The sequence below is a fragment of the Haplochromis burtoni genome, unplaced genomic scaffold (genome assembly GCF_018398535.1).
Source record: "Haplochromis burtoni strain Fernald_Lab_line unplaced genomic scaffold, NCSU_Asbu1 Contig_82, whole genome shotgun sequence".
In the NCBI taxonomy this organism is placed as follows: Eukaryota; Metazoa; Chordata; class Actinopteri; order Cichliformes; family Cichlidae; genus Haplochromis; species Haplochromis burtoni.
Window position 1 is genome coordinate 317,784 of NW_024582443.1, and position 70,171 is coordinate 387,954.

Here is a 70,171-nt window from a genome sequence, read left to right on the forward strand (position 1 = left end):
GCAGATAAGACATAATGATCCCCTCGTGATCCCTTGGACTTGGCGTGGATTTTTGTGGAAATGCACTTTGTAGCAGCACAAAGATTTACTTTGCAAACCTGAGCTAGGCTGCAGATTTTGCACATTAGACATGCAATATTTCGATGTCCCAAAGATGGATAGCGAACGAACTAAATTAAATAAAATACCATGCATTCCAGAGTGAATTACTTTGTAAATGCAAATTGCAAAAAGTAACAAAGAACGGTCAGCGGTTTCTTCTTGTTTAGAAAGAAAGAAAACAAACCAAATATAACCCCCAGCTCAGCCTGTTTTCATTAAAGTGCTGGAAAGAAGCCCTCTCTGAGAAAAAAAAATTGAGACTGAATATAAAACAGAAGTGCAGACCAGAATTACGCCGCTTTCATTTTAGCGAGACAGGTTCAGAGACGTGCACTGAGCCCAGTCCAAGATTTTCTCTTAGTTTTCAAATACGACCAGATGGATTGTTTTTGTTTGACTCGAGGCTTCGTCCAGGTCTTTGAAACCAGTCCCGCACGTCTGGCTGCAAAGATGGAGGTTTTAGTCTGAGTCCAGCTGATTCCTTTAGCGTACACTCTCATCACAAGACCTCAATACACATAAACAGCTAGAAAAAAGAAGAAAACAGTGCAAATACCAACGCTGTGCTTCACAACAGCTTCGCAGCGCTCCTCATCTGGAAGACGAGAGGCAGAGGTGACTGACTCTTTGGTTGCTGTCGTTAGAGTAAATTTAAAGGGATAAGATACAAAAAACCTTTAAAACAGTCGTACACTGAACATATGTCTTAGTGTTGCGATGCATAAGATTTTTGAGGATCTTTGTGCAAAAAAACCCCAACAAAATTCAGATCATATCTTATACCTTAGGTCACAAGTTGTCTAAAATGTCACTACATACACATGTATCACACCCTGTTGTCTAAATGTTTCATCATTTATCACACAATTCTTAACACGTCACACGAGGAAAACACAAAACAGCTTCAGTGTCTCTGTATTGTACTTTTTAAATGTATTGCACGCATTTCTTCCCCATTCCAACACTTGACACTGCATATTCTTTTCAACATAAAAGTAAATGACCATTGGCTAAATCCCTGCCCGGCATAGTGATTGTCCAGTTTCTCCACAGTGCAGAGACAGAGTTGTTCCAGTGCTCGTCAACAGGTACCGGAGAAGACCAGAGAGCCTCACGTTTCACAAGTTTATAGTGAAATTCAGGCATTGTGTCATTATTCTATAGGCACTAACTGTGCAAAACATCATCTGAAGTATGTGTAATATTGGTGTAAATCAGACAATTAATTTTATGTTATTCATATACGGTGGGGGAACTAAATATTTGATCCCCTGCTGAATTGTAAGTTTGCTCCCTTCCAAAGAAAGTAATAGTCTCTTTGATGGTAGTTTCATTTTAATGGAGAGAGACAAAATATCACCTAAACATCCATCTGCTGCTTGAAGATTGTCTAGGCCAGTGTTTCCCAACCACTGTGCCACGGCACATAGGTATGCGTGCTGTGGAAAATTATCTGGTTCCACCTGATTAGTACTCTAAGCGATCAGCCTGAGTAACGGGCAGAACAATTACATTCTCTTCCACTAGAGGGCAGTACAACTACCTGCTCTAATTAAATGGGTTGCCAACTGCCAGTAAAGCAGAAGAAGACAAAGAAGAAATTACATAGTCATGCTGTGAGACCACAGCATGACTATTATGTCATGGTCAAAAGAAAAAAGGTATGCTGGGGACAAACGAGCCAATTCCACTATACCTGGTGCGCAGGGGAAAATGATCAATATGCTCTTTGTGACATTTTTGTTTGGTAGCGTTTTGTGTGCTTTTTTTAACGTGAAATATGTGCTGTGGCTCCAAAAGGTTGGGAAACACTGGTTGAAGTCACTAATTTTTATCTTGGTGGGTTTTTGGGGTTTTTTGCTGGAAGACCCATCCATGACTCATTTCAGTGTTCTGACTCAGGGAACAAAGTTCTTGCCCAAGGTTTCACGGCCCCTCGGTACAGTGAAGTGGTCCTGTACTTTTAGCTGTAGCATGTTTCCACCTCTGTGCTTGACTGTGGGGATGGTGGTGTTTGGGTCATACTCAGCATTTCTCTTCCTCCAAACATGGCAGGTTGAGTTGATTTTCTTTCTCCCAAGCTTTCACTGAATCATTCAGCTGACAAACTTAAGTCAGGCCTTCTTGAAAAGAAGAACTTTACAAGTGTTGCAAGATTTCAGTCCATTAGAGAGTAGTGTGTTAGCAATGGTGTTTTTGGTGACTGTGGTCCCAACTGCCTTCAGATCTTTAATAGTGCACTGGTCTACCACCTGTCTCATGATTATCCTCAGCTCATGAGGCAAGACCTTGCATGGAGATCTAGGCTGAGGCTGACTGATGGTTCTTTTATGTCTTCTATTTGTGATGGTCCTGTAGCCCATCCCATTCCTGTGCAAGCTTACAATCTTGTTCCTGACATCCTTTGACAGATCTTTGTTCTTGTCCATGGTGGTGGAGAGACTGAAATGTGGAATCATTAATTCATTGGTTGACTGTAATCCGTGTGCTACACACAGCCAATCTGTGGGAGCCAGAATTCTGGCTGGGTTGTAGGGGATCAAATACTTATTTCAGTCAATGAAAATATGCAATTCAGTTTAGAACTCTTATGTGATATGTATTCTGTCTCTCTCCATTAAAACGACAGGTATTTTAAAAGTTATATCTCTTAAATATTATACTGTGGTAGGGGTGTGTTTCTACCAACTTTAAGTGATCCGTAAAGTAAAGGCTAGTTACCAACATGTAGGTGACGTTTGCTGCATAAAAATGGTGAAAAATGTTATAGTTAATATGCAACACATTGCTAAATGGCTTTAAAGTTAGAATGTTAAGGAAGGCAGGGATTAGCAAACAGTCAATAAAAATCAGCTTGTCAAGTTTTGGAAAGAGGCCACTGAGTGGTGCTCCATCCCTGCAGTGTGTGGGCTGACCTCATGGCTGCAAAGGTCACGAAAGGTCATGAGGGTTGGGTTAAGGTTGAGCCAGGTGCTCCAGCGCCTCCCCCTCGCAGCGCATGCAGTGGTAGCCCATGGAAGCAGTGATATCGAAGCTGCCCTGGCTGAGGTAAAAGTCCATCGATGGTTTGTTCCAGTCCAGGACGGTGAAGTTGAGCTGGTGGCAACCAGCAGCCAGAGCCAGCTACAGGAGAGCAAAAACAAGAAGGAAGACAGGAATGACCGCTGTAGATGTAGCATGGAAGCTGTTTCTGCATGCTGCCTCTGAGACACTGTTCAGCATATTTTCCTGCAAATATTGAAAACAGGAAAATGCTCAAGGTTTACCTTCTCCATTATTCATGTTTCACTCACCTGTGCCACCTTGCTCATTAGTGCTTTACCGACACCTTTCCCTGAAAGACAGATCACGTGCATTACTTGAGATTTCCTGCAAATATAAGGACACAGTGATGATGAGACATTTTCTCAGAGGCTGTACTGTACCTCTGAACTCAGGCATCACATACAGGTCCTCCATATAAATGGCTCTGCCTGACCAGGAGCTGTAGGAATAGAAGTAAAGTGCATAGCCGATCTTTGTGTGCCCTGAAAGAAGAAAACAGTTTGAGCATGTAAAAATAACCGTTATTTAGAAGAAGCAAAATTCAGTATTCATGAAATTTGTGTGTTCGTTTTGGTGCTCCTTCCCACTGAGTGAATGACTCTGAACATTTAGCACAGTGATTATTAACAGCATAATGCTTTACATTACACTGTAAACACATAAATATGTATCATTTCCCTCACATCAGTGAAAAAAGTGATATGAGTCGTGGTGCTGCTCACAGTTAATGTGCAACAATCTTTATAAATGAAACCTCACATTTCCCAGTGGTGAGGCTGGTTAGGTCATTTTAACCACTATTACTTCTCTTTTTTGTTTTTGGTTCCTTGGAGGCAGCAGAACATCTGGAGTCATGTTTCTAGTGACTTGATGAATCTGATGATTCTGAGTCCAAAACTGTTTGGCTGCTAACTTCTCTGCTGATTGGCTCTGGACAGTTCATGGATTTATTGAGTTTTTTCAGCAGCTCAAAGCAGCACTGATGAGAGCGGAGCACAACTTTAATGAGACCCAAGACATAAGTAGCTACTTCTCAGTATAGCCTCTGATAGTTGAAGCCTTCAGATAGTGGACAGCGGTGACTGTGTGGAAAAAGGCCCGTGTCATGGAAGGAAAAAGCACAGCTGGGCAGCAGAGCGTATATTAATGGTCTAATTACTGCATTCTTAGGAAAAGCACTTCAACTTTGTTATGTAAGAAGTGTTTAAGCAGGGAGGGTACATGTGCTGTGTGCTGCTACATTAGGTAACATGAGTAATAAATATGCAGGATGATGTAAATGGACGCTATATGGCAATTAATGTTTGTGTTAAGTGTAGCTACCGTTTTCCAGTTAGCGCGACACAAGTAATTATACAAAAATATATAAAATGTTAAACTTGTTTAGCTTTTTGTATCTTATAGTGCTGAAGTCTTGCTATTGAGTCTACAGTTAGCTTAGTTTTTGACCTTTTGGCTTTACTTGATATACCTCTACAGTTCACTCCTGAGTTTTCCTTTTTGTTTCTCCTGCTCGCTCTCTCCGTTGGTAAGGTTCTGTTACTGTTAGCGGGTCGTCACCCATCAGTTTTAAGTTTGTGTCAGTAACCGGGTTACAGCTGTTAGACAGTAGATCGCAACAGTGTGTGAGAAAACTGAGCGTAACATGATCACCTTCTTTGGTTTTGTGCTGTTCTGGCACCTCAGCGATGATCCCGTGAAAGAACGGGTTCTTGGAAAAGCCATCCTGCTCCAAGTCTGAAAAGAAATTATAGATACTGTTACACGGTGTTTTCACAAGGGGAAATTCAGTTTACATTTAACAGTTTGAGGCTTTTTATCAAAATGTAATCTTAGCTAAGAGAGAGCTTTAAAACCAGTTCTTGACCTTTTGTTGGAAAATACAGTGCAATGGTTTTTCCTCAAAGGTCCATAATTCCTAATTTTAGAATGAAGCTTCCTGGGAAAAGCTGTTACCTGGTGGTAGAAACAAATGGCTCACAGACAAATACTTTATTATAGTGTGATAAAATCTACTGGGCTTAGATAAATATAACTGAACACCAAACTATACTTGATACAGAAACTTTATTTTTTGGTTAGAAGAGTTTTTCATCTGGACGATAAAGTCCACATTACATACTCTGTGTATTTATTCTCATTGCACTTCCTTTGGTAGTTTTCACATCCACAACAACTAGCAGAGCTAAAGAGGGCCATAGAAGGCCCTTAACCCATCAGTAGGACCAGGAACTGCTCCTTTGTGCAAAGTGGAACAGGATGCCAGAGCAGCACAATGACCTTTAGCAGGTAATCGATGTGAATGTTTCTCACCAAACAATCACAAACAGACTTCACAAGGAAGGCTTGAGGGTTCAATGGCCTCTATTTGGCATTGGCCATAGAATACCAGTATTGGCAGGTCCACCACTCGCACCTTGTGCTTTTCCCAGATGAGAGCAGGTTCACCCTGAGCACATGTGACAGATGTGAAAGAGTCTGGTGAAGCTGAGGAGAGTGTTCTTCTGCCTGTAACATTGTTCAGTGTGACTGGCTTGGTTTGGTTGTGGTCAGTGCTCATCTCGGGGGCTATAGCCAAGGGGGGACACATAGACCTCTACAGGCTCGGCAGCTGACAACTTATGTGTCTAATTCAGGAGCACTTCTCTGACTAAAGATAGCTAACTGACAACAACTAACTGCAAACGAGAGGAAAGTTGAACCTGAGGAATGAACAGAAGTAATTCTAAAAGACAGAAAACATTTTCCTGCATTCTCAAATTATGTCATATGTTGCTGTGTAGCTGGCAAGATTAGGACTCAGAAGTGACACTGAACTCAAAATTTAGGTTTATTGCTGGATTCACAGGGATCAAAAATACAAAAGAACCCAAACTAAGCAGATACTAGGATGCTAGTTTACTAACTAGGAAACTACACAGGAGACATTGAACGTACGGGACATACAGCAAGAGGGAATGAGGGACGAGGTGACAAAGGGCAGAGTGATGGAGTGGAGACACCTGTGGAACACAGCTGAACAGAATCCATCTAAAGAACCAAAGGAAGTGAAACTGAACAGGATGAGAGATTGACAAAATGAGACAGGAAACATAAACACAGAGACAGAAACCCAGACTCAAGGCATAATGACTTGCCGCAGAAAAGCAAACAAACACAGAGACATGACCGACTAAGGAGACAAGACTCATTTGAGGCAACTAACAGGGAGACTAGACAACCGCAGAGACGGAGCACAAACATAGTGTACACAGACATGGAGACATGACTAGAGAACAGACAGGGACCACAAATGATGATAACCCAATAATGCAAAGCCCAGAAGACAACTAAAATATAAACAGAGCCCGGGGACTCTGACACATTAATATGATGGATGCTTTGTTTATGGTGTTTACACTTGTTTGTGATGCTCTGTGATATATTCACTATTGCTTTGTGATAACCTTATTGATGTTGGTTTTAAATGAAAAGAAACTTCAATATGTTTGGTTTAAAATACCCTGTGGCTCTCGCTTCTCAGTAAGTCTCTTTCTCTCTTCTACAATCTCAGACTGTGGTCCAACTTACATTTTGATGTTCTGCAAATATTAAATGAGCAATGTTGGTAAATGGACTGGTTCTTACTTCTACTCTAACTGAACACTCAAAGCACTTTTATACAACTTGCCTCATTCACCCATTCATACAAGCACTGCTTTTCTATGTAAGTGCTTTCTGCAGCATTCACACTGCATCAGAGAGCAACTGATTGGCATGCAGACTGGAGCAGGTGGGGATTGAACCAGCAACCTTACGATTAGTAGGTGACCTACTCTGCTTCTTGAGCCACAGTCGCCCCATTTTTGAATAAAAAGTTCTTTTGACTTTTTGTGTTGTAAAGTTCCCAAAGACTGAGTCTTGAAGTTCCCCTTTTCAGGCATTTATAAATCCTTTGTAAAGTATAGATGGTCCTCACAACAGATGTGGTGACACAAAATACTGAACTAATGACAACTGCCTGAATTAAACATGGATTAAAATCTGACATAAGTAGTTATAAAAGCTCCATTAACACACTCACAAATCTGTATGTGTATAAAGCTGCTTTTAAAAACTTTAATTAATTTACCCAGACTTTCTAAATGATACCAAAACAAATAACGTGGTTTTACTCGATGTAATAATTTATTTGTGATTAAAGATATTTATATATGTGCCTATAAAGCAAGACCAAACATTTATATCCAAGTTTATAAATTACATTATAATAACCACACACTCTTAATCATTATTAAGCATTACGGATAAAATCAAGGCAGAAACTTGAGACATCGCTACATACATTACCTTTCTGGGTCACTTTCACATGCTCTGCCAGTTTCTCATACTCTGCCAGTTCCTGGACATAAACAAAAATAGCATCAGCTGCCATCATTTATTAGGACATCCCAGACATCAGTGTTGCTCAGCTGGTAGTAAACATGTCATTTACAGGCAGTTTATTAGCCTGAAACTAACGAGCAGGACGAGCACAGTTCATCCGATAATATCTCACTAATCTAATAATAACAGCAACACCGTGTTTATGAAAAGCCCTGCTGACGTAAGCCACTACAGGCTACTTAATAATGTCCTCGGAGTCATACACACAGCTGGACCGCACGCGCGCACGTGCACGTGTCCGCTCACCATGATCATCCGCGCGATGTCCTTGCAGTCGTCCAGGTTGGCCGCGCGGATGGAGAAGTCCATGTCGAGTGGATGTGATGCGGTGATGCTCACAGTGCTGCTCCGGCCTGTCGGAGCACGGATGACGAGCACTTGGAGAAGTACCCAGCTCTGGACCAGCACGCCACAGCCTCTCCACGGAGGATGGAAACTGAATAAAGAGCGCCCTCCTCCAGGTAGGAGGTGACAGGGGAGTGAGTCAGCTCCTCTTGCGGACTGGAAAGTGCACCCGAGGATTAGAGGACGTCCATTAACAGGCTTTAGCTGCAGTCGTTTAAGAGATTGCTTCCGGATGCTTTCAAGAGCAGCATCCTTTTCGCTTTATTGGTGTTCCTATGCCTCCTGCAGGGGCCAGAGGGATCCTCTAGGGGGCCCCAGCGTAAAAAGCATACACCGGTTCCCCTTGAAGTGTTTTCCCGTATTTAAACTGTTATAAATGACTTTTCACTAATCTGTGAAACGTGTCAATCATATCAAATCATTTTGAGCCTCAAACAACACAATAGCACCAGTCATGTTTATTTATTCAGCTAAAAAGTCTTATCGATATTAAAAGTGTCTTTTTATAAAGAGATCTTCCAAGAAGGCAGGTAAATACAGATGGTTTAAGTGGCCAAAAAGCACTGGGTTGATTATCATGTAGGAACAATATTTATTTTTTATTGAACCTTATTTTGTACAGGTAGTTCCTTTGAGACTCAATGTCTCATTTACTGTGCTTTGACTGTTCTTCCTGTCCTACGCAAGGCCACCTGGGTTGGCTGGAAGACTGTTTACTTAGCTCGGCAGGGCGAAGGACACTGTCTCAGCTGAACTCTGGACACACACACACACACACACACACACACAGACGCATATATACACATGCAGATATACACTCATCCCCCCCTCCAAATGCCTTCGACGCTTATTCCCTTCCAATGCTGACGGTGGATCAAGGAGACCAGCGCATGTGCTGCAGGCCCGGATGCACTGTCTACACTGGCTGTCTCTCACCCTTCACCCACCCCTGTTGCTTGTCATGTGTTTCTTTGGTGTATTAAGAGTTTTTTCATGTGCTATGTGCAGAGGTGTTTTTTTCTGTTCTCAAACTGATCTCCCTGTTGGAGCTCAGTCTGGGGGGAGTTATTTTTTTCTCCTTATCTTTCCTCGTGTGGTGCATTTTCCATTGTTATACCTCTCTGACCTGTCTTCCCCATGTGATGTTTTGTGTAATGTATGTATGGTCGGAGGGTAAGATGGCGCCGCCATTGCGGGCAATTGGCCGGCAGCCTTAACATGAAATTTCCCACTCGTGGGACTAATAAAGGTATCTTATCTCTTACTATAACGCAGAGCCATAAAGATACTTGCAAAACCGGTCATTATTTTATATATATCCTATTATCTAAACCCTGTTCACTACAATCTATTTACTAATATAAGCAAAGATTTACACATGAAAAACACACAGAAACATCAGATATCACTTTTTTGGCTCAACACCTTCCGTCTCCTTTCAGCTTTACATTTATTAGCTCTACAAATGCACGGCAGCCTCACTCAATCACTTGCATTTTCCTCCCTCTTTGTTGGATTAAACCTGCTACCCCTGCAGGATTTGCTATTAATTTCAGTTAATGTAGGAGGATGCTTGATCCATCAAAGACTTGCATACTGTACAGCAGTTTAAAGGTCCATGTTTTCGCACAAGTTCACCACAAATCAAAGCTGAAAATATAGATTTAAAAAAGGTAATTGCTGCAAAGTAAACATTGACCATGGGGGAGCTCAGAGAGTTTTGGGCTCCAGGACAATTACCTGTTTTCCTTGGCTGCTAATCCAGCCTGGCCTCTACAACGAATCAAGGCAAAAACTTTCAACTTATCAAACTTTACATGTTCAGGGTCATTAGGACCAACAGGATAATTTAGCTCCATCTCAAACAACGGAAATATCAGCAAGTAAATGTTTTTCCGTTTAGCCTCTAGGGGGCAAAAGGAGGCTTTGGAGTTTGGCTTGTAGCTCCATCTCTGTGGGTGCTGCTCTTCTCAGTGCAGTCACAGTGACTCCTCTAGTTTCACAGAATCAAACTAAAGTACACTAGATTCATCCACAGACGCATTAAAGCAGCAGGCAGCGAGTCTGCGTGGTTCAACACCCACTGCTGATACATAACAGCGGCCTCTGCGTGGGTGACAGCGTGTGGATGGAGGATTTGTTTTATTTTTTTAAATCATAGTCTACAAAACTTATGAGATTTTATTTATTTTTTTAAGGTCAGCTAAAAAATAATTCACAGAAGCGGGCAGACGGGGTTAAATTAGGCTCAGATGTGATGATGCAGAGTGCGGACATGTAATCAAACTGTGAACCACAGCTCCAGAAATAATGATGATCTCATGACTTTATGCTGGTTCTCACAGGACGAAGGTTGAGAAACAGAATAAAGTTCCCTACAAAAAAGAGAGAGAGCAGAGTTAGAGGAACTGAAAACGCCTTCGACATCTCAGTGGGAGCGTTATGAAAGTCTGGAGTAGATTAAGGATCGTCATGCTGCAATTAAGACAATAATCGGTTTAAGAGTTGCTTCCTGAAAAGTACAAAGTACAAAGAGAGGCGAGTCTTCAGCTGTCAGGCTGCTCTCCTGTGTTACCGGCTCTCAGGTTGAATCGAGCTTACACCTTCTGTAGTTTAAGATTTGGCTTTAAACTTTCATTTTGATAACAGTTATGCCTCTGCTGCATGTTATTAATGTTTGTCTACTCTCTCCTGTGTGTGCTTCATGGTTTCTCTATGCTACTCCACCCTCTTCCCTTTTCCTTCAATCACCAATCAGATGGCTGCCCCCCTCCCTGAACACGGCCCTGCTGGAGGTTTCTTCCTGTTAAATGTTCTTCCTTCCCACTTTCACCAAGTGCATTCTCACAGGGGACCATTTCATTGTTATGTTCTTTCTCTGCTATTGTACTGCGTTTATTTCACTACACGAAGTGAATGTTTTTTTGTTAAACGCTGACAGAATTGAATCAGAGCTCCCCGTGGAAAGCTGTGAAATGCATTTCCCCCCGATTCAAGCATCCCCCTTCGTCAAACTCACAATGGCATTCGCTCATAAAAACAGAAGTGGTTCAGGGAAAATACCACATGGGTTAGATCACTCTCTGACACCAGCTGCTAAACGATGAGTTTCAACAGCCATGTCAGCAAATGCATACCCACAGCCAGTGGGCAAAGTCTGCTGAAGCCCCTCTGAGTGATATTTTACTGGAATTTAACAGCCTTATTATTCACAGTGATACAAACACTGAGTATGTGCATTTATTATACTTCAGGGCTGTAATTAATTGCAGTTTCAGGGTAGTTGTACTTGACAGTTGAGTATTGAGCACTGGATTTCTACTGCTCTATGGGAGCTCAAAGGAAGATGAATTTTTTTATTTCACATGCGTTAGTTTAGTAGTGGATTTAGACATTTTGACACAGTAAATTAGGTGGCAACAAGTATTTGTGCATACTGTTGCTGCTATTCTTGCTAGGATTGGAGTCTATCTTCCATTAATCATATGTTTTCCACGGGAGCTTGTTGCGTTCCTGTGGAAAACATATGATTGTGTAATGATGGTCGATGTCAGGAGAGGCTTTTTACTCACCCACAAGCAAACAACACCTAATTATTCTGTTTGATTTACGCTCCACAACATGCCGTGAGGCTCTTATTTTAAAGCTGTGGTCACGTCAAGTTTCTCCTGCTCACAAATCAGCAAAGCCTTTTATTTTTTTCATGTTCATTCATAAGGTGTCACTTAAACCAGAAGCCAAAACGGATGAAATGGCGTAAGAATGTATTAACGGCTCTTTTACTTTGCATCTGACATTTACCGAAATAAAACGCAAACACGGGTGGGCGGTGGCTTTTCTCCCAGCCGGTTGCGACACAGGGAAAAAGCTGCCAGTCCTGTTTTAACTTCATACTGGGTGGGCAGCCTCCTGCCGGCCTGTAAAGTCACCCACTTCCACATTTCGAAACGCCCAAAGCTCTGAAGCAACCAAACCCCTCCCCTCCTGAGAGTCCACACGCTTGCTTGTTGCTTGTGAAAATCCCACCCATTATCTGCTCTAATAAAATTACAGTTGCTATATATTAAAGCAAGGGAGAGGAGAGAAGCCAGCATGTGACCTCAAACCAACAACCTTCATATCATTGATCTGCCTCCCCAACCTTTGACCTACTGGACCCAGACAGTCAGCAGTTAGTTCTGCAGCCCCATCCTGATACAGCGGGCTAAAACCACCTGTCATAAAGATACCCCATTACAGTAGTGTTACACTTATCTTTGATAATAGTTGCCTAATTAATTGTCAATCATCATTTGTGCATGCCTCTGTAATGAGTGACAAAACAACAGCTAAAACATTCCTTTTAAGCTTATCTTACCTGCGTTTCACACAGACTACACAAAAACTACAGCTGGCTTAGTCATGTGTGAAATCTGGTTTGAGCTAATAATTAATGAATGATTCAGAGGTCATCTCAGCGAGGCTGCTGTATAATCTCACATTAAGGCTTTCTGAGCCTATATGTTAACTTTTTGCATGCATTACAGTATAAATAAAAGCGACTGTGGTTTGCTTGAGGGCTAAAAATACATTTTGTTACCGATTTGTCACAGTACACGGCTCTATGCGGAGTAGTGGGTGGGGAGGAAATGAGCAGAGAAAGGGGGATTTTGTTGGGCTGGCTTCAAATTTGTTCTCCTGGAAAAAAAAAAAGGCAGCCTATGTGTCTATTAATAGCTGTGTGGCTCTTTAAGGCTGACTAACGGCTCCTTTCATACGACGCAGGGAGAAAAGCGGAGCGCTGCCAGCGTTTTCATCAGCGGCCTCTCTGGAGCTGCTGATGACGTGCTTCAGACGCCACTGACCGTTTTTACAGACGCACTTGAGGACTCACAGGCAGTCAGAAGCAATAACACTGCATTAGTCAGTGCAGTGTGAGTGGGAAGGAGGCCACTGATTGGGCTCTATGCCGCTGACAAATGCTACAAAAACCCTGAAAAAAGCATTGGTGGTGCGCAACAACACAACTCTCATGTCATACTTATTTAGCTGTAGGTTACTAGTGGTGTAGAGAAAGTAATTATACAAAAGCAGTATGCAGTGTCTTTACTTCACAGCATTTTTTTTAGCTTGGTCCCTGCAGCTTTGGCCAGGAGCTGCTTATCTTAGGAGAGATTTGTATACTTCTCTGCCTAAAGGCAACAATATTTATCTATTACAACATCTAAAGCTCATTTAACTTACATGTTTGCTTGCTAGTCAGGCCAATATCCTTTTATAGGCAAGTCCTGAAACTTGGTAGCCAATTTGGATTAGATTTAGGCAGTCATATGAAACTCTAATGTTTAATTTCAGAGGTCACTGGGACACAAACGCATAGAGGTTTCAGTCAACATATCAAGGCATGATTTGAACATGATTGTTTAACTGGTACCTTTTTCGCTCTTGGATTGGCTCTTTGGGGACAGAAGCAGTACAACTGCCATCTTTAGCTTTGTAGATTTCTTTCTTATCAGGTTTCTTCGAGTGTCATGTCTCATAACGTGCATTTATACCATCTCTGGTCAAGCTAGCTGTTCACCTTATCGTCATTTGTTATGCTAAGCTAAGCTAACTGGCTAGAGAGATAAACACAATCTTCTTCTCAAATATTTCATGAAAAAAGCAAAAAAACCAAAATTTTTTTCCAAAATGTCAATCTATATCTTTGAAAATATTATAGTTGAACATGAGTTAATTCTTGAAGTGTCTTCATAAGGCCTTGGATACACACACCCACAGGCCTAGAGACCGGTTAACGACTACTGGTTATAAGAGAAACACATGTATTCTGCAATTAGTCGCTACAGTTTTCTGGCTGTCACCAAGAGAAATTGATCAGAAAGAGCATACCACCAAAAATCTTCTTGTAAATGTTTTGGTTGCTAGCAGACTGCCACAGTCGACCTGACTAGCCTGGAAAAAACTCTCCATTTGCTCACTGAGCTGTAGTGAAACTTGAAAAAGTCTTTAGTCTTTATTTACGGTTTATATCGCACTTTTCACAGGGTCAGTACTGCTTACTGAATAGTTTGTGAACATTTGGACACTAATCGGTGTATTTCATGTAAGCTACATGTGGCTGTGCCAATCTGCTAGCGACCAAAGCAGATTGCGGCAGCACCTCCTTTCAACTAATTTCATGGAGGCAACAGCAAACAGTTGTGAAATATACACTTTTTCCTAGTGACCAGCGTTTAGTCGGGGCTCCCTGACCACCTGTGGGCCTGTTGACTGAGGCTTTAGCAATGTATATCACACAAACGCTTGCTAACTGCAAGGAGGATGCTAGATGGTTGCTGTCTGCTCTCTAGGCCTGAGTGACATCTCTTAAACTCCACTGGTGGCATGAACACCATTTTTCCAAAAAAAAAATCCCCTCATTAGGTTTACATAACAGTGACTCACAGCTTGTCCTGCTCATTAAACCATTTAACTCTTTGTCGTCCTTGAAGAGGCTGCTCACATCGAAATGACGTTTGTCATCATAAGACAAGGATGATCACTCAGACCAACTGTATGTGGTAACGTGCTTCCCTGTAAGGAGATAAGTGAAAACGATCTGCTAAAAGTACCACCCCACAGCATAACACAGTCACAAGATACCCTCGCTGCAGGAGTCAGGCTATTTTTTTAATTTGTGGCTGTCAGTGCAGACATTTGAAACATTTTCCATTTTCACTTCACCTCCTTCAAGCTCAAATTAAAGTCAAGCAAATCTAAAAATGATGTCATACGAAAAGGTCAATCAAAAAAAGGAACAAAAAGAGGAACATTTTTGGTTATGACCAGTGAATGACCAATTAAAAAAACAAAAAACAAAACAGCGGCTGCACAGAATTTCATAACTGATCTGCTGATGGATCATCAAAGGGATGTAATGCACCAAAACACAATGAGCACTCACTGAAAGCTCCTTCCTCTTCAACGAAATCCTTCTACTGACATATTACTGCCATATTGTGTTACATTGTGCCACATTATGCCAAACAGTCCTTTAGAAACACTGACATAAATAGAGATGGTTGCATTGATTTTGCAGATATTTTTAGATAATGTGTCAAAGACACATTTCCGGGAAGTTGTTTAATTTGGGCGATATCCAGAACATGTCTATCATAATAGCTGGCGCCAAGCTACAATAAGGGTTTTGATCTCTTATGACCTCATTTTAAACAAGTGATGCTGAGGTACAATTTCATATGGGAACAATGTAATTATAATAGTTATAGTGCATCCAGCATCTGTCTGGCCACTCTACCATACAGGCTCGATTGTTGGAGTGCTGCAGACATGGTTGTCCTTCTGGAAGGTTCTCCTCTCTCCGCAGAGCAACGCTGGAGCTCTGTCAGAGTGACCATCGGGTTCTTAATCACCTCTCTGACTAAGAGCCGTCTACCTCGATGCTCAGATTGGCTGAGTGGTGCTTCCAAACTCTTCCGCTGAGGCCACGGTGCTAATTGGCCACCTTCAGTGCTGCAGAAACGTTTCTCTACCCTTCCACAGATCTGTGCCTCAATACAATGCTGTCTTGGAGATCCACAGACAATCCCTTGGACTTCATGGCTCAACTTCATGTGCTCTAACATTCACTGCCAGCTATGAGACCTTGTATAGACAGACGTTTGCCTTTTTAAATAATTTCCAAACATTATAATTTATTACAGGTGGACTCTAATCAAGATGTGGAAACATCTGACCGATGGTGAGGGGAAACAGGAAGCCCCTGAGCTGACTTTTGAGTGCCATAGCAAAGGGTGTAAATACTTATGTACATGTTATATCTTGTTTTATACTTTTAATAAATTTACAAAAATATTATGCCAACTTTTATCACATTATGGGGTATTGTGTGTAAAATTCTGAGGTGAAAAATAAATTTAATCCATTGTTGAATAAGTCTGTAACAAGTGAATACTATACTATACTTTCCTGATGCGCTGTATGTACTTCTCCAAAGTGATTACTGTGGAAAAGTACCACCTTTTATGGCAAATACACCTTTTGAGACAGTTAAAAACTTTCATTCTTTTTAACTGGTAAAATTGTACCATTTTTAATAAGGACATGATGCAAAGTGATGGTGTTAACCGTCACTCGCTGTCATCCAGCAGTCACAAGTACTAGAAGAACCCAAGGTCTTCTGTTTAGAATAATGAATAGAAGACGTCTTACATAACACTGACATTATTCACACCCCTGAATAAAAAGAGAATTGATGGCATTTTTATGCCAACTTCAGAAGGTCAATATGGAAAAAGCTTTACAGTCAAGTCCTGTTAGTGTCGTTACTCAACCGTTTTAAGAGGAAGGGAAACATTAAAAATGATTTCTAATGGGACATTGAATGTGTTGTAAGTTGTTTAAAGATGTCATGAACTCAGACAGTATCCTGTTCAGGGTGGAACAATACCTTTCAGTGATAGTAGCCAGGACAGGCTACAGCTACAAATCTACAAGCAGGTGGGCTTTGACAGAAACTATTCTTGGCTTTGAGGTAGCGACTGAAGCAATGAAGGTGCAGGATACAGGAGGGTTATTGACATATGACATGGTAGTACTTTCCTAGGGTTGCCTAGGCAACTGGAACTTGCATATCCGCTAGTGTCCAACCATCAGCTTTAAAGATAAACGCAACAAATGAATCGTTTGCTGTGTAGATGTGGCTTTAAGGGCAAAAGTATGGCATTGTGTAATAATCCCATCTTCATTCTCACCAGCTTCATCCCTGTCTTACTGATATTTTGAGAATTTTCAAACCGTGACTCGTGAGGTTCAATTATTTTATGGCACTGCTTCTGCATTTTGGTTTAGCTTTGGTTAAATTCTGTCACGTTTTGTTCCTCTGACTTTATATTGACCTAATTTCAGGATCAGACGATTTTTTTTTAAATAAAACCTTATAACTGAAGGAGGTTGTACTTTCTTTTTTCCATGACTGTATACGTATAACGCTTTAAGCCTCAACGAGTTGTGATAAACATGGTAACTTTCGCAAAAACGTAATCGGTCTGATGGTCTAGAATTCAAAATGGTTATCACAAAGATAGCTGGACGTGTTTTTCTATAAATGTGCTCACATTTTGTTTCCTGTTTCTGGTGACCAATGACTTCATTGCTCACTCATGTGGTTTGGATGGGTGGATCTTGAGAAAAGGGCAAAGAGTTCTTCCTGCACAAGATCAAGCCCAATCACACACACACACACACAGGCCTTATGAACTAAACATCGTAATTGCCTGTCAATACTAGCTGTTTCCCCCGTCCTCCCCCATCTTCATATCTGGGACTTCAGATCTGGAATTGATCTTTTAATTCAGCTCTAAGGAAGTAAGTGAAGCTCGTTCAAAAATGTTTACTTTAACAGTTCAAACGTGGGTCTTGACCATGTGACCTGGATTACGTTTCAAACAATAAGACAAACAATAGCTTGATGAAATCAAATTGTCCCAGTACACTGGAATTCAGTTACACTCCACTCACAAATAACGGTAGCCAGTACAGGAAGCCACCTCCTCTTCCTGTTTAGTCTAAATTCTGATTGGTCCCTGAGTTTAAGAGCATTTCCATAACAAAGCAGTCAACACCATATTCTTCAAGTTCTAAAAAAGAGAAAAATAAGCAACGGATGCGGCTGAAATAAAGACAAAACAAAAGAGGAACCAGAGATTAAACATGCCTCCTTCAGCTTCCATAAACTCCATTTTTGGACTTTTTGTGTGTGTGTTTTCAAAATAAGTGCCCTCAATAATAAGCTCATGAGAAGGAAAGCAAAGCCAAGTTCAGGGAAAGTATTGTGATAAAATCTATTCAAGTGGCTCAGTGTCTTTTGTGGTGCTTATCATGAACAGGTGACTGAGAAGTGTCTCAAGTTTTATTTTTTCCGGGATGTTACATAATTGGCCAATCTCTCTTTTTGGTATAAAGTTTCAAGTGGACCAAAATGCACAAGAAAGTCTTGAAAATACACCTCATGATATGAGGAATTCCCCCAGACAAACCCATCTTCCTGTCTGACCTAGGGGAGTTAGGCTTAATCTGCATGAGTTTTTTCAGACTGAGCAGGGAAGAAAAAGGAAATGACATCATCAGCAGACTGATGTAACCCTCATGTAAAAGATTACTAGGTGAGTAAAAAGCAGACATGGTGTCATTCCTTCTGCTCCACACGGGCCCATTAAAATGCCTTATTAGGACATCTGTGTCGGAGCGGTCAGCTGGCAGATGTTGGTTTTTGTTGTCACTTGTTTTTTTTTCGGTCAGCCTATCTTTCCTAACATCCCTCACACAGCCCTGAGTCATGTGATTCCTGTGAAGGTCAGGCCACTTGGCTACTTTCTCGCCATGGGACTCTCGCCTAGTGGGATGTTCGGTAGAAGATTAAACAATAGCCCTGCAGGTTCATTTTCTGGAAATGATAAATAGACAACTAGCTTTCCTGTAAATCAGAGAAAGAAAGGGATTTATTACTCTGGCGTGCCTCCATGCCAGTGTCCAGGTAAAGATGCAATTATAGCTCCGGGTTTCACATGGTAAGCTCCTGGCAAACCCTAAATCTGTGCTGTTAGTCTGGGATAAATTACAGCTTTCAGTCCCAACACAAACAACTAAGTGTTATTTATAGACCTGAGTCTCATATGCCTAGTCCAGTGATAACTCTTCTTTAAACCTCCCAGCTTCCCTTTCTGATCCCAGGTCTGTCAAGAGGTACATTTCCTGTCACCGTTTCATTCTTAATTAATAGTCAAAACCGAGGTCTACAAAGTTTACAGTCAACAGCAGCATACGTAAAAATGTATTGCTAATGCAAACATGCAAACTGGCCCTGCTGTCAAAAATGTTAAGCAGTCTCTCATGTTTGCACACAAAGGTAAACCTGATAAAACTTTGAAACAACAAACTCTCTGAATTTGTGTGTTGTTGCTAATTTATGCAGCTTTTACAGTGTACTAAAAATGCCCACGAATAAAAATATAGCAGGCCACAGCATTTAAACCACTTGCCTGAAATAGTGTAAGCCCCCAGCCTCTTTTTTTTTAAAAGGCTTGATGCTTTTTAAGACGTTTACACAGAACTTCTGGGTCTAACATTTAAAATTAGCATGTCGTGTTAGCATTTGTCTCAAAGCACTACTGTGTTTTAGGTGAGAGTGTAGTTCTACATATAGGCACAGTTCTCACAATGAAAGAGTTAACATACTGATATTTAGCAATAATGTTTACCGTTTCTAACTATCTTAGTTATGTTTGTTAGCATGCTAACATTTGCTAAATAGCACAAGTGCTACATCACCGAGTAGCATGTAGTAGAATAAGATGATTTTAGAGCTTGGATTTAATAACGAAACAGCTAGATTTAATGGTTTTGAAGCATCTTGCGCGTCTTTATTATCAACGACTATGTGAGATATATGACTTGGTTATTGGATAAACAAGCTGCAGTAAGTTAATACATTTCAATCTGGCTTTTATAGAGCTCACTCCAATGAAACAGCTCTTCTTATGGTTTCCAATCAGCTCTGCTGAGACTGGACCCCAGCGTTTGATCATTAAACTGTGCTCAATTGACTGACGTACTGGGTGTACCAGCGTCAGCTTTTGAGTGGTTCTAATCATATCTGCCTTTTCCTGTAGCTACTCCTAAGTTCTCTTCCACTTCTCTCGTCTACGGTGTGCCACAAGCTTCTGTTTTGGGGCCTCTACTCTCTCTGTTACATCTGCTCCTTCTTCAGCATATTTGGAGTGCTTTTAGAGACATTTTTTATCACTGCTGTGCAGATGACATTCGATTGTATATCTTTTTTAAGTCCCAAGATGTGCTTTGACTCTATTAAAAGTTATGTGGCTGATAACTATCTCCTGCTTAATAAAGAGAAAACAGAAGTCAATGTTTGTGATCCCAAATGAATTATGCCTTAATCTTGTTCGCCTTGCTACGTTTGCTAAATCTTCTTTAAGGAATTTTGAGGTAAACACTATTGCTTGAGCTCTATTGTATCTTGCTCTGAAATGGAAAAACTGTTATTCGTGCCTTTATTTTGCCATTCTTCATATTGTAATTTATTGCTCACCTGTCTTAACAATGTCTGCAGGTTATTCAGTACTTGGATATTATAAAAGTCCTTTTAGCCACATTGGTAGCCATCTTGGTAATGTCTTTATGTTATTTGTGCAGCTCTTTTTAATTCTTATTTAAATTTCATTGGTTAGTAGGACATGGAACAACTTGTAGAGACTGACCAGTTAAATATGATCCATACTTTGCTAGCGCTGTCCCAAAATACGATTTTAAGAAGACTTTTCCTCCTGGCTGTTATAATGCCATGTGAGTCTTTAGAAATTTCTCTGATGTTATGCTACATAGAACTATATTTTATTGCATTGTGGTATTAACCTAGCAAATACCCTGCTATTTTCACAGACTACAAACAGTAAACATCAGCTCCATAAACATCCTGCATTTCCATTAAAGCTTGCATGAGGCATATCTTAACTACAAACACACTGACTTACATAAGCTAAGTAACATCCTGAGGAAATTACCTCTCCCTTAAAACCTACAGTATGGGTGTTAGCTTCAGGCCACAAAAAAAGAAAGAACTAAACAGAGAAAAGGGATTTGTGTGAGGTTAAATAGATTTTCAACTGACTATACAACAAATATACAGTATTTTAGCCTCCTCAGACTATACATTTGTGATGTTTCAATCCTTGTCATATGCTGAAACACCTCATTTCTTCTCTTCCTTCTTCTTAAACCATTTCCTTTAGTTTTGGTTAAATAACAGTAAAACCTGACTGTGAAGCCAGACTGTAAAACAAAGCCCCACCAGTAACTTCTTTTGAAAAACAGAGTCACTTCCTTCTGAAACCAGAGGCCTGTTTCACTTGTCCGGGAAGGTGTGACCTGAAGCAGATAAAGGATTTTTTTTACCTCCTGATTAAATCACTCTGAGTAAAAGACCACCTCTCGTCACTTAAATGTGTCAAACCCATAAAAGTATGTAAATAACTGTTGGACTAACTGCTTCACTTTTATTGCGCCACAGAAATTCTGTGTTATTTATATTTTTCATGAGTAAAGTTAGGCCATGTTACTGATACTAATTACCTTTCCAAATATGTGATCACTGTAGTTTTGTAATAAAAAATGTATTTAATATTTGTATTTAATTTATGGTTTTGTTGTTGTTATTGCATTAGGACGTTGTGACCTACATAGGTTTTAGGTTTGTATCTTTTACGTTATATTAATCTTTTATGGTTTAATTTTATACCAACCAGGACTTCTGAGAGTAGCAAAACATAAGGGGACAACTGGTCGTACTGTTTATGTATTAGCCTATCAAAGCATATGTCCGAGCTAACAGTACATTTACACAGAATATATCAATTACCATTTCTATTTCCTTTCCTTAAACTCCTTCCTATAACAATGTAAAAGAATGGTGTGTGTGATGGTGTGCATGAAGAAATCTGAAATAATCACAGTCTTATCAGTGTCTACAAATTGCTGATCATGTCTTAACGTGCCAGTATTAATGTCTAGTCATGCTTGTTGCAGTCAGTTCTCACCAAATGAGCAAAGGTTAGAACCAACACCTCACCTTTCCATACCTAGCTTTAGTTTTGTTATTGTTTGCTTTTAGAAAGATATGTTTTATTGTTATTGGCTCCATGTACAGAAAGTACAAGATAATAGAAATTCAGCTTCTCTCTCACCTTAATATAAAAAGAAGACTTAAGAAAAGATAAATGATGTTTAAGGGAATATATAAAAATCAAACCTATGTACAATAGTGGCAGTAGTGCAAGTGCAGTAGCAGACATTTGCATGGACAGTAGTGGAAACGACCAACAGCAGCAGGAATGGCAGTGATGCAAATGGTTGCAGTAAAGTGCCAAAGACAGTCGGCAGCGTTAAAAGATTTGAATGTGTTGATTCCTTATTGAGTGTATTATGTAGAAGCATGCATGCTATAACCCTCCACTTCACAGGCACATCATTTAGAGCAGCTATTCTAACATCAAGGAACACAAGTTGTTGTTTTTCTCCGTGCCATGACCCAGCCCATTCTCAAAACAACTCAAGAATGACAAAGTTATGTAAGGCGTCTCTGATGCAATTACAAAACATCACTGTGCCTTACTTGATCGCACTCGTCAAACGGGACACTTGTCATACCATACATGGACAAAAAATCTACCCCTATCATGTTGTCTATTGTAGCAGATGTTTCGCAACACAACAGACGACCCATAAATCTATAGTTACCATTCCTGTTTTCATAACTCCACGCCTCAACCAACTTCCCCTTACAGGTGAACTTGTTTATCACTGAACACAGTTTACCAATGCGTGTGGCGCTCGAGTAAGAAAGCGGGCAGAAAAAGGCACTGCTGTCACACTGACATGATGCTCGCATTTGGATAAAATGGATTTCGGAGGTTTTTTGGAAGCATATGATGCGATTCCTGGTCAAGGACTTAGCAACAAGTTGCAAACGACAAATGTGATACAAAGTAACAGATACAAGGTACAATATATTTCCTTAAAGGTAAGTATAACGTAAATACAGAAGCTCTAAGTTAAATGTATTAATGGAATTGACATGTTGTCTTATATAGACTTTTGAAACAACCAAATAAATAAATAAACAAATAATTTGGTAGGCTAATTAAAATTCTCTGCAACCATATTTTGAATTACTCCCCCAGTAAAAAGATGTCAGTGGTACCTTTTGTGCTCTATGCTTGTTTTCATGTTCTGAGTCTACTATTGATCGCTTTAGTGAAGTATTTTTTAAAAAGACTTAGTCTACCACCATAATAATGGCTCTGTGGGCCTTCATAGGAGTATTAGCATGTCAAACATCAGCATTAAAGGTGTCCACCGGGAGCTTCTTGTAATGGGTTTTCATGCCTGAGCAGTTCTTATATTTGTAATTTGCAGGTGGCCAAGTGATTTTGTGCATATCCTCCGCATGAATTTGAAGGTATTAAATAAAAATCTGTCCTCAGTAAATTTCATAGAAATCTATTCAGCAGCTTTATGGAATTCTTAAAGCAAAACTTGAAACACTGAGTCACTGAGCATCATTTTTCATATCTCTGGGTTACGTCAGCACGTTATTCTGTTTCTTGTACCTGGAGGGTTTCAGCCTTGACGCCAGACTAACAGGTAGGTTACTTCAGGCCAATGTGATGCTCGGCATCTGACAAGGATCGTTTTAAGGTAAAAGTTCACAGCATTCTTTTTAGCGTTCTTTTTATAGTGCTTGCTGCGATAGAGGCTGGAGGAACCGCTATCGCTTCAATGGGACTCACAGATAGCAAACTGGAATGCAGGCTTCATTGTTGAGCGCTGCAGATAGGCATCAATAAATGGCATTTGATTTAGAGCACTTGGAAAAAGGAGAACTGGCCATAACACAGCTCTACCATGAATGGATTCAAGTTTACAGTGTAATTTTACTTCCTTAAAAGTTTTCTGCTTACTGAGTTTCCAACTACAGAGATGGTCCATCTATCGTTTTTATGAGGCTGCATGACAACCAGGACAGAGGTTACAAAAAATCCTGTAAATAAGAGGGCAACTCTCATAACAATTTGTTCCCAGTGACCACAGAAACCTGTTCTTTGGAACAAAGCCTAATTTCAAGTTTCAGGTTCACTGGAACTGGAATGGCCTTCAGGTCTGGGTCACTCATTGTCCATTTCTATAGCTTCCCCCCCTCCCATCCGTTTCACCTCTCATCCGAGAAGCTTCTTCAGTTCTAAGGTCAAATGGTGGGGAGTCCCAGATATAAACCTAGTGGGAGTTTCCCCCCACAGAGGGACAAAAGGACCCCCTGATGACCCTCTACTGCCTGAGCCAAGGTGTGAAACTGGGTGTGGGTCCCAATCAGCCAGAGTTTTGGGTGAGTTCATTGTGAAATCTGGCCCCACCTTATCATGCGAATTCCTGAGGTCAGATGGCCCAGGATGTGAGTGGGGGTTAAGGCGTCTGGGAAGGGATCTCAAAACTGGATTATAGATGGCAGAGAGTTGGTGTCGTAAACCCCCGCTTCTGTTCAAAGATGGTCGCTCACAGTGGACATAGATGGCCCACACCCAGTTTCACACCTTGGCTCAGGCGATTAGAGGATCATCAGGGGGTCCTTTTGTCCCTCTGTGGGGGGATACTCCCACTAGGTTTATATCTGGGACTCTCCACCATTTGACCTTAGAACTGAAGAAGCTTCTCGGATGAGAGGTGAAACGTCTTCAAGCAACTTAAAGAAGTCCAGACGCTTGTCTTTGCACGCTCCTTTGACTGTCATATTGGAAGTGCAAATTCCTGAATCCTGTCTTGGCTCAGCTGTGAAGAGTGCTGACTTTGACCATTCGAGCAGCTGTTTTGTTAGTGAAGTGTTGCAGTATCTTGGACTGCCCGTTCTCCTGAGGATGCCTTTGTTTGCCAACAATTACTTATAATTACCCCTTCAAAGACTCGCTAATTGGTTTCAGTCACAAGCAGGAGTCGGGGGATTTGAAATAAGAGGCGCCAACTGGTTTTTGAAGAACTGGGTGTGCCTGTATCCACCAGAGCCCCTGGTAATTATGTGGCTAATTGTAAAATCTAAAGAATAATTAGTCTTTGACTGCTGGGGATTGTCATGCTTTGTGTGGTGCCCCATCCTCTCAACTGGGGGAACAAAGAAGCAGTCTCTCCAATGCAACATGGTGCAACATGCCTTTACATGCTCAAGGACTGCAGCTGCACCCCTTCCTGCGGGACGTCTTGGATGGATGCTGAGTCTGTTCTTGCCTCCCGGTGTAACATACGTAGGTGGGTGGGTGCATGTCTGAGATGATCCATTATGTCACCAGAGCCCTAAGAATAGTTTCTGTGTGTCCCGCTAAGGTACTGAGGCAAGTGTGACGTCCAGAACTTAGCTGTTGTTGGGCCAAACCCAGCAGAAACAGAGGCCCTACTGTTTCACAGCGTCAGGCACACCCAGCCGCACACACACACGCACAAATGTACGGACACATGGAACCGTTTAAAGTTTTCCTCTGCCACTGTTCGAAATGCCCCCAGAATAAACACCCAGAGCAGATCTGAACCAGCGAGGCCAACGATCCTCATTAGAGCTGTGACGCAATGCGATGGTAACGAAAGTTAGTGGGTTTCAGATGTTTGCTCAGTGTGGTATTGCACATGTGGTTAAATAAAGAAATGTGAAACTGCTGGAGGAGCACGGTGACACGAAATATCACAACTTTTTCTTTTTTTAGTTTCACCTACTTTTGGAGAATGACAAGAAATATAGCAAGTCTTAATCTTCTTCTTCTCCTTGGATCATCTAGCTCCATATCAACCTCTGTCTAGATTCCAGCAAATGAAAAAAGCAAGACTGACAGAAATAAAATTAAAATTAAAAACAAGCTGTGTGAAATACCTATTTCAAACTGAATATCTATGGATGTTTGACCTTTGCTTGGACGAAATGAGCTCTCTAAAAGTGAGAACCTGGACCAAAAAAGGGAAATTTAGATCATCAGATCATTAATTTCCACATTTCGTGACTAAATGTGCAGGATTATATTTGCATGATAACAAACTGGGTCAGTGGATCAGGTTGCCTGGTTAAATAATGCTGCTTTTGATTACTCTGTGAACTGTAGAGCTTTTTTAAATTGTTGTCACCCATATTCTATATAATGTGAAAATATTATTATTTCTGGAGAAGTGTGTGTAAAAATGACAATGCTTCCCGTTGTGAGAAAAATATAAAAGAAAATCCAGGGTACTTGACCGCCCTGATACTACAGTGAAAATGTAAATAAGTCATAAATTAAGACAACAGTTCTAGTAAGTGAAAGCGGGTCTATTGTTGCCCGCCCCGTCTTGCCTGTAAATCCCTGTCTTATAAATCATCGCTACTGCCCTGTGGCCCCCACCACAGCACCCCCGCTCTGCTCGGACGCAAACGCTCGTTCGCGTGTGACGTGCTCGCGCCTGCGCTGTTTAAAAACGGCGGTCCCACGGGCGCTCGCCTCATCCCACGTTTCAGAGAGCAGAGAAGAGAGGTGCGAGTCAGCCAGTCAGCTCTCTAACCGCACAGAGTTCACACAGAGAGGAGCTTCGGAGTTGCTTTGCGGTTACAGACAGCCGCACAGTTCTGTGCAGGATTGCAGAGTTTCACCTGCCCGAGATCACGGGACGCTACGGTTCACCTGAGCGGCACCAAAACGTCGTTTGCATGAAACTGAAGCCAGGTAAGTTTCACGTCCTAACAAGTAATTTGGTTGTCGTGTAGCGCTCTAAACGATGTATAGAAAACAACAACAGTTTGATAGGTGTTGAAACTCTGCTGGGAATATCTGCTGAGCAAATATAGGAGGGTTTTCTCAGCAAGTTTTAAGCCCAAGTTTGGAGACACGTCGGGTCTAGCCGAACCCCGCAGCAAAATCAGCTCTTTTAGAGTTATCTCGTTTTTTCTAATAATATTCACTTCGCACGCTAACTTTGAGTTATTTTCAATCATCTTTTAGATTTTGGTTGTCAATTCGGCTTGGATGTATTGAGCGAAGAACTGAAGCAACTGCTTACTGACAGTCTTCTGTTCTTATTTTCTACAAACGAAAGTATCACTAAGCCTACGTGCCACTTATTTTGGATGGAGGGTTATTCCGGGCATCTATGAACGTGTTCTGCGTGAAATAAACAGGCTCACATGCTCGGGGTAAATGTAAACAAAATGTTCTTTCCACTTCCAGAGATTGTAGATATTTGCATGAGCTAGTTTTATATTTGCGTGCACGAGAAAACGACAGTGTATTCTGATGCACGTGAAGTGTTACCTGGATGGAAATTTGGGATTACATTTCTCTGATTGTGCGTCAGAGACTTCGGTTAAATGCAAAACTGTGTGTGTGTGTGTGTGTGTGTGTGTGTGTGTGTGTGTGTGTGTGTGTGTGTGTGTGGACCCACACAATTAACTGTACCTGTCCATGTCTTCACTGGTCATATGTAACTGTACCAAAACCTGCAGGTTTGGGCTCTACCTTTGCTGTGCTGTAGGCTGAACCTGCAGCTCTTTCATGAGATGACACACTTTTCATAAGCATGTCATTGTGTTGTGGGAAAAATGCTTAGGTGGGGGGGGATGCAAAGCTGTTTCCTGCGCAGGGGTTTGAGCAACAATGGCCACCACCTTAGAACAGTCGGCGGTTCTCTGTGCGAGTCACTTCTGAGGAGGGAGCTAGGATGTTGAAAGAATGGCCAAGAAAAGGGAGAGGAAAAAATATAAGGAGCAACACAATGGAGAGCAGGCAGCTCTGTCGGTATGTAGGATAGGAGAGACAATGGGTGGCCAGATGTGGTTGCATAAGACTTTTTTATTTTTTATTTCTCTGCAAGATCACAAAAGCCTTTAAGTCCTCCAGAAGTGGTGTAACTGAGTTTGCAATGCACAGTTCGTTTTGAACATGGCCCTAGTGTTTGCCTGTGTCACTTTAGCTTTTTACAGTAATCTTCCATTTGTTCTGGCACGTCTCCCGTTCCATCATTGTGTTTGTTTCTTAAGAGTACAGTGACAGCAAAGCCCAAGGCAAACCTGTCTGTAAATATTTAATGGGTGCTGTCTGTCTGTAGGGACTGAATACTTCACTGACTGTGCAACTTCTGTAACCAAACCTGTTTGGTGACTTTGTCTCTTTCCCATTTGCGAGTTGTGATGACTTGTCTTTTTTTGCATCATAAGTGCAACCTTGTTTTTGTTGCTTAATTTATTAGAAAGTACATAGCCTCTCATTTTGCCTGATTTATCCCCTGCTCGGCTTATCGGTCGTCTCTGGATTTGCTAACGTCACCGTCTTCGTCTGCCTCATTTCAGATAAAAGCAGTGGATGCAGCCACGCTCCATTTAAAGGAGGGTGGAAGATTGGGAGACGCGCTGACGAGAACCCGGTTACGAGTAAAAGTTCCAAGCCCAGCCTGAAACGCATCATGTCCCTCAGCACCTTCCACCTCATGCAGACCCTGAAGAACTCGCCCGCCGAGCTGCGGCGCAGATTCCGCCGCGACCAGACGGAGTCCTTGTCCCACGGCGACCCTCTGTTCAAAGTGCACTACCTGGGGACGGAGAAGATCTTTTCTCTGGACCGGGAGCAAGCAGAGGAGGCCATTTCTCACTTGCTGGAGGGTATCGCGAACGGGAAGAAGCTCAGGAAGGACCACGCCCTTGTCGTGCGGCCCAGATACGTCGAGGTCAAAGAGCTGAGCACGGGTCGGCAGCTCACGAAGACCTACCTGCAGGACATTGCGTACTGCGCCGCCGACACCAACCGGCCCAACGTCTTCTTGTACATCTGCAAGCACCGGGGTCAGCAGCTGCAGTGTCGGGTGTTCTGGTGCAGCCGTGCGGAGCGAGCGCGGGACATGACCGCCTGTCTGGGACTCTCCTTCCAGCGGGCGATGAGCGACTGGCAGCAGACCGGCGTGGCCACGATGCCGTCGGGAGAGGTGAAAGGAAAACTTGCAGAGGACTCGTCCAATTCTCAAGTCAAAGCAAAGAGCTCCACGCTGCCAGCCGGTTTGGGAAAAGGTGAGAATTCAGCACCGCCACATAAAAGTTGAACCAGGAAGACTTTAAACTCAAGCTAGCCTTATTTGGTGCCAACTTACCCAAACAATCACACAGTGTGCCTCTCTCAGATAATGACAACCTAGGCCTGTCTAGAGGCTGGCTTTCACTGTTAATAATTCAGCTGCAGCAGCCAAGCCAACATCCCTGACTCTGTCCTTTTCCTTCACAGTTCGCTGGAGGAAGAGAGGCTCTGTATCCCGCAGCCCCATGAGAACAATCACCAGAAGAGGATCGTCCTCCGACAGCTTGAACTGAAACCTGTTCTTTTTTTTTTTTTTTTTGTTGTGGTCAGATGTGGGACCACTTTATTGACAACCTCGCTGAAGGGAAGAGACTGATTGGAAAAATACAATGAAGACCACAGTGGATGTTAATGAGACATGAGAAAGGTCCATATTTGGATATAAGGACTGGTCATGGGTGGATGCTGCCGTAATCAGTGAGGACTTGGAGATAGGAGATTTTTTTTCTTTTTGACTGGGCAGAGTTGCCTTTGGACTTTTGCAAGCGCAGAGTCCAACCGGGCACAAGATACTGAACTGTGACAGGCCGCAAGGCTGTGTGAGGACTAGACTGGGACATACCCAAACTGTCTGTCATGGGTTTTTAATTTTGTTTTTGGGCTTGTTTGATGTTCTGTTTGATGCTGAAGCCACCAAAGACTTTGATCTGCTGGAAAGAGACAGTTAAACCAACCAAGTACCTGCTCTTGGCCAAACAGTCCCCCGGCAAAACTGGAAAAGCACCACGAGAACCTGGAAGTCTTTTTTTTTTTTTTTTTTTTTCGAGATTTATTTATATTTAAGTGACACATGTGACAGAGTCATGAAGTAGTTATTTTCTTTTTCAGCCTGTTCCATTAATGAGTGTTTGTTTTTTTTCCCCTACTTTTGTAGTTGGATGAACAAATTTAAGACGACTAAGACAATGCAGGCATGTCATACCAAAGTAAAGTTTAGTTTGTTTTTTCCTTTCCCCACCAAGTCTGTGATATGCATAATTAGTCTGAGCACATTCGAGTCCTTTTTAAGATGATCTCACTCAGGAAATTGAAGTTTTATTGATATGAGGTCAGTTCTCAGTGTAATGCATGCCGGAGGGAAAATGGACATTATCAGAATAGAGGTGTTAATAATAATAATAATTTTAAAAAGTCTCTGCTTAACCTGCAAAACAAAAAAAGGTCCTAATTGTCTTTAGCAATAAATAATTAGCATTTATGTGAGGGGCGGGGAAGCCTCAGCAGTGACTTGCTGGTTGTTTGTGTCCCACACTGGGAACACTGTGTTCCTGTGTGAAGCCTGCATGAGGAATGCCGGGCCATGCACCTGCATTCCAAATAGGGGGGGAAACTTGAGATGAAGGGTGGCGGCGCCTTTCTTTCCTAGAAAAACCCCAAATTCTTCTTGTCCATCCGTGACTTTGCATATTGAGCAGCCTTGTCAGTAAACAGCACGCCGTGCTTTTTTTAAATTGCTCCTTCACATCAATAAAAGCCATAAAAGGTGCCGGAGTCCATCTAGAGTGACCGTTCTGGTCACACACGTGTGCCGTGTTGCGTAACTTGTGCCATGATGGTAATTTTTTATCTCTAGGTTTACAAACATGAGCGACAGGAGGATTGTTGATGAAGCCAGAGGTTACTGTTAACTCCATTTTCTGTTTTCTGACCAAAACGAAGCTAAAAATGTCTTTTCTTTTTAAACAGGGAAGGTTTTTTTTTTTTTTTTCCTGACTGATGTGCAACCAGGTTGTTATCGGTTAATTTTAACATGATGTACCTGACTTTTTAATTACAAACGGCACAAGCCTCATCTCAGAAAAGGCGTCGATGTGCCCGCTTTTAAGATGTATTTAACGAGTGTTCTGTTTTTATGTTGTCGTACATATTTAAATATGTATTTTATGGAATATTAAAAGTTTTTTATAAAGCATTTGTTTGCCTGTGCATTTTGTACTCGTACTACTCTGACCCTCGATTCATCATTCTGTTTCCAGGCTTCCAGTTTTAAAATGCTATATTTGGTCTGAAGAAAACCGATTTAAGTATGTGGGAGTGGGTGGAGAGGAAGAGATTGAAGGTTTTAGGGGTTACGGGGCAGCACGTTCAGATGTCCTGGGATTTATTTAGAATTTTAGTCATGTGACTCATTTCCCAGGGTTATTTCTCTAGTTCTTTAAAATTGTTAAAGTCTGACACCTGCAACCAAAGGTGATTCATCTCCATCTGCATGGGTTACTGCAGCGTTTGAGAATTTCATGCCTCACTTTGGAGGAAAAGTGAAGAAGTCCATATATTTTGGAGTTAATTTTCCTAATGATACGGAGCTCCCCGATAGCCTGCTTCTGCTTCCTTCCTATTTTGTACCATGGCATGATTTACAGTTCAAAATAATCCTTATTTCTCTCATACTAGGCTTCGTGCAGCCCCTCACCTCATCCTCTGCACCAACAAGATACTTTAGCCCCTCCCCCTTTAAGCCATCTTTCTCTTGATTGGCTGCCCCTTGCAAACAGAAGCACCAAGCACATAGAGCACTCTGATTTCTGAGCTTTTGGCTCACAAGGATTACTAGTTTTTTGGGTTTTTTTGTTTTGTTTAGTTTTGTTTTTGTTCCTACATTAATAAAAGGCCAGCTTGATGTAGCTCACAGTATATGCAAACAATCAGAATCACTCTTCTGCAGAAGAGCCGTGCACCGCGGCGCTGCCGGAGCTCTCTCTAAGTCGCTGCAACTCGAGCAGGGAGTGTACATGAAGACGCCTGAGAGGCTTCACCTCTTCCACCACTGAAAGGAAGAACAAAACAAAACATCGTCACGGACACTCAGCAATGCTCTTAAATGATTATGTATCCAAGCTAAGTATGTTAGGAGAAAGGCTTCAGGTTTCATGCCTTTAAAATATAGCTAAACAGCACCACCTGCTGGTATAGTAAACCAAGAGTGATAAAGGTTCGCACCTTTATCATAATGCAACTCGTCCCGGTTGCCGTAAACCACGTACATCTCCAGGAAGTTAAGGAGAGCTCCCGTGACAAGAAAGCGTTCGGCGAGAGGAAGACTTTTGATGTAACGCATGTCCAGGGCGAACGGGTTGGACGGAGAGGGAACGGTGCAGAGGCACACCAGCTCACTGACAACGTCCCACACACGAATTGCTGACGAAGGACAAAAGAAAGAAAAGTTTGATGTTTTTATTGTGAGATGTCATGCACTGCACATAAACATATATGCATTAACCAAAGCACTAGGAGCCTTTTTCCACGGCCCTAATCCACCGTAAATACTGATCTCCGCGAGGCTCGAGCTGCAGCACAGACACATCTGCATCTGATTTAGCTCATGGAAAATGGTGTAATTATTGAATCAGTGCACTGAAACAATAACTTTCTCCTGTTAGGATTCCACACATTGTTTCCATACCTCGCGTCTGCCAGTCTGCAATGGACTTGAGTTTCATGGGCGTGTCTTTGACCATCGAATCTGTGCCACCGATGTTGACTAGGCGCTCGTGATTGGAGCGTATCCACGCGTAGGGGCGTCCGTATTTGACGTAGCCGGCCAATAGAAACAGAGTGCAGTTGACCTCCTGTTAGAGGGGGACAAAGTGTGGGCTGCGAGGCTGAGTGAGCAATTTAAATAACAGAGGCCTCCTTGCAGGTACTTACGGGTACTGCTATCTCCCTTTCACTGGGAGATGCTGGGAGAAGATGCTCCTCGATGCAGGCCTCCCTGTGACTGCAGAAAGAGCTCCAATGATTTATCAGTTTCATGCAAACCTGGAGAGCCAGTAGGAAGTTTCTACTCATACTTCCACATCTAAATCCTCTTACATGTATCATTTTTTACCCAGTTAGGAGGAGATTACTTTCCACAATGCACAATAAAAAATATTACAATTCTTAAAGTGCCTCAAACAACCCAAGCTGCCCTCTGACCCAAGCACATACGTGTTACTATCCACACGCACACACAAACTTGCAGTCAATCACCTGGCAGTCTGTGGCTGTGTCTTGGTATGTGACCGGGAGCCTCGTGGGCCCGGAGGCTCCCCGGGCAGGGGGGAGCTGCTATGGCTGGTCAGACTGGGAGAGCTGCTGCTGGGAGAGACATCACTGCTGTTACAGCTGCTGGTGGAGGAGTAGGAGGAGGCTCTGGACACCATAAAGCCTGGGGAACGCCAACCCTGCGAACAAAAATAAAGGGAAGGGGAGAGAAAGCTGCTGTAGAAGTCATAGATGTGCCCTAGATAAGACAGTGAGACTGGGGAGGTGTGTGAATGTTTCACTTGGACTGTACTGCCAAAAGTATTCACTCACCCATCCAAACCATTGAATTTTGTAAAAATCGAGCACCTAGGCATGCAGATTGCTTCTACAAACATCTGTGAAAGAATGGCTCACTCTCAGATCAGTGAATTCCAGCTTGGTACTGTGATAGGATGTCACCTGTGCAACCAGGCCAGTTGTGATATTTCCACACTACTAAATATTCCACAGTCAAGTGTTAGTGGTATTATAACAAAGTGGAAGTGGAAGAGCGGGTTCAACGAATGACCTCTGCACACCAACTTTCTGCAGAGTTAAGACGCGTTCTGTGGAGTGGCGATTCACGCTTCTCCGTCTGGCAATCTGATGGATGAGTCTGGGGCTGGTGATTGCCAGGAGATGGTACTCGATGGTGTCTGACTGCACTGTGCCAAATTTAAAGTTTGGTGGAGGGGACAATTTCATGCTTCCAACTTTGTGGGAACAGTTTGAGGATGGCCCCTTCCTGGCCCAACCTGACTGCACACCAGTGCATGAAGCAAGGTCCATAAAGACATGGATGAGAGAGTTTGGTGTGGAAGAACTTGACTGGCCTGCACAGAGTCCTGACCTTAACCCGACTGAATACCGTTGGGGTTAATCAGAGAGGAGACTGTGAGCCAGGCAGTGTCTGACCTCACAAATGTGCATCAGGAAGAACTGTCAAAAATTCCCATAAACACTCCTGAACCTTGTGGAAAGCCTTCCCAGAAGAGTTGAAGGTGTTATAGCTGCAAAGGGTGGATTGACATCATTTTAACTGCTAGGGCTTTAGAACAGGATGACACTCAAGCTCATATGCCTGTGAAGACAGATGAGCAAATACCTTTTGGCAGTATAGTCTATATAATCACCCAGTTTCTCTACAGAAACTCACCAGATCCTCATTAACAACTGTCAGCAGCAACTCCTCTTTCCCCCTGAGCCAAGGCTGGAAGTATTTAAAACCCTGCAAAGGAAGCAATGTGATTTTGTGATTTTGCGAGAGGTGAGCCGAGCGTGCACGCGCATGCTGGTGTGGCCAAACCTGCAAGGATCCGAGCAAAGCAAGGTCACCGAGGAAGTGCTGCAGTTTCCTCTTCTGCTCCCTCTCTCGTTTCTGTTCACACATGCACACAGACAGCACAGCGATCTGAACATAACGATAAAAATGACGGCACCACTCCAGCGGGCATCAGCACCCTCTCCCTGCCTGGTATCATAGCAACACTTGCAACGCCTCCTCCTCCTCACCCTGCAGGAGCACCCTGCACCCCCATCAATATTAGTGACAATAAACCCTCCGTTTGTGAAATGAGTCAAAGCACGGACACATGCTGAGAACAAAGAGTGGCATGCTGATATAAAAATGGATCGGGCTGCTCTAAAATCGCACCGATTCACAAACCCCTCACAGCTCATCGTGAGGGAAACGATACTCACACCGGAGCTGCTCATCTTAGGCCAAACTGCGGACGTCGTCGTCTCCCTCACAGGCGCGCACGCTGTGTTTCTATAAGCTGCTGCATGTCAGCATTGAGCCGTGTATTCTGCTGCTTAACGCCACTTCGTTTCTGGATGAACGCTTACAGATTTGCACAAAGAGCCTCGGCTTTCAGCGGGTGTTGCCTTTCTTGGTCTGTCAGTAGCATCAATTTGGGGGAAACGAAGCCCCTAGCGGCCGTATCTGCGTACTGCAAGTAAGCTATAACTTTATAGAACTGATGCTTGAAACACACAAAAATAACTTAACTCAGTGGTCAGTTCATTAGGTACACCCTTTCGACTGATTGTTAATATGTAAGTATCTAATTAGCCAATCACATGGCAGCAACAGAATAGGTTTAGACATGCAGTTATGGTCATGGTGAGCTGCTGAAGTTCAAACTGAGAATCTAAAGGGGATTTAAGTGACTCTAAACATGTCACGGTTGTTGGTCAGAACTGCTGATCTGCAGAAGCACTGGACATTTTCTCTGGAAGGAAATGTTTTGTTGATGCCAGAAGTCAGAGGAAAACACACAAAGGCACTACACATGGGCTACAGGACTTATGTAAGAGTGAAGTCAGACATTTGAACCAAAACAATCATTTTATTCTGATTCAACAGGCACAGCAAATTCACATCTGATCAACAAATCAACACATGTGCAAAAAGAGCATTAGTGAACAGTGCAGCAAAGGATAAAGAGGCTTTATATTGTGCTGCTGTGATTTAGCTAAAGCTTGGTGATCTTCACAGAAGACAAAGGAAAGCTCAGCCTAAAAGTTCCTGGAGACAAAGTGAACAAAGAAGGTCCTGATCTCTTTGGGGGAGATGGTCACAGTGAAATTGTCATCCCGTGTCCGCTGCTGTTTGTTGTCTGAAGGAGAGAGAAAGCAAAAATGGGTGAAGGGATTATTTTTGTTTTGTTTTTTTATAAAAACTGAATCGGTTCAGATATATTCTGTGTTTCTCACCGTTTTCCAAGTTATCTGCAGTTTTCCACTTCCACCTCTGCAGACTGGCGACATCCCAGGTCCCTGTCAGAGAACGCTCCTCCACACCCTTCACTTCGCCCATGCCTTGCAGAGCTTCCTGTTCACCGTTGTAAAAACACAAAATAAACAAGAGTCAAAAAAAAAATGAAAATCGCAACTTTTTTCATTTGTCAGTATGAAATTTTCTTTTTATCTGCACCTTTAAGTTTATGGTGACCGGCTTCGAAAGCTCGGGGTCCTCTCCCTCTTCGAAGAGATGCATAATTCTCAACAGGATCCGATCATAGTCTGGCTGCGAGTGCAAATCTTTACCTGGATGCAGGCCACACGGAAATTAAATCAAACAGTGGAAATCTGCAAAACGGTAATAAAAACTAGCCCGCAGTTTCTCACAGCTGACCTGACTGTATGTGGCTGAGGTGAACGCTGTGATTGGAGCAGTAGTTCCACCCGGGGACGCTGAGGCTGAGCAGGTGGAGGTTGGGCGGCAGAACAACCGAACGCAACGGAGAACCACGCTTGGGCTCCTTCACCTGCCAGGGCTTCTCTGAGTGTACAAGAGTTTGAGAAGTGGTGTGAAAGGTTGAAATTAAGCTGCTTGTATGGACATTTTACTGACGTGACAATGAAAACCACAGATGAGGATGATGACTCGCAGGGTTGTACTAGTGGCCCACCACTGCCTGTGGTAAGCACTTACGAGGCTGGTCTATGGGCATGACGACAGGTCTGTGCTGCAGCTGCACTGCCTCCCTTTGGTACAGCTTCGAGGTGGCACTCACAGAGCCCAGCATCATCCACAGCGTGGGCCTCACAACAGAGCTGTCATTTAGAGTCAGGTTGTACCCGAGGTTCCACTGCAAGTTGTTCCAAAGCCGGCGATGGAGCATGACCTGGAGCAGAAGACGAGATGTTAGGTTGCCTTCTGGGTGAAGGGGCTGCCCGGCCAGCTTGTTTGCACGTCTTTTTGTTTTCTATACCTCCAGCTGTCCGTCAGTTTGGCTCGACACACCGTGAGCTCTGTCGCTGACGAGCACCAGCCTGCTGAGGTCATCCTCAATGTAAGCCGTGCGCACCATAGGGAAGTAGTTCTGCAAAACGTGTCGCATATAGATTATTCGACATGTTGCGCTAGAATGTCTCAAGAAAGGCATTCCTGAAAACACCTACTCGTGCTAAAGTGTTGTTTGTGAATTTCCTGTATGTCCTCTTCATCATCTGATAGCCATTGTCGTCCGAGTACAGAGTCCTGTTGTTCTTCACCGAGGTGCTGGTCCTGAGTACGACCTCTGTGTTGAGGCTGAGTGGGCCCAGAGAGTAGGTCTGCTCCAGCCTGTGACACGGCAGCTTGGTCCCAAAGCATTCTGGGACACGAGTGGTAATGGAGTAGGCGTAGTCTTTATCGCTCTCCTCTCTAGAACACGGAAGATTTCAAAATGTGAGCATGATCATAACAACTAGTGGTACTTTTAGCAGTAAGAGAAGAGCAAGATAACTCCCATAACAAAAAGTATAACCTACGTAAATAGACGATAAACTACTCGTCACTCTTGCTCACCTGTAGAAGTACTGCCTGATCTCAGTGACAATCTTCCCTGGGATTATCTCCATTTCCACAGCCTTGTAGGCCCGCACAGCTGAACCATTAGCGCTGAAGATGTAGTTATCAGAAATTGGCCCTGCTTTTACGTCTCCATTGGCATCATATTCCCAGAAATCCTGTGTGATCATTACTCTCCTTTTCTCCTCACTGCCGTGGATGAAAAGAGTTGAAGAAACGCGTGAAAACAACTTCTGTTCATTGAAGTATGACAGCTGAACAAGAGTTATGGACTGATGGAGGCTTAAACTCTTACAGATAGGTGATGCTGTGCAGTAGATTGGTGTCCTGGTCGAACAAGAGTTCGTAACATTCGCTGAGAACAGGAAGTAGTCGCCTCCCTGCTTTCGCCCGGTCCTTCACGCCGCGTCTCTCGAACGAAGCGGCCTTAGCTTCATAAGCCTTGGAATTCTCTGGGAATTTAATTAAGTATTTCCTGTACTGAAGGCCTCCAAGTTCCACTACGATGAAAAGGTCGTAGGTCGCATTGGAGTGTGCTGACCCCTGGATCTGAATGAGAGAGGGGAAGAGTTGAGATTAATACATACAAATGCAGATAAAACTGCTCATTTAGGAAAAATTAATCACTTGACTCTTAGTTGGTCCGATATAATTAAAGAGGACTTGATGGCTGATGCTGCCAGCTTTAGCTATGCAGATGCTTCTATAGGTACTGATACACTCTGCATTAGCATTGTTTACTATCAACATACGGTACTGTGCAAAAGTGTTGAGTGACTCCTCAAAGAGATATTAGCAGAAAACTTGGCACATCTCAACGTGATATCTTAAAGAATGTGAGGAAACTAATAAATGCAGGACAAAGGCCTTAAAAGCTTTCAGCAAGATGAAGAGTATCTGGAAATTACATCCTTAAGAAATATGCAAAAACCCCAGTAAAGACTTTTTAGAGCACCCGAGAGATGCATCAGGACCAGCAGGTACTCCATCTATTGTAAAAGTGATGATACTGCATTTTCATGCATGTTTGCACATTTCTGTAAATCTCTGCACATATTTCCCATTCACCTATCAACATATAAAGAAACCATCAAAACAACAGTACCTGCGCAGGGACGGGCTGTCCATCATCATCAAACACGGCAGCGCTCGGCTGCGTCACGGTTACATTGACGATTGTGGTGATGTTCCACGCCAAAGGGTTATAAACGATGACATGCTGCTCCAAAGCCTGATCAACATCTGCTGCAGAGCAAATCGATGAGCAGTTTACTTCCTTTTCGACTTTTACATGCGAAGACATGCACTGGCTAAAGCGCTCTGTTTAGCTCAGTTAATTTCAGTTAATTACTATAAAAACTTTTTTTTTTCTTAAAGTGGAAGCACTGCAGAAATATCAGATTATTGAAACCTTTTGTAGGGTAGCGCTCGCCAAGGGTGCTGGGACTCATGAGGTTGTGGGGCAACAGAAAAAGAGCAGCTAGGAGCTCCTCTGCTCCCATCATGGCCTGCAGGAGATGCTGCAGGTACATGTCAGCCACTTTGGGAGACTCCGTGCCAGTGATGCCATCGTGATGCTGCACCTGGAATACCAAACCACTCCAAACTGAATGTTCGAACTTAATTACAGAGAAGTATTTAGCATGATGATTGCTTTGCCTTCTAATCCGTATATATTTATTGGACCTTCAATGTTATGCAGTATTTGTTATTTCACTATTTTTCAGGAGTACCTCGGAAACAGCCCAGCGCAGCGCTCTGAGTTTGTCCAGGGCCCAGTCCTTGGCCACAGGTCCATCTGGGAAGCTGATTCGGTAGCGGGCGAAGAGGGTCTCTGCTGCGTACAGCTTTGAGCTGGCCTGTCGCGCCACGCCTTTCAGGACGTTTCTGGAGGCGTAAAACCCCGTCCACGCCTGGTAGGGCTCTAAAAAGTGCGACACATTTCCAATTTACATGAAGTTTGTACGAGACAGCGTGTCGTGTTTTCAAATACACAGTACTTTATGTGAAGAGGACCTCTTCACCGTTTCGTGTTAGGATATCGATTTCTTACCAGTTGAATAAGGCAGGAAGTCTTCACTCCCACGCACCTCCCAGGTTAGATTTGATTGGTAGATGGCTTGGAAGTATTCACTCAGAGTGGCGTACTGGACTGTTACCCCAAACTCTTTGCTGTTCTGGTTGATGTACTTCATCAGAGGGTCCATGTTGTTAAACTGTACTGATGAGTTGTAGAACTGCTTGTCACAGCCCTAAAACGGGACGATCGCACACATCAGTAGGCTGTTTCACAAAACTAACTCCTACATTTTGTCCCGAACCTTAGATACGTTTACCATAGACTGTATATAAAAGATGGACACTTCCACAGTAGAGTCGTACTTTGAAACTTCGTTTTGAAGTTTCCCATTTTTTCTTTGTAACAGATCATATTTGGAAAAGAGAGTGAAGTGGTAAGTCATCAGCTAACAATATCTAGCTTGATTAGGGTCATAGTCTCTCTGAACAAATAAAAGATTGCTTCTTTTATGGTTTATTGGTGCCGGTACCCACACCAAGCAACATTATTTCTCAGATAACATCTTTAAAAACAAGAAAAGAAGTTCTTTAGCTTTGTATTGCAAGCTTTAAATATGCTTCTAACCCAAAGTTTAACATTTCTACAAAGAGGTTCTCACTTTTTGGAGCTTGCCTTTTTTGGGGGCTTTAGACGAACTGCATTTCATCCCTTAAGGTTGTTACTTGGATTTGATACAAGATGGATGGATGGACGGGTGGATGATTTACAGTTCTTTTTGACTTACCCATGGCCAAAGCACATGATGAGTTCTAAACCACGCTGCTCTCTGCTTGATGTTCTCCACCATAGTCTTGGCGTAAGCATGGACTGTCTCCTTGATCACAGGTAGGCTCATGTTGGGGTAAATTCCATCTTTAGGTGGGTCCGGAAACAAGGCAACTCCATTCCAATAGAAACCAGACCTGAGACATAAGAGGAAGAACAAGAATAGTTATTAAAGATATACCGTATTAATGACGACCACAAATGTAACATAAGGCACCAGAGAAGCTAAAAATGAAGCACCGGTTGGAGAATGGCAGGTAGGATGGAGTGCAATAGCTGAACTGGTCCATGGTGTGAGTGAAGATCTCTTGCTGTGATTTCAAAGAGGGAGAGCCTCGCCATACAAACTGCAGTTTCTGTGTTGGAAAACATAAAACTAGATTAGCTATAAATATTTGGAGCACAGATTGAGACGACCGTGTGACTGTTGTTTTTATGCTGCGCTACCTTGTTTTTCTGCATGGTATCCTTAAGGTCATAGTCAATGCGAGAGATGAGATGTGCATTGAATCCAGCCAGGGCAAACAGTACAGGGGTGGTGGCAGAGGCTCCGAAAGGATCCACATGCCATGAGAACTGAGGACGCACCCCAAACGTCTCATACAGGAAGCCGTGACCCTCTGAAACAGCAGGGAGGTTCTCAGTTACTGTGGATTTTTCCTTCCCGCTGTCACCAAGCGCTTACTTATATGCTGTCACTTGATCATTGGGGTTTTCTCACTATTACTCTAGGGTCGTTACCTTACAATATAAGGCACCTTGAGGTGACTGTTGTTGTGACTGTGGTGTTATATAAATAAATAAAACTAAACTGTACACACCCCTGTTAAAATCTCAGGTTTTTGTGATGGTTTATTGTGGTCTTATTTTTATTTTAACAACAGAAACCTGATATTTTAACAGGAATTGTTCACATTTTTAGAACCACTGTAAGTTATTGCTGCAGCTGTGGACTGAAGGAGCAGGAAGTGTGTGGCGTTACCCATCATCTGCAAGATGTCATCGTCCAGGTCAGTTACAGCCTCATCGTGCATCACTTGACCTCCGATGATGAACTCAAGACGACCTTCTTTGATAAGCTGTCGTACCTGGAGAGAAAGAGAGAGGAGTTTGCACAAAAACCACAGCAGGGTTAATCTAAGAGAAAACAGCTGGGATGTTTAATTTCTGGGGCATTATCGTGTACCCTCCATAGTCACGTAGCCGTGAATATATATCCTCACCTGTTTCTTTTGTGTGACCGAGGCCACGGTGTCCCACCAGAGACGGAAAAACTCCTGCTCCACAGCGATGAACCTGCGCTCTTTAACCTTTGACAGCTCCTCAGTCACACTGCTGTACACATTAGCTGCATAGGCGTGCATACTCTCCTGCTCTCACATTTATAAACACATTTACCCAGATTAAAGCCCAATCTGCGCGTTATATGCATCTCAACTTTTTAGCCGGGTTAAAGACACCTACCTGGATAGTGTACACCCAGCCAACATCCATGTGACTGTGAGGGATCACAAAGGTCTGAATCGGCTCTTCTTGCCCTGCCACTCCATGCGAGAACCAGCAGCAAACAGCAAACACGACAGCCGCTACAAATCCCATCTTTGAATCCCATACGAGAGAAGACGGCTTAGATAACTTGGCTGACTTCCTTATTATTGTTGTGCTGCGGCATGTGACTGTGACGACGGAAGCCCAGACAGGCCAAACCGCCGACTTGTCGTGTCGCCTTTTTTTTTAAAGGCACCAGTGACCTTTTCACCGGAAGCAGTCAGTGTAAACAGTGCGCACATTTGGAGGTGAGAGCGATATTTTTCTACCCAGCAGAGAAAATGTCTAAAAACACGAAAATAATGTTGGTGTTTGGAGGGTTTGTGACGGCCGTTGCTGCTGCGTTTTACCCCATATTTTTTTACCCCCTCACACACAAAGACGAGTACAGTAAGTTGTCTTTCTTTGCTTTCATTTAGTTACACAATTAGTTTAGAAAGCCTGGCCTAATGTCGTTTACAATTCTCCTTAGTTACGGCTGAGCTAAATGTCATTTTACTCCACAAATGATAAGCAGTCCGTGTAGGTTTGTTTAGCTTAGCTAGCATAAAGAGTGCCATTGAGGTAACTCATTTAATATAACACATACATTCAGTTAGAGCGCCTGTTAAGAGTCAAAGGTGATAATAAACATTATTTGACTTGAATAAATCCAGCTACTACATTAATACTGCTACATTTCTTCCCTGTTTTAAAGGAAGTTGTGTCAGCTAAGACAAATATAGTCCTTATCAGGTACATGGAGAGCTGTCGTCCTGACATACATGGGACACGAAGACAGTAAAGACTGGTAATAACCAGCTGTAGTGTTTAAAAAAAACAAAGGAAATTGTTTATATCAGTGACTTTAGCTGCAAGTTGTTGTTGTTTTGGGTTTTTGTTTTTTTTAACAGATTTACCCAAATTGCTCTGTTATTCTGTCCTTGCTAGGAGAAGTCCAAAAGGTGAACCGGGCAGGGATCAACCAGGCAGATGTGCAGCCTGCGGGTAAGTGTGAGCTGTTATCAGCTTGTTTGTACAGCTTGCATACTGTACATACAAATTCATGAATTACAACATATATCTTAAGAGTAAAGGGGATCGCTATTGTTATATTTTCTCTCTAGTACAGTACTGTGCAACGGTCTTAAAACACTCCTCATTTCTTTATATTTTGCAACGAAAATGGGAAACGGCTTCAGTAAGTTATTGTGCAAACATACATGGAATTACAGTATATAAAGGCAAAAACAGAGTTTGTACAATCCTAATGAGTTTGAAAGTCACTATTTGGTATGACCACCTTTATTCTTCATCACAGCCTGAACACTCTTACGCAATTCAATTTTATTTATATAGCGCTAAATCACAACAGCAGTTGCCTCAAGTTAGCTTTCTTGTCGTTTCTTTAAGTAGTCTTCAAGAATAGTTCTCCAGGCTTCTTGAAGGACATTTAAAGCTCTTCTTTGGATGTTTCTGCCTTTTGTTCTGTTGTCTGTTAAGATGATCTCACACTGCTTCAACGATGTTGAGGTCCAGCATCTGGAGAGGCCAATCCATGACTGATAGACTGATTATTATTAATGAGAGCTCTCTGTCTCTGTGTCTCTTTTTTTGTCTGAAGGTATGAAGATATGGTCTGATCCATTCAAGGCTGCAAGCAAATGATGACCACAGTGACCCCTTCACTGAGACGCTGCTGCAGACTCTGAGTACAGAGTGTCTTTTTGATATGTGCTTGGTGTGTGTGTGTGTGTGTGAGTGAATGACTGTTGAGTGTTAAGTTACCTGTTAAATAAACTATAATCGACTACTTAAGAACCCAAACGTGGATATCTTTTTATTATATTGTGTTTAGATGGAGGACGGCTAGCTACACAGAAGCAATGGCTGTTTTGTTTTTACCCTAAATTCAACCTAGAGCCACCTGCTGGTCTCCTGTTGCCCACATGAGGGCGCACCACTCCTGTGTGTTCCCGCTAAAGGCAGTGGACTGTGTAATGTCTTGTTTGTGCATCTGAGATATTTTGGAAAAACCATTGTATTTCCAAAAAAGCTTTGCTCTGGTATGCAGCCTGTAGGAAATTATAATAAAATGCAGTGGTTTGTTTACCCATCTCATTCACAGGAATCCCTTTTGACATTTTATTTTGATTTAGTTGATGTGAGAGTCATTAAATCGGTTCAGCAGATGAGGGACAATGTCCAGAAATGTGCGGTATCATCTTCCAAAATGGAAACAGTAGAGACGGAGTTATTCCAGGACACATCGCTGTATTATCATTTCCCTGTCACGCAGGCGGGGTTTAACTGTTGCTGTTTAAATGACATGTGACCGGCTATGTTTTGCCCATAGGCTGAAAGGACGGGGCACGGCTCCACCATCGTCTTGTTCAAATCCTACTCGATGTGATCCAGACTGGCTTTACGAGTCCACGGGTGCTGTAAAAGCAGAGAATTCCAAAACTGCCATTTTTTTCCCCCTCCTGTACTTTTGTGGTTTCCTGACATTGACCAGCTTCCCCCTTTCAGAGTTTGGTCCATCAAAGTCCTTCTGGAAGAAAGATAGATTAAGAAAGAACTAAAGCATGTGTTTATGATCCTTCAGAGATGGGGCATATTTAAAGTTGCCCTTAAATCTTTCACAGTCCTCGATGTAGCCTGTACTTTCGAGCTTTTAGGGCCATTCGCGAGGCCCGCTGCCAGCAAAACTGACAGCGCAGGCCAGCAACGGCCACTCTCCTTCACAACCCCCAAATCAACAAGCCCCATTGTTTATGAGAGGTTGTTATTGTTGGGCTGCATTCAGAAACAAGAGAAAACTCAAGAGCCCGTCTGTGCAGAGGCGTCCAAAGTAAAGAGAGCGAAAGGAGTGAGGGGGTGGTTAAGGAAAAACGAAAAGCAGAAATTCCTCTCATTCCCCACTGGTGTTTTCCAGATTCCTCAAGCGACAGCTCCTCGGCTGTGCGAGTGAAGTAAGCAGGCAGAGGGGGAAATTGAAGCAAACGGCGAGAGGAAGAGAACCACATTCTTGAGGGGACGCGTCACCTACACGCAGAATAGAAAGACACTCGATCTCTGTTTCTTGCCTGGCAGTGTGTAACAGGTTGTGCAGCATGTACCAGGCTTTTATGGCTGCTTGTTGTGGAGTCCTCTTTATGCTGCCCTTATCCCATGATAGACACCCTTCTCTATAAAACGTTCAGCAGGGTCACAGCGCACTATAAACCAACATGAGCTCAACAATGTCGCCTCTGCAGTGCTTTTACTATCCCGCTATTAACCCATCACACAAATCTCTCTCAGCTATTGAGGGGGTTTAGGAAAGTGGTGGCACGCCGTCGGCCGCTCTGAGCACTTTGTTAAGCCCGAGTTTGAGAGCGGCCGATAATTGGCCAAGGTTTCTAACTAATTGCCATGGGAACAAGGGTCGACAGACAGGTCAAGGGGTTGCAGCGGCAGCAGCAGTGTTCGGGAAAGGGTGGAGAAGTATGTAAAATACGAGCGGCGAACACCTCGTACTATATCGAGTGTGGAAAACCGGAGCGAGAACATCAGAAAGCTCTCAGAGCGTCGCGATGGCACATATGACGACACAACTGTGGTATTTGTTTCTCTTTCAGGAAGTGTGACATTTTGGGAAGATGACTCCTGTCAAATGTTTCGCAGTTTATGCAGTACACGAGTAAACAAAGACGCTTACAACTCAGTCGAACCTCCTTGCAACTAGGAAAAATCGGTGGTTGCACAGTGATTGTTTGAATTTGTTCAGGTTCGGCAAATTGCAAATAGCTGCAGCACCCAACTGACTGTCCAAAGGTTGAGCATGCAACTGCCTCAACCTCTGGATGACCGTTTTTTGAAGAGGTTAACTGGTGGGAGGCAACCTGTCTCCAAACAATTGGAGTCCAAGTTGGACTGACTGTTATCACTCTCAGACAGACTGGTAAATGATTGCCAGTAATTGCTTTTTAATTCATAAATACAGATTGCCAACACATTGCGATCAGTCTGAGTTTGTCTGCAACTTGACTTGATTAGTTAGCAACTTAGCTAACTTTCCATATCGTTAGCTTCATAGCATAAGTGCCTAAGTCATTTTTTTGTGTTTTGTGTTTCAGACGGACAGGATGATGCAGCAGTGGTAGGGGAGTAAAGTTAGGCAAAAATCTCAATTTGACCAAAAAATGACTTAGGCACTTATGCTATGAAGCTAACGATATGTTGGTAATGGTAGTGTACACTGCATACAGATCAGTTGAGCAGTTACTAAATTTCACCAAAGATGATGCCAAATGTGAAAGGACAAGAATCTCCTTGCCAGATTATCACTTAAAAATAAATGTATCACACACTGGTACAAAAATACCCCCACAGTTAGCTTTATCGCACAAAATAAACAGCATCTACATTTCACATCTCGCATATGCCGCTAAGCCTCGTAAAACAATGTACCCGAGTGCTGTCCGCATTCTTGGGTCAGCAGGCGCACGGCTGTGGAAACAGATAGTAAGTCTGAAGCAACGTCTAGGAGAAAAGACGCAGGACCGGCCCACAGCATGCCGGCAGAGCAAACTGTCCCATGGACACCAAGACCTGTGAGCTAGTGTTACGTTTATTGCATGCAGGAGTGTATATGTATGTGTGTGCATGCATCTTTCAAGAAAGAAAGCAAAGAAGTTCAGCTAAGAGGAACCCAGAATCCCCCTGAGACTAAACTGTGGTTGTGGAACTTACTGGAACTCCAAACATCTTGTGTGTGCTTTTGTATTATGTTCTTTTTTGCCCCAAGCAGGACCACAAATCGATAATTATGGTTTGTTTTAGGTTGCATCCCCTTTGCCCAGTCGTGAAGGCATTGCAGTTCATTGCTGCGGTGTGTCAGTTCTTAGTTAAAAGGGGACGGTGGGGTTGTGTGCAGAGAGCCAATGGTAAAATAGAGATGATGCAAAGATGCATTGTCTTTGCATCATGTGTGCTTCTTGTTTCCTGCTGCAATCTTACAGGAACTGGTTATAAACAGACTGCATGGCCGTTTGGCCACCCAGCAGTGCACGTGTGAAAACATGTTCTGTGGTTTTTGCCACTTGCAGTCTGTTATTAGCCGAACTCATTACAAACATTCATGTAGTAATTAGTAACAGTTACATTTTGTGGCATGGTAATTTTCACATTATTCAGAGTAGTCATTAGCACAATTCATGCTTTCAACTTAAATGCACTTCAGTCATCCTGAGCTTTTTTTTAAACATAATGACGAGTTTTAGCCATGTTTAAAAACAGTGTGCGCCTCCAACCTGACCCCTCCTTACAAAGACACCATTTTTAACTTCAATATATTTAATGAAGCCATGCGCAATTTAATCTTTGTATCAGTGACAGGCCTGAAAAGTACATAAGGGTTGGGGGAAATCTGGTGCTTTTGATTCGTCTTATTGTTTCCAGCAGTTTTTGAGGCCTCGTAACGTACATGAGTGTTGAGGCATGACATTTTCAGAGCTCACAGTTTCTCAGCTCTGCTACAAACTGCAACCAAATCAATTTTACATCCACTTTAACTGTCACAGTCCAAAGCAAGAAATCTTGTTTTTTTTTTCAGAACTTTTTTTTGTTTTTCTGTAATCAGCAAGAAGGTCCTGGGTTTGAATCCACTATCTTCACGTGTAATTTCTATGTGGAGTTTGCATATTTTCCCTGTGTTTGTGTGGGTTTTCTCCGGGTACTCCAGCTTCCTCTCACAGTACACTTAGTAGGGTTAGGTTAATTTGTGATTTTAAATTGCCAAAAGGTGTGAATGTGTTGTGTGTTAGTCCTGCAACAGACTGGTGACCTCTCCAGGGTGTACCCCGCTTCTCAGCCCATTGTATAAGTGGAAGAAACTGGCTCGATGGATGGATGGACCAGCTTTGAGCATCAGTATCATTGGATGAATAACAGTTTCAATGGCAAAACTGCACTAATTCAATATCTGGGATGATCTCTTATCCAATAATTCACCAATGACGACTTCAAAAAGCATTTTGGAGCAAAGCTTCGAGGGTACATTTCACCATGTGGGGATAGCTAACTTGTCTAAACAATGCTCCCTAGAGTATGAATCTGCATAAACCTATGATCCATCCACCCATTTATTTTCTTAACTGTTTATGAGATTTAGGGTTCACAAAGAATTTGCAAACATAAACTGACATTACTGTGAATTATATTCATGCCACTTTTATACCACATGTTACATTAAACAAGCTCAAGAAGATGGTAATATGGTGGTAATAAAGGCTGCTTTACTGCTGTAATTTAATGTTCAGTTCAGTTCTTTTTTATTTCAAACATATACATTCACCAACGTTTCATAAAACCATTCCATGCAGTTGTTTGAAAAGGAGTAGGCAGAAGTATATACTTATTTAGCCCTACCCCCTCAGGTTTACATCCTCATCATCTAAATTTGAACAACAAAAACGTATACAACGCCTTCAACTTAGAACATAACATCACAAAAAAAATATTTTCTCATAATGTAACATGGTCAGCAGCGATACTCAGGGAGGCCGCGTTGTTTAAACGCTCAGTTGGCACTAAGAGGTCTAAAGTGTGCCAAGAAAATATCCCCCACACCATCGCACTACCAGCAGCCTGAACTGTTGATACAAGGCAGCATGGATCCAAGTTTTCATGTTGTTTATCCCAAAGTCTGACTCTACCATCTGAATGTTGCAGCAGAAATCGAGACTCATCTGACCAGGCAACGTTTTTCCAGTCTTCTATTGTCCAGTGTTAATGATCCTGTTTGAACTGTAGCGTTAGTTTCCTGTTCTGAGCTGACAGGACTCGCACCCAGCGTGCTCCTCTGCTGCTGTAGCTCATCTGCTTCAAGGTTCAATGTGCTGTGCGTTCAGAGATGCTCTTCTGCATACCGTGATTGCAATGAATGGCTATTTTGCTACTGTTGCCTTCCTATTCCTAGTCTGTCCATCCTCCTTTAATCAGCATTTTAACTGCCACGCACTGGATATTTCTCTTTTTCACACCATTCTGTGTAAACATGTACATGCGGGAAAATCCCTGCAGATCAGCAGTTTCTGAAATACTTACACTAACAACCATGCTACGTTTAAATTCACTTAAATTATGCTTCTTCCTCATTCTGATGTTCAGTTTGAACTTCAGCAGGTTTTCTTGACCGTGTCTCCCTGCCTGCCCTGAGTTCCTGCCATGTGATTGGCTGATTAGATAGTTGCATAAACAAGCAGTTGAACAGATGTCCTTAATAAAGTGACTGTGAATGTACATTTTTGTTTTATTGGCTAATATCCCCTGTTGCAAGTGTATGCAAGTCCAGTCGTATACAATTAGCTGATGTTTTGCTTGTTCTTGGATGTGTAAAACTGTAAAAATGACAAAACATGAAAGCCTGCAAAGATTGCTAACTTACTGTGGGTCTCCGGGGGTTAAAGAAACACCAGTTGAACTTCATAATCCTCATAGTTTAACTCATTTGGGTCTTCTTTCTTCATGGCTATTCAGACAGGCAGTGAATGTGATTAAGCAACACCTCTGAAATGAGGTAAGTAGGAAATTCTCAAATGCGGCTCAAAGAGTGCCAAAAGCCCGCCGCTTTGGCTCCTGTTAACATATGGATCAGTGGAGGAAATGTTTAAGCAATTAATTATACGTTTAAGGTTGGAAAAAATACGCAAATTTCTTTTATAACATCTTTTTTTTGCAGAGGAGAGGAAAATTTTTGTTATGGACAGACCTCATCATCGCAGGCCATCTTTTCCTCTTTTGTAGCCCCATGTTCCCTCTGTTGATGTGGAAGCAAAACGCTGAAAACCACAATTACATTTAAATCAGTCAAACTGTCTGATTAACAGAAAACCGCACACACGCACACACCGCTTGAAACGTTACTGTCACCCATCCTAAACACACACCATTACGGCATCGCAGTCTGAGCCCGTGTGAGGCTCGGCCGTCAATCAAGGCATATAGCAGGTTTCCGTCTTTGAGTCCCAAATATGATATTCAGTATTTCTTATGCAGTAAAGCAGCGGGGCCACTGTTGACTTAGGCAAGGTTACTGACAAAGAGGGTCAGAGCTGTGAGCAATCATGCTGTTCTTCCAAGCCTCTCGGAAAGGTTTGGAAAAGAGAAAAGAGGGAGGGTGATTTATTAGGAACCTCAATATTTGACACACTCATTTGTGAAAATAAGTCTGCAGCCTATCAAAGCCATCGCTTACATTAAAAAACCCATGGAAAGCTCTTTTGAAACTACTTTTGTTGTTTTTTTTAACTGGGCAGGCCGGTTTTCATTCATATTTCCTGGCACGGCACTTTACTCCCTCTCCATCTGAGGGACTATATCAAAATAAACAGCTTAACCCCGAGACGGCATTTAAAAATTATATTGTGAACAATACAGAAGGTATGCCGTTTCCCAGAGCCCGCTTAACAGCATGTAATGCAATAAAGCTCGATTAAAAATGTGTAATATTATGATCTAATATAACCACTGAGTCTTTAGTTGGAGATGCCGTGCAACGGGACCGAGTGATTCATAGTGCTGAAAATATTCACAATACCCTCTTATTTTTTCTTAATATTCAGCTACAGGAACTGGGTCTTATTATTAGTGGTTTACACACAATGTTAATTAATTCAAGGAGTCAAACTTCTATGCATACAAGTCATTGTATTAAAGTGAATTAAATCGTTTTAATGGATATTAAATAACCGCAGGGGCGTGCGGTGAGTCATATTTGGAGTGTATTTTCATTTTAGTGTAAATGGCGTGTGGGTGAGCAGACAAGATCCTGCCCCTGTGCTCCCCGTGGGTTTTTATTAGGGCCTTGTGGATGACAACAGAATATATGACTTGGCTTCGTATGGGAATTCTGGGAAAGTCATGGAATTTTGGACGTCTTGACGGAACACAGGCACTCCGGTCTTGGCCCATTCCCCTGTGGAGATGGAGGAAAGAGGAGGAATCCTTCTGCAGTGTGCGTTTGCGTCCTTGTGCGCATATACGGTGGCCCTTAAGGAGATCCTTATGGAGCTGACCCAGAATAATGACAGGTTTACAGCACAGCACCAAGCGGCAGGCCCACATGTGGCTGATATCAAACAAAGAGCAGGAACGCGCTGACGCAACCAAGTCGATCATCCCGATGATGATTAGAAAGGCCGGTGATCTGTATTACTGCCCAGGTACAGGATCTACTGTGTCTGTTTAATGCATTTATCTTCCTTTAGTCACAAAAATCTGCAAGCCTCGTAAAAAGACAATCTTCCATCTCTAAGGATTCACACAGTCTCTTAAATTTTGGAACAACCATGATTTAGATTTTTAACTACTTCAGTTTTCCATGTCAAGTCACATTTTATTTATATGGTGCATTTTAAGTGGTTTACAGGGACACTCATTTGTAAAGCCAGGTCACCAAGAACCCAATTACAAATATGGGACTCACATAAAGAGACAACATAATACAAATAACATTTGAAAAGATATAAAAATAAAAGCACAACTGAAGTCTAATAATGATTAGACAACAGTCAAACCACGAGGGACCTCAGGCTTAACTCTTTACCTCTTGAAAGCCTACTAGGAATAACTCTTGAATCTCTGTTCTGACACGAGTGGTTTCTGTCATATTTCAGTCCTGCTGTCAGAACAAAGTCGATGTGTTTGCATGACTAGTTAATGAGAGTGGTCTCTGCCTATGCAGCTACACTTGGAAACACCTAGAAAATAGTCTTGTGCTTGTCAACCAACATCTTTATTGATAGATACTGAAGTTTCAAAACTGTGTACATCGCTGAATGCAGTTAAGCCCTTGTTTTAAAGTCGTCAATCCACCGAGTGCGTGTCCTAATTTGTGCCCAGTTGTCATTCTGGCACGCCATGAAATAAGTTCCTAAATGTCATTGTTGCACATTCTGCCATGTGGTGACACGGAAACTTCTGTAGCACCTCCGTTTGTATCTTTCACTTGACAACTAAAAATAAAGTGTGACTTTAAGTTTCACATCTGTGCTTGTAGGGCTTTAGACCTGAAAGTTCATTTGAGAAGTCAAACTGAAGTCACAAAACTAAGGACGTTTCAGCTGAGTGCTGTGAAAGTCCTTCTGTTGTCCTTAAAGCCCAAAGGCCGGAGACTATGTCTTGTATTAATATGTGTTTTCCAGGAACTATATGCCTTAAGAACCAGCATAGTTTTTTGTCAGGTTTAGAGAGTTGTTTGTTACGTATTGATCCCAGTATGATTCTGTGTTATTGGTAAGATATCATGCGTTATAATCATGATGGGCAGAATCTGTGGGCTGCATCTGCGAATACTCTCCGGCTGTCTCGTCGTAGCCCCTCCCGGAGTCACTGATGTCATCAGTTTCCAGCAAATTTGCGGCGTGTGCTGGCGGTTTGGCATCGGCGTCTTCAGCGGAAAGGCATTTAACAGCGTTCAGATTCTGCAGCGCTACGGCTTTTCTAGAAAAGAGGAAGATGAGACTCATCTCGGACCCGTCTTTAATTGCGGTGACTTAATGTGAACGTATCTGTCGGGACTTGAAAGCCTTGAGACTCGACTTGAGTGTTGCCGTTGCAAGAGCTGCAGCTTGAATGATTTTGTCATCGGGGATTCGCGATGTAAAAGCAGAAAGATTATTGCTGGGCTTGACGCTCGTCTCAAACTCTTCATGAGTAACTTTAGCTTCGGCTCGTCCCAAATCGTTTTTAAATTGAATATGACTTGTTCTTGGCCGCAACCACCTATGACTTGATGCGGTTCATACGAATTTGAGACTGCAGAGAAGTGATTCATAACATAGATATGACTTGAGGCTTGTCTTGGACTTTGATTTTAGTTTAGTTTTAATTTTAGTCTTAAGTAGAAGACTGACTTCACAAAACTAGACACTTCGGACTTATCTCAGATGAGTCCAGACAGTACTTGAAGGCTTTTTTTAAAATAAAGAGTTCTTTTAGGATGTGCTATTAGAGGAGACCTTCAGAGAGACTCTGCATGTTATGTTTTCCCAATAGTCAAGCCACCAAGGACAGGTTCATAAATTTTAATTCAAGCCTGTGGAAATCCTATTATTGGATCCTTTCAAATCACTTTAAAGCCTTGGAAAGGCTTCACTTTCCACAACTGCCGAAGAACTTCATTATTTCCTTCATTTGTTCGCCTGTACGTGCAACGGAGGGTCAAAAATAAACCATGGTCATGTCATGTGCATAACCCTAAACCCAACCACAAGATTAAATAGCACCCATATGTCCTGATGTCAGTAGGAAATTTGCAAAAACGATTGAATTGCATGTGTAAACCTCATCCTCATATTCTGTCCAAAGGGTATACTTCTGCTATTTAATGCCATCCACAGAAGAAAGCCACCCTGACATGAAAGCAGAATCATATCCCACCTGAGCTACAAATGATCTCTCCCTTTGGGCTATGAGCTTACTTTGTGGTCTCCCATTTCCCTGCTCCCTGTTCTCTTCATCCATCCATGCCTCCGTCTGAGCTCCATTCAGAGAGAGAAGCAAACCACATGTTTCAGGGAGGAATCCTCAACGGGCAGCATCCCAGGCCAAAGTACCTCCAGTTCTCCTGCCCCCTGGCATCACTTAGTTCTACCCTGTCATTAAGGACAAGGCTGGATGATTTGTGTTGGAACGCAGCCCTTTATTAGAGCAGGATGGGTGCAGAGAGGGGGAACAGAGGAATGATGTCACCTCAGGTCGGGGCTGGAAGTGGGTTGAGACCTGCGGCGGCAGGATCGGTGTTGTCTTTGGGCTCCAATGCAGGAAAAGATGCCGCATTTGTCTGCGTGGATGGAGATGGAATGATGTGGAATATGGAGAACAAGACTGTGTAATTTGATATGTGTGTATTTGATCTGTATCTGAGTGAATGTGTGTCTTTTTCTGTATTGCGGGCACGCAAGTGTGTGCATGTTGTGTGCGTGCGTGTGTGTTTTTGCTACTCTGTGTGTGCAAAAGCATGCGGTTGGAAAAGTATAGGCTGTTTTATGTTGCGTTCGTTCTTTGTTTCAGTGTTTCTTTAGTGGGCGGATGGTTGAATGAATCATTTGGACAGAGGCTGAGGTATCAGAAAGTGTGGTTTGGCTCTGGGGGAGAAAGGGGGAGACAAGAGAGAAGGAAAACCAACTTGTACTTGTGGCTTCTGGAGTCCTAATGTGCACTACTGCACAGTGATGTGTGTCTGCCTCCCGCTACCTACTGCATGTCGTGTGGAACGTATCACACAAACCACAGACAGCAAAGACTGAAACTAATTATGCAAAGCATTTCTGTGCAAGTATAATGGTTAACAGTGTTGGCCAATGTTAACTTTATATGAAACTTGTTATGTTAGAGGCAGTTTATTGCGATAGTGCGTTACTGGGAGAAGTACCTCAGTAGAGTACGTTTTTAATTAAGAAAAATGAACGTCTCCTATCCAGTTAGCCATCATATGTTAGTTACAGTTAAGGTGAAAAGTTTACACCCACCCATCGTCGGTGGTAATTTGGGACTTTTAAAGATTTTTTGAATTGTTCTTTTTCCAGGATGGAATGATTGTACGACATACATCTTTAATGACTTTAAAAAACAAGAATTGAGTGCACAAATTTGAATATATTCTGGATTTTCTCTAATCCACACAGTCTCAAGGATATACATACACCCCCACTAATATTTGTTCCACTTTCGGTAGTCATCGACAAGCTTCTGGAATAATTCTGGCTGGATGTTTGACCGCTCTTCTTGGCAGAATTGGTAGAGTTCATTTTAATTGGTTGGTTTTCTGGCACAGATAGATTATAAGCGTAATCCACAATTTCTTTAATAGGTTTAAGGTTGGGGCTTTGGGAAGACCATTCCAGAGGTTTAATGGCCCATTTCTAAAGAACTGCAGATTCAGACCGCAAGCAAGACTCCTTGCCTTCAAAGTAAAAGCTCCACTTTTTGAAATGTGTTGGTTGCAGCAGTAAGGCAAAACTTTTACTTTGACCTCGAATGTTGTACGTTTCTGGTTTGCATGACACGTTTTGCTTTTTTCCCCCCCAAGTTTGACTATTGCATAGAGATCAAATGCAGAGTGTTTGAAGACAAGTCGGCGCCTTCCATGTAAGCTATGGGTGGCCGCAACAATCTGCTAGCACCTTAAGCGATCACAAGAAGGTTTTTGGTACAGCACCCTCTTTGCCACCAATTTAATCAAGAGTCAGCCAGCGATCACTCACAACGACTTAGGGAATACACATTATTCCCATGTGACCAATGGTGCCATGATGGTTGCTAACCAGGCCTGTGCAGCTAAGGCCTTAATACAGGGTGGGCTATTTATATGGATACACCGTAATAAAATGGGAATGGTTGGTGATATTAAAGTCCAGTTTGTGGCACATTAGTATATCCGAGGGGGCAAACTCCTCAAGATGGGTGGTGATCATGGTGGCCATTTAGAAGTCGGCCATCTTGGATACAACTTTTGTTTTTTTCAATAGGAAGAGGGCCATGTGACACATCAAACTTATTGGTAATGTCACAAGAAAAACAATGGTGTGCTTGGTTTCAACATAGCTTTATTCTTTCATGAGTTATTTACAAGTTTCTGACCACTTATAAAATGTGTTCAATGTGCTGCCCATTGTGTTGGATTGTCAATGCAACCCTCTTCTTCCACTCATCACACACTGATAGCAACACCGCAGGAGAAATGCCAGCACAGGCATCCAGTATCTGTAGTTTCAGGTGCTGCACATCTCGTATCTTCACACCATAAACAATTGCCTTCAGATCCCACATCCTTGTGGGATGTGGAACCAAATAATGTATTTTTTGAGACTGAATCCATGAACATTAATCCTGTGGCCAGCTCCAGTGTTAATGGCCTTGATTATGAACTGCTAGGCAATGCTTCCATAGACAATGATATTATTGGCATTTTTCATGTACCTGAACTAAGTCATTCAAAGTCTGACACTCTGCCAGGGTCATGTGGTGAGCAGATACTGTAATCTGATTACTTTTACTAATTGATTACTGACTACTAACTGATTACTTTTACTAATATTACCCTGGAATGAAAAAGTACAAATGCTTTCAGGGTAACATCTATTCAAACATGAACAACAGGGATGTAAGTTCTTTCTCTATTTTTTTTTTCTCTAGGTGACCTCCAACTCTGAGCACAGTCAGTTTTTACTTTCGATTATAAATTTTTATTATTTCATTTTTTGCCAAGCCAAGAACTCTGAATTTTATTATTTTAGAGTAAAGTCTGTGGGGCAAAAACAGTTTGAGTCATGCCCCATCCCCCAGGAAAGTGTTTCATTCAAGTGGAATTGCAACATCCATGGATGCAACAGCTCAATCAGCCTCTTTCTGTTTGGTCTGAATCTGCGGGCACACTGAGTCTGCTCGACATTTAAAAAATGTAAGGCCAATACTTTTCAGACTTATATCTGAAAGCCTTATGTTTATTTATACAATACCAACGGACTTGCACAAAGCTAAAATTGGTCCATGACTAAGGTCTACTATTTATACATATAGCACTGTTATTTGTTGTTTTGATTTATCCGCCATTATAAATACAGATAAATATGGAAGCGTAGTTCCACCACAGGAAAAATAAATCCAAATTTCAAGTTATCTTAAATATTTTTACTCAAAATTTCAAAATATTTCTAAGTAAGCTGAAATTCTCTGTATGTGTGTTTCCTAACTCTTCCTAGACACATTAATCAGTCTTGATGAAACTCAGTATATAAACTCCCTAGGGTATCATGATTATTAACATCTTTATAGCTTTTAGGCTCTATATTTATAAATTTAATGTAGAAACAGATCTGAAAATGGATTTATGTGCGTTACGTATGCGAATGTTGTTGACATTATGTGCATTATAAGTGTACTTTGTTGACATGGCGCCTACCTTACATGTATATGTACATTGTGAACGTTACACCTGCGATACGTCTACATTACGTGCATGTTGTTAACATTACATGTATGTTACGTGTACATTGTTTGTAAATAAGTTTTGCTAAACACGTTAAGCCCCTGCAGGCTAGTTTTTCTGTGAAATAAATCAAATGACTATCCTCTTTTCCCCAGCAGCAGGGCTGGACTGGGACAAAAAATCGGCCTGGGCATTTTGACTAGAGACCGGCCCCCCAGGCATTATAGGAAAAGCCTTTGAATGAAACAGACGCTGTTGTGACAGTGATGTACAGTCTTGTTGGTATATGTATGATTTCTATACATTTTACGTCAGATAAAAACTTTGGTTGTAAGCTTCAGATAATTATTTAATAACAGCTAGACATTTTAAATGAGAATAAGAAAGTATTTCTTTGTGCCCCCCTTCCCTGTTAATGCCCTACCTGGCCCCCTGGCAAAACTTTGCTAGACCCGCCCCTGCACAGTTACCAGCTGTCAGCTACCTAAAAAAGGATCCTGGTGTTATTTGTCTCTCAGAAACAGTTCATAACTTCCCTTCAACTCATTCATGTCACCTAAAAGGTAAACCTGTTTCTCCATCACCTGTTCAGCTCTGATGATTCAGTAAGGACATCTCCTGGTTTCATCTTCATGTTTCCCTCTCACCAGATATCCAAACCATATCATGACCAGCAGCTTTACAGCTGTGGCTCCAGCAAACATCAGCTGATACTAGAAATTAATATTAAATAAATTCTAACCTGATTTATTGCGTGACATCCGCTGGTTTCCTTCTTTCTGGCGCAAAGTGGGCGATAAACAAACAAGAGAGAAAAGCCGATCAGCTGGACGATTCCGTCTTTTTACAGGACGGTTGGCAACTCTACTAACTAACCTTATGAATAAAATAAAGTTCACTATCAGTAACATCATAGCACCCACCCAGCTGTATAGAAACTCTGTCATGCTAGCTACTACGCAGTATGAGTTATTGTAACTGGCTGTAAAAAGTCAGCATAACGAAAATAAACTCCACCTAAACTTGGTTTATATCTGACCCAGGTAGACTGCAGGTCATAACTTCTTACCTGAAGTTCAGTTCACCGCCTCGGGTCTCTCCTCCTCCTGCCTCCCCTCTTCCTCATCTGGCCTCCACCACTTGCTAATGTTACTGAATCTGTGGAAGCTCCACGATGCCACCACCAAACAACCGAGTTATTTTTACACACCGGCCAGCATCTGGCCAATCCACCACCTTTCATTGTTTATACCGTTACCCAAAAAAAGAAAAAATCATCGGCCCATAAAAACGAAAAATCCCCATGCCCGATGGCCAGTCCAGCTATGTCCAGCAGTAGACTTATCTGTTCACCTTTGTTGTTACTACAGTTGTCAGTTGCTTTTGCAGGGAAACCACGTCATTGCTGCATAAGGATGATGCATCTTTTGACTCTGAGCCATCTTTCAGAGCGAGCAATCAGATTAACCGTAAATGGAGCGCAGACAATTTAACGTCAAGGCCAACTTGATGGCTCTTTTAATGGTCTAGAGATGAAACACATCCTTACTGTGAAGCGCACTTTCGTTGACCAGCTTTACCAGTACTCACAGCCAACTGTGGCTTTTGAACCAGGAACTTCACTTTTACACTAACATTTTTAAGCCGCTCCACTGAGCCAGCGGTTACATATGTACCCCTCTCGTATTAGCACATTCATTTCAAATGTAAACTGCTAAGGAAGTGGACTTGCTGTGCACTCTCAGTGTTATTTCACATATTTATTGCAACTTTTTATTATCTCTGCCTCCAATAATATTTAGATGGAAGGGGACTGATAGGAGCAGAGTTCCAATAACAGAGATTAAGTGCTCTGGGGGTGATTGTGCAGCGTTTTTGAGGAGAGAGGCGTCTGCCTAAGTAAACTCAGCCTAACACTGAGGAACTGCGCTCTGGAAGGTGGTGGTGTAACCCGAGCACTGGTTTGGGAATAGCCCAAGGGAACTAGGCTCACTTTTCCAAAAGCCTCTATCTCCTGCGATATGTAGCGTGATTTGAGGAGAAGTGAGCTGTGTGTGTGTGTGTGCGTGCGTGCATGTGTAACAGGGGAGGTGGATGGAGGGCTTACGGAACGGCTAAGTCAGGAAAACAACCCTCAGGAAACCTTATACTGCACTCTGGCACCGACACAGACGTTCTTTCTTTCTCTCTCTCTCTGTCTCACGCTTTCTTTCTGTCTCTCCGTCAGCCTGCCTGTCTTGCTGAACCTCTTCTCTGCCATTTTCTGCACTACAGGAAAGCAGGGTGAGAGCAACAGCAGAGAGACAACAAATATTTCACACTTGGTGCTGTTGAAACCTTTGTCACGTGTCAGCTTTTTCTTTTGCCCTTCTTACATCAATATGGAGTCTTTGGGAAGAAGAAAAATAAAAGTACAATCAAAACATGAGATAATTCCCAACGTAGCATAAGGTAGAGATCACATGGACACGTGATGGATAAGCAGTCATCCTTCTTATGCTTTATTCAATTTTACTTGAAGAATAGTAGCAGTAGGTGTGCATAGTTCCTAAAAAAAACCTGGCATATGGATGTCCAACAAACCTTGTATTCATGTCTTACAGAAAAATTTACAAGGAAGTCGAGCATCAGTTCAATTCAACTGAATTTTATTTATATATGGTAAATGGCCTGTATTTATATAGCGCTTTACTAGTCCCTAAGGACCCCAAAGCGCTTTACATATCCCGTCATCCACGCATTCACACGCTGGTGATGGTAGGCTACATTGTAGCCACAGCCACCCTGGGGCGCACTGACAGAGGCGAGGCTGCCGGACACTGGCGCCACCGGGCCCTCTGACCACCACCAGTAGGCTACGGGTGAAGTGTCTTGCCCAAGCACACAACGACCGAGACTGTCCTAGCCGGGGCTTGAACCGGCAACTTTCCGATTACAAGGCGAACTCCCAACTCTTGAGCCGCAATCGCCCCAATATAGCACCAAATCTGAACAGTAGTTGCCTTAAGGTGGTTTAACTTGTAAGGTAAAGACCCTACAACAATACAGAAAAACCCCAACAATCAGATGACTACCTACGAGCAAGCGCATGGCGACAATGGGAAGAAAAAACTCCCTTCTAACAGGAAGAAACCGACTAACCTCATGTTGTGCATTTGTGTCTCCCCATCGGGGACCCTTACATTGACTTTTATCATAAGGAAAAAGTTGACACTCATCCTCCATCTTCAGTTTGCTAATGTGCTTCTATTAACCTAAATATAGCTCTTTAGCTAGCAAACAGGTAACACGCTATATGCCAGCTGGCCTAACTTCAGTAATCCTTCAGATACTGCTGCTGTTTAGCTCTGTCTTCATTTATGTCCAAAGTCATAGCCGAGCTCAACGTTTTAGTTTTTTAGAAACTCCTCAGTCAGAATATGGTATATCGCCTTTCAAGAGAAACTAGCAAGCTAACTTCCTGCTAACTTCAAACTCGTAAATCCTCTTTTTCATGGATAACATGACGTTAAATTTTATCCTAACACCTGGAATAGCATCCACACCAAACATTTTAACTCCCAGTGATTTGGTTGAGTGTTAGAATAGGAGAAGAAGTTAAACGTGAAAATGACGTCAAACTTAAAAATATTTTTTTAGGGCTTTTTGTCAGCGTAAACCAAAACAGGGTTAAAAGACATTGAAACCTGAAGCTAAGGAGTAGTACAGGCTCGATCGATTGATTAATTGGTGTTAAAAAAATAATAACATTAAAAATTTTAAGAACCTGCATGTTTTTACGAAGTGTTTCCCTCTGGATCTAATAGGTTTGTTATTTCTGTGCTTATCTTTTCCCAGCCTTTTATCCTTCTCAAATTTCCTGCTTTATCTCTTCCTCTTGCCCTCTTGTCATCTCTCTATTGCCTCAATTAAAAAATACTTTGTATGTTATCACTAATGTAAACCACATTAGCTACCTCTCTTTCCCTCTTTGTCTCAGTCTGTTGTCCTCTCGGCCTCTCAAGCACACATGCACACTTCTCCCTCCTGCGCTCCTTTATCTTATCCCTTTTCCACTATGCTTAAAGCACTTGTCTGTCACCCCCCCCCCCCCCCCCCTTCCTCTTTCCACTGCTTTTCCATTCCTTTCTCTATCTTTTCTCTCTATTCCTCCCCTTTCTCTATCTCTGGACCCCTCACTCCACCTCCCACTACAACAAGCACACCAATGTATAACCCACCCGCACCTCCCCTTTCCTTTCTTTCCATGTGTTTGCTGCCATCTTTTTTTCCTTACCCCAAACCTTCTCGACACATCATTCTCCCCGTCTTTCTGTTTCCCCCCGTCGTTATCAGCCTCTGTTTTTCCGTGTCTCTCTCGGTCTCCATCCTTATCAGCTTGTCCTCTCTCTGCTCTATACAGCTCTTCCCTCCGTTTCCCCCTTTTTTTATCCTTCCCTCTCCAGCTCTCTCACTGTTTTCCTCAGTGTGTCTGTGGGGGCAGCGAGTGGTCAGGCCTGCCCGCAGGCATCAACAGCACAGGGCCACAGCCTCGAGCGATGTGTGTGTGTGTCTGCGAGGATGATTGGCACTCTGCCCAGACCCACCTCCTGTGGTGAAACTCTTTTTCTTTGCAGTCTGGACTGCTGCCCAGATTGACCCTCACAAACTCACGCACACATACAGACATGCAAACAAATTCACAGATAAGCTGAGTGGCACACAGATGTGGGCCCTTATTACACACTGTGACACACACACACACACACACTGAATGTAGAGCAAGAAGCTAAAGGTTTATAGTTTATCACTGAGAAAACCTCAATCAAGATCGCACTGACATTTAATATTTTATATTAAAAACTATAGAATTGCACAAAAGTCTCGAGCTAGCTCACATTACTTTATATATGCTAGGAAAATGCAACAAAAGGTGCAGTGATTTACTGAAAAGCATGTGCAAACACAAACGAAATACAGCATTTCAAGGGAAAAACTGAGTTTCTAGAAATCCAAGGAGCTTGAAAGTCAATATTTGGTGTGACCGCCTTTATTCTCCAACACAGCCTGAACTCTGTTAGTCAAGCTTTCTTGTCGGTTCTTTAAGCAGTCTTCAGGAATAGTTCTCCAGGAAGGACATATTGGATGTTTCTGCCTTTTGTTCTGTTCTCTGTCAAGATGAGACTCTGCTTTAATAATGTTGAGGTCTGCAAAGGCCAATCCATGACTGACAGAGTTACAATCTGTTTTTCTATCAGGGTATGTTTTTACTGCACTGATATTCGTGCTAAAACGCAAAAGACACTGTTGCCAATCTAATAATTTCAAGATGATATTACATAGTAGATCAAAATCTGATGGTACTTTTCTCCATTTATAATTCCATCAGTTTGCTTTGCTGCGACTGATTTTCAGTCCAGTTCTTGTGTGATTTGTAATATCCTGTTTCCCTTCCTTAGGATTGGCTTTTTGACAGCCACGCGTACACTGAGACCATTTCTGATGAGGCTTCAGTGAACAGTAGAGTCAACTGAAGGGCCAGATCTTTTTTCCTGTTTCTCAAGGACATGACTTTCGGATACTGTTCATCTGCTGTAAATAGTTTTTAGGCCTGACACTTCTTTTTTACTCCACTTGTCCAGTTTCCTCAATTTTTTTAAGGACACATGGCATATCTCAGCAAGGTGTATAAGGTTTTAGCTGAGCTATGCCATGCCAATAGTACTTAGGGAATATTTGCACAAATATCATTTTGTCTGTCAAACTGTGCTATCTTTGGCAGCGTTCGTGAATTCAGCTAAAGAAATTAGAACAAATAATGCAGTTTTGTGAAAGTCTGCAAGCGACAAAGTACCAAAAGATACAAATATGTCTTTGCTAAGTTAGGGAGCCTTTTTGTGCCTGAATGATTCATCTGTTGGTGTTAACTGGCTTAACAGACAAAAAAGCATTCCTGTGAAAATGCTCAGGTACAAGGACTGGACTGGAAATGAGAGAAAAGGCAACCAGTATCCAAACAAAAACTTCGAAAGACCTCCAGAAAAGCAGAAGTATTGCTCAAGATCACTTTAAAATATTACAAGAAAGCCTGGCTCCTTGGAATCAATATCGAAAGAAATGAGCGGTGACTTAAGACTTTGCACAATACTGTAAAAATGGAGCCTTTGAACAGAGTTTTCCTCAAAGGTAAGAAGTGTGGCTTACTTTACATGTTTACACAGGGTGTGGTTCAACATTTACATTATTCATATGTGCGTGTTTGAGAGTTTTCTTGACAGCCAGTGTTTGTTTCCATGCTGCATACAAGGTGCGGTCAAGATATTGTCAGAAACCAGACTTCATTTAAATTTGGCCACAATCCTCAGCACCCCCTGAGTATTTTGATGCGCTCTGGATCCCTGCCACTGCGTGGTGTTGTAACTCAAACGCGTTTTCTCTTTGCTGAAGATGATCAAGTCAATTCCAGGGTGGTGAGTGATGATTTTGTTGGTGTGGCCAAAAAAGTTCTGCCTTTTCATTGACACACTGTGTAACTGGTTTGCGGTAGATGTTTTGGCAAAGGTTACAGCAGAAGTCAGCATTTCAAGTCTGGCCCTAGGGGGTTGTTCATGTTCATGTTTTGTGTTGCACAGCCAAGTAAGGAAAAAAACAACAAGCACACTGCCAACCTGATGCACCAGAACCTTTTGATTATATCTTCTATAATACTTTTATGGTGTTTGAATTAAATTGCATTGTATCTGCAAAAAAGTGAAAAGCTCTTCTTTGCAATAAGTAAGAATTCCACCCTCAAATAAATACCATTCATCTGAAACCACCAGTGATTTCCCAAGTGTTACTGTCCAGTTAAGGATTCTTCCAAAGATTTCAATTGCTGTTTTCTGTGTGAACTTCTTGGCCTTATTTGTGGAAAAAACTAAGGTTCAAAATGCTTTATGTGCCTTGGAAATTGCTAACTTTAAAAATAATCACCTACATTTGCAAAGTATTCAAAAGGCCTTGGCTGAAAGTGGGTCATGCAACAGGACAATGATCCCAATCAATTACTTAAAAAGGAAAGAACTGAGGTGCTGCAATGGTCCAGTAAACATCCAGACCTCATCCTGACTGAAATCCTGTTGTGGGATCTGAGTTTTATATGCAATAAAAAATAAAATGTGTCTGCTATCAACCTTCATCACAGTAAGTTCTCTACGGTTTTTCAATATCGACCCCTTACGTGAAAAAAAAGGTTTTCTGTCAAACATCACACTAACTGAACTTGAAGCATTGCGATGTGATATTGATTTTCTGTGTGTAAACAGGAAATTCACTAAACCGCACTACAATATAAGCGTTACTAAATTCTTCTTAACGTGTCAGAGTCGATTCTTTTTTCTTCAGCATAAAAGTTAACAGAGCAACGCCTCCGAGCAGAAATCATACGAGGAGAAGCTTGTATTTTATCAGTCCTCTGGCACATGTTGCACAGCTGTGTCACTCTTTCCGTGTCACGGTCAGATAGCATGTGGCTGCTGGCCTCCACTCTCCTGTAGCTGCTGCTCGAGGCCTTCGAGGCAGACTCTAAAACGCAAAAAGCAGTTCTGTTTAGTCTTTCTGTCTGCTGCAGCCTTGGCGCTGCCTTCTATTTCGTCCTAGTCGCTCTTTTCGTTGCTCCGTATTCGTTCGCATTAGTTAATACTCGTTACACTTGTTTACACATAGAAAGATGGAGAGATAGACTGAGAGCTCCTGCAACTTATCCCAGATGCTTTCCCCAGCTGTGGTGCAAACGAAGGCCGGCGTCAGGCCACTAGCAACCTCGGCTGCTTGTTCCCTGACACTTGGATGCCAGCTCCTCTGTGGTTTCAGCCAATGAGCTCACCCCTCTTGAAAATAACAACAGTGACATCACCGTTTTGGCTCATCGCAGCTCCCACCCAGTGAAGAGTCCAAGGTAACCCGCAGTGCAGGGAGCAAGAGACTGAAAATGAATGGAAAGGGAAAAAAAGAGGGGGAAATGTTTTTTTTATTTAAAGGTAATAAGGTTGGTTTTATAGGCAGAAGAAAGGGAAGGAAAAGGGAGAGGCCAGACTGAGGACAGACAACGGAGACATATAAATAGATACACATTTCTCTGGTGACCTAAAATGATGTTTTGGGTTCACTCCTTGTCTGCTTGTATTAACATTACATTTTTCTTGGTGAGGGTTTATTTCCAGATCATCTAGACTTTTACTTGCCTGTCGTTCTGTCTTCTTTCCTCTCTTTTTTAAAATTGCTGGCATAATATACACACAGCAGCTGCTGTTCATGACTCTTTCTGAAGCTGATCTTTTGACCTTTCAACATTGACCTAAGCTGGAGTCCCCATCCCCCCACACACACTTTCATTGTTAAAGCAGTAAATCTCAGTCAGACCACCTGACCCACATTTAAAAGGACACTTATCCGAAGTGTGTAAGCAAAGTTACAATAGAAATGTAAGGATTAAATTGCGAAAGGGTAAAACTGGGCTGCATAAGGGGTTAGACCACACTACAGTCCATCTATCAATGACTGTATGTGAGTTGTCAATAAAGGAACCAATAAATGATTTAATATCTGACAAGAAAATCAATGCATCTGACACTCTTACTGGTTTATCACGTGTGCAGATGAGCCATCTAGGGCCCCGCTCACTAAGACCTAGAGAGTATGAGTATTTTCCCTAATTAGCCGACGGCTGCTTGCCGGAAATCAGAGTGAAATCAATCGCTAAAGCCACGGTCATGTAGGCCTAGAGACTGGTCAGTGATTCCCACCCCTACTCCCCAGGCAACCACAGTTCCCTAGGGTGTAGTCCCCAACTAGTTGGCAAGTGGTTGCTGGAGGTTGCTAGGTAAAATTACTCATACTCAGCAAGGAGGTCAGGGTGTCTGAGAGTGAAGTAAGCAAAGCATTAAAAATGAATGGTGCTGCTAGCTAGTCGCTAGCAGATATCCAGAGTTGCCCCGTTTGTAAGGAAGATGTTGACTTACCTGCAAACACTTTTCAGCTACTACAAAACGCAGCCTTTCAAAATGTGTTGGTTGCAGTGGTAAAGAGGCAGTTTGCAAAAAAAACGCCAACGCCTCACCCAGCAGTTGCAAAACTGTGAAAAGCGCAACACAAACCGTAAATGGAGCCGGTTAACCTTCAAAGTCAACCTTTTGAAACATTGTGGTTTCCGGTTTAGGCACAACTTTTAGTTTGAAGGTGAACATTCTCGGTTTCTGGTTTACGTTGCAATTTTCCAAGTTTCACCACAGTTCGGTGGTCTGTAATATTTCACGCAAATCTGAGTCTTTCATGCAAACGTGCTGAGAGAACAAGAAGCCACTCGCTGAATGGGTGAGTAATGCACATTTTTCCTGTTCAATTTCATATAAATGTAATTTAATTTAAACAGCAACAAATCACAATTAACATTCATCAGGCTGCCAGGTGTTTGTGAACCAGCGTGTTTCAGGAGTTGTGTCCCTTTGTAGAGGTATTTGCTTACTGGGTGGGTGGGGGGGTTCAAACATGCTCCTGTGTAGTCCTCTAAAATCCCAACTGCTTAATGTTGTTGACGCTGTGTTAGTTGAATGCTGCCAAGTTGGCTGGAATACTGAAATAACCTCACAAAGTGGCTGTAGTGGACACTTTTCATTGTTTTTAACACTCGGTTTCACTTGGGGCTTTTTGTACATTATAACTTTGGTATTCTCAGCAGCTTGTTGATGGACCAGTAAGCAAGAGTAACCCACACAGCGGTTGTACCAGATACTTTGGACACAGCCCCCAACTGACAATATATGCTGTCTGCAAGCAGACGGGCAGTCCAAAGCTACCCACGGAGGAACAGCTTTACAGATTTAGCCTGAGGGATGAATAAGATGCAATATCATAGACCAGTAGAGTGCACAGTGGAAGGAGTTCTGAGCGAATGGATGAATCAACAAAACATTGGACTTTGACACAAGAGACCACTGTTTGTTTCTTGTCTCAAACCAGCAGTCAGTGCTCGTTATGAAAACTGAGCACCATACATCGGTGTAACCCTAACATGCTTCTTTAAATACAGGCCAGAATCTTTCCCTTTCCCATGTCTTTCTTTTTGTGTGGCTAAACCAGTTTGGACCATAGAAAAATATAAAACTCTCATCTTTCGACAGCCATTTGCAGTGGTTTTAGAGTTCACCAACAAATGTTGTGGCTATATATACATATATGTATATATAGTGGAGTGTACAGACAAATTAGGTATATTATCAAATTTAGCTTAACATCTATCTAAACCAGAAAACTGCAGCGTGACCATCTGAACAGAATATTTAAAGATGCTGCGATCAAAAAAAGGTTAACTGCTACCTGTTTTTAGCCTTTTAACGCTAACAGCTACTACATATAAAAACCACATACATCGAAGCATATTCTCCCAGCCCGTTGGCGTCAGCCCATACTTGATTATGTTGCAGGCTTCACAAAGGAAGTCAAGTGGGACCATATTCGATCTTGGTAAAGCTTGAGGATTTCTCCAAGACGCCTGCCAACGTGATTTGAATCACCAACCTTGCAGTCACAACCTCACTTCATTAACCTTGAGAGGGTTAATGTCACCCTCTCCAAGCAGTGATGTCATGTTCGGTGATGGGGGGGTGGGTGGCAGGGCACTCTAGAGGGGATCTGTGTGTGCGTGTGTGTGTTTGAACTTAGTAGTAGAGGAAAGGAGGAGGAGGGGGATCCTATTTGTTTGTTTTGCCCTCCAGACGTGTCCGAGAGCAGATTAAAGGATTTAGCTTTGGGGGGTGGCAGGAGGGTTTTAAACTCCCCACTATCTACATGCATTGGCTGATGAACACTCACACACCCCGAGGAGGTCAAAGAAATCAGGAAGTTTTCTTTTGTTTGAGATAAAAGCATCAGAGGCTGCTGGATAGATGTGAGGTTAGGTTAGAAGAAATTTGTTAGGAGATGAGGTGCTAGAGCTTCATCGCCATCTGATCTTCTCTTGTTAAACCCCAAACCCAACTTTAAGCACCAACACAATTAGGATCCCAAAGTCTAGTAGTTCTGCACGCTCTCGTATTTGATGGCTTTGTTGGTGAATGGGAACTTCCGTGACAGCAGGTAAAAACAGTCTTCTTATTACTTCATATATTTAAATTTTACTTTAAACTGCTGTTTAAAGGACTATAATTTGTTCTGCTCACTCTAAAATGTCTTTCTGAGAGCTGTAGTCACATATAGTCTATTTAGGCCAACTGATTAATTGACTAATAACTGCCACCAGACATATGTTACGGACTTGGCTTTGTCCTTACTGTAAAATGAATGCAAAGCACCTCACCACCACCGCTACCTCCACGCAGCGCCAGCCTGCCACGCGCACATGCAGGCTGTGTATGTAATTTTCTGTGGGCTTCAGAGGAAGGGGGTGTGGTTGCGAAGGGAGAGGTAATGAGGGTGGGGGGGGGGCGGGCGGCCCCGCCGCGCAAGGGCAAACAAACGAATGAACGCCAAGCTCAAATTCAACCGCAGGTTGGCGAGGCTGAACCCGGGGACTACCGTGGTGTGGCTCTTTTGTAATGTATATCAAGTTCAGCAAGGGCCTTTTCATCTGACAGGCCATTGTTAAGGAGCGCTAGCCAGCGTTCCACTCCCCTCTTAACCCCACCCACCCGACACGGGAGCAGGTTGGCTTGCAATTGTTTTATGGAAATGCACGCGGGCCTGGCCGGGTGTCTGTCAGGCGAGGACGGCAAGGGTGGGGTGGGGTTTGATTTTGTGTCTGTGGATGTGTGTGTGTGTGTCTGACTGTGAGTAGGTGGGGGGGTTGGTGAGGGGCAGTGGGGGTGGATGTGACGCCGACCCCAGCGAACGCCCCTGACCCCGAGCAGATGGCGAGGCAGGGTCTCTCCGCTGAGCCAGAATTAATAGCGTGTGCCATGTCACATTGTCTGAGACAGGCCTGACTAAACCCCCCCCCCCCCCCCCCACTTCCATCCTGATTTTTGCCCCCTCCCCCCCCCACACACACACACACACATATCTATTGTTGTATATCTGCTTTCACCATTTCTTTTTGCTGCCCCCTCTCTTCCTTAAATGTTCCCTCACCTGTTTCCTTTGGATTTTTTTTTTTTTTTTTTTACCTCCAACACATCACTCGTCTCTTCCTCCTCCCCCCTCCACCCACCCATCATCCACAATCTTCTCCAGCTTCCCCACAGAGTGCTTACTCTTCCAGGCACTCGTTTGCTCATTCATTCACTCATTCATTTATTCACGTGCGCCTCATTCATCCCTCTTTTTAACAGACACTCATTCACAGGTTTGCCCACTCGCCGAGGCTTTATTGGAGGACAATTAAGGCACCTGCGTTTCTAAAGCTCCCCCACTGAATGCCTGCCACCCCATTTCCTCACCCGTCTGTTCACACTACTACTACTGTTCCCTCGCTCGCTTGTTCTAATATCCGGCCTCGCTCGCTAATGTACAGTGTCGCTGGCTCAGCCCAATCGCTCGTCGTCATTCAGTCACGCCATATAAAAATGCAGGCAGAAGATCACTTTTGGTCTTCCATTTATGCTGAGGCCACTGAAAGCTTTTCAAAGATGCATCCTAAAGTGAATACATCTGAAAGTGTTGGTATCAAATTGCCCTGCAGATGGGAGAAGTGGTGATTTATGACTGCCGTGTGATGGATTTATGAGAATCTTGATTTACTGGTGCATAAAAACATTTTTCGCAGTGAAAATCTACTTGCAGGTGCTGCACCAAGTGGCCTTCACGGGGCCAAAATGAGGATTAGCAATTTTATTATGTATTGCAAACACGCACATTGCTCCAAGCGTGAGGCTGTCTTATCAGACCTTATCTGCTTTGTTTTGTCGTGCTGTACACATAAAAAAGGTTTCACCCCTCTTTTGGTCAAAGGTGTTATCTTGGACCGTTCCCCAGCTGGTTGCTGAGTAGTTGTAAACCCCAGTCACGGCTCGCCAGGCGCAGCATGCTTGTAAAGTGTGTATTTACTGTAAACAGTCTTTATTTGATGTTTCCGACTCCAGCCAGACAGCTTCCCAGTTGTCTTCCCTCCGCTCAGGTCCTGCCGTCACTGAAATGGGGAAGATCGTGATTACTAAATTCAACACAGCTGCCCTGCCAGCCTTCCCGGCACTGAGTCGCACTGCCCCTCGAGTCCGCTGCACCACCCCTTCCCTGCAGCGGAGCCTCTGCCACAGTAGTGCTGGAAGTTGCTGTCTGTCACTTGGTGAAATCTGTGATAAAAAGGGTCCTTGTTGCAACGGCGACCGTTAATATTTGCCTTGAAGGTAAAAGTTGAGCCTTTTTAAAAATGTCATTTGCAGCAGTTTTTACTCTGTTTCCAGTTTGTGTCACGTTTTTATTAGTTTCACTATTGCTTGGCGAGCAGTTGGTGAGCGTTTGCAGACAAGGCAGCATCTTCCATGCAAACTACTGGTAACCAAAGCAATCGTAAGGAAGTTTTTGCCTCTTTGCAATTTAATTTCTCATCAGCGGGTTGCCGAATAATCACTTTTCCATAGAGACCAGTGACTATCAGGGGGTCAGTGACCAGTTTCCATGCCTGCATGATTCGGCCTTAGAAATCAGTGAGTACCACCATCTCCAAACCATCATAGCAGGTCTCATTACCTCTAAACCAAAAACAAGACTTAGCACTGAAGTCATCATGTTGACTGTTTATTGTGAAAATGATAACACCCTTTTTGGTTTAGTGTGAGCATGCTAAATTTAGCTCATTCGCACTAAACACAAAGGGCAGCTGGTGTTGCTGGAATTTTAATAGATTTGAAGGCATTGAACTTGATGCTAGTCCATGCAGCAGTTGTTAAAACAGAGTCTAAATCTGCTCGACTTACAGACCAACTGACCGGCATTGCCTTCCATGGAGCCGTGCCACTAGGTTGGCTAAAATC

The 70,171-nt window shown here is 42.6% G+C and overlaps 5 protein-coding genes across 7 annotated transcripts; 2 read left to right on the top strand and 3 right to left on the bottom strand.

Moving 5' to 3' along the window:
* Positions 1-1,671: 1,671 nt before the first annotated feature.
* sat2a.1 (spermidine/spermine N1-acetyltransferase family member 2a, tandem duplicate 1) lies at positions 1,672-8,181 on the bottom strand. The gene is made up of 6 exons (XM_005925850.3): positions 7,819-8,181; positions 7,477-7,528; positions 4,801-4,884; positions 3,528-3,629; positions 3,396-3,436; positions 1,672-3,225 (listed from the first exon to the last, which is right to left on the bottom strand). Exons 1-6 carry the CDS (start codon positions 7,879-7,881, stop codon positions 3,058-3,060), a joined length of 510 nt encoding a protein of 169 aa, XP_005925912.1. The 5' UTR covers positions 7,882-8,181; the 3' UTR covers positions 1,672-3,057.
* A 17,779-nt stretch (positions 8,182-25,960) lies between these two features.
* On the top strand, positions 25,961-28,911 carry si:dkey-19b23.8. Its single transcript, XM_005925847.3, has 3 exons — positions 25,961-26,198; positions 27,818-28,528; positions 28,740-28,911. Exons 1-3 carry the CDS (start codon positions 26,183-26,185, stop codon positions 28,823-28,825), a joined length of 813 nt encoding a protein of 270 aa, XP_005925909.1. The 5' UTR covers positions 25,961-26,182; the 3' UTR covers positions 28,826-28,911.
* A 423-nt stretch (positions 28,912-29,334) lies between these two features.
* Positions 29,335-34,596, bottom strand: si:dkey-19b23.7. Of its 2 annotated transcripts, XM_005925848.2 has the most exons (8): positions 34,302-34,596; positions 33,907-33,978; positions 33,757-33,828; positions 32,565-32,758; positions 32,241-32,310; positions 31,996-32,161; positions 31,533-31,730; positions 29,335-31,359 (listed from the first exon to the last, which is right to left on the bottom strand). In XM_005925848.2, exons 1-8 carry the CDS (start codon positions 34,314-34,316, stop codon positions 31,244-31,246), a joined length of 903 nt encoding a protein of 300 aa, XP_005925910.1. In that variant the 5' UTR covers positions 34,317-34,596; the 3' UTR covers positions 29,335-31,243. The 2 variants fall into 2 exon arrangements, with proteins under 2 accessions (XP_005925910.1, XP_042078177.1); XM_042222243.1 differs by lacking the exon at positions 33,907-33,978.
* Positions 34,597-34,683: 87 nt separating this feature from the next.
* Positions 34,684-41,454, bottom strand: man2b2 (mannosidase, alpha, class 2B, member 2). 2 transcript variants are annotated; one of them, XM_014334719.2, is made up of 19 exons: positions 41,210-41,454; positions 40,969-41,115; positions 40,728-40,833; positions 40,193-40,365; positions 39,986-40,101; positions 39,705-39,882; positions 38,954-39,152; positions 38,634-38,824; positions 38,312-38,483; positions 38,006-38,142; positions 37,196-37,449; positions 36,898-37,089; positions 36,510-36,753; positions 36,320-36,430; positions 36,040-36,232; positions 35,740-35,886; positions 35,539-35,651; positions 35,319-35,436; positions 34,684-35,221 (listed from the first exon to the last, which is right to left on the bottom strand). In XM_014334719.2, the coding sequence occupies exons 1-19, from the start codon at positions 41,342-41,344 to the stop codon at positions 35,121-35,123; spliced, it is 3,027 nt and encodes a 1,008-aa protein (XP_014190205.1). In that variant the 5' UTR covers positions 41,345-41,454; the 3' UTR covers positions 34,684-35,120. The 2 variants fall into 2 exon arrangements, with proteins under 2 accessions (XP_014190205.1, XP_005925907.1); XM_005925845.3 differs by having other exon boundaries at positions 38,006-38,145.
* Positions 41,455-41,479: 25 nt separating this feature from the next.
* Positions 41,480-43,093, top strand: smim20 (small integral membrane protein 20). Its single transcript, XM_005925846.3, has 3 exons — positions 41,480-41,683; positions 42,224-42,280; positions 42,897-43,093. Exons 1-3 carry the CDS (start codon positions 41,575-41,577, stop codon positions 42,938-42,940), a joined length of 210 nt encoding a protein of 69 aa, XP_005925908.1. The 5' UTR covers positions 41,480-41,574; the 3' UTR covers positions 42,941-43,093.
* Positions 43,094-70,171: the final 27,078 nt, after the last annotated feature.

Coding starts and splice junctions, on each gene's coding strand:
- sat2a.1 (XM_005925850.3), bottom strand. CDS start 7,881: ATGGACTTCTCCATCCGCGCGGCCAACCTGGACGACTGCAAGGACATC. Junction 4,885..7,476: donor TGTGAAAGTGACCCAGAAAG/GTAATGTATGTA, acceptor ATTTCTTTTCAG/ACTTGGAGCAGGATGGCTTT. Junction 3,226..3,395: donor TAATGAGCAAGGTGGCACAG/GTGAGTGAAACA, acceptor GCTCTCCTGTAG/CTGGCTCTGGCTGCTGGTTG.
- smim20 (XM_005925846.3), top strand. CDS start 41,575: ATGTCTAAAAACACGAAAATAATGTTGGTGTTTGGAGGGTTTGTGACG. Junction 41,684..42,223: donor CACACACAAAGACGAGTACA/GTAAGTTGTCTT, acceptor TGTCCTTGCTAG/GAGAAGTCCAAAAGGTGAAC. Junction 42,281..42,896: donor GGCAGATGTGCAGCCTGCGG/GTAAGTGTGAGC, acceptor TTTTGTCTGAAG/GTATGAAGATATGGTCTGAT.
- si:dkey-19b23.7 (XM_005925848.2), bottom strand. Junction 32,759..33,756: donor CAGTTGTTAATGAGGATCTG/GTGAGTTTCTGT, acceptor TTTTGTTCGCAG/GGTTGGCGTTCCCCAGGCTT. Junction 32,162..32,240: donor AAAGGGAGATAGCAGTACCC/GTAAGTACCTGC, acceptor CCCCTCTAACAG/GAGGTCAACTGCACTCTGTT.
- si:dkey-19b23.8 (XM_005925847.3), top strand. Junction 28,529..28,739: donor GCCAGCCGGTTTGGGAAAAG/GTGAGAATTCAG, acceptor TTTCCTTCACAG/TTCGCTGGAGGAAGAGAGGC.
- man2b2 (XM_005925845.3), bottom strand. CDS start 41,344: ATGGGATTTGTAGCGGCTGTCGTGTTTGCTGTTTGCTGCTGGTTCTCG. Junction 40,834..40,968: donor CGGTCACACAAAAGAAACAG/GTGAGGATATAT, acceptor CTTTCTCTCCAG/GTACGACAGCTTATCAAAGA. Junction 36,754..36,897: donor ATCAGGCAGTACTTCTACAG/GTGAGCAAGAGT, acceptor TCCGTGTTCTAG/AGAGGAGAGCGATAAAGACT.